General features: G+C 39.0%; 1 protein-coding gene across 1 annotated transcript; it reads right to left on the bottom strand.

Annotated features, from left to right (window-relative positions):
• Positions 1 to 35,743: 35,743 nt before the first annotated feature.
• Positions 35,744 to 66,209, bottom strand: LOC139438236 (arylsulfatase F-like). The gene is made up of 10 exons (XM_071213392.1): positions 66,170 to 66,209; positions 55,533 to 55,659; positions 53,643 to 53,764; positions 47,219 to 47,350; positions 43,804 to 44,227; positions 41,366 to 41,502; positions 39,949 to 40,083; positions 38,993 to 39,155; positions 36,853 to 36,974; positions 35,744 to 36,142 (listed from the first exon to the last, which is right to left on the bottom strand). Exons 1-10 carry the CDS (start codon positions 66,207 to 66,209, stop codon positions 35,769 to 35,771), a joined length of 1,776 nt encoding a protein of 591 aa, XP_071069493.1. The 3' UTR covers positions 35,744 to 35,768.
• Positions 66,210 to 72,089: the final 5,880 nt, after the last annotated feature.

The following is a 72,089-nucleotide window of genomic DNA, read 5'->3' as shown; positions in this document are numbered from 1 at the left end:
TGGTGTTAAACGAATGCAGATGGTAAAAACAAGAGATCACAAGATTTTTATTTACAAATGTAAGAGAAACAAACTTGACACTGACTATTTCAGAGTTCAGTCTGCAGTGATTTTCTAAGACACTTTTTTTCCATTTCAAGTTTTGCTTGAAAGAAACTTCTTCCAAAGATGTGAAAAGCCTTTAAACCTACAAAAATGAGGTTCCCCAGCTTGGATATTTTATGTGATTTTACATTCTTATATGATTTTACATTTGCTGGTAAAAAAAGGTAGTGGATGCAGCTCAAATGGTTGAGCACCTGCTTCCCATGTATGAGGTCCTGGGTTAAATCCCTGGTACCTCCTAAAAAAAAGACACATCATTGGGCATTTTTAATTTTTATATTTTAATTTTTCAAGAAGATTTAGATTACATAAATGTTACATAAAAAATATAAAGGATTCTGCTATGCCCCACCCTCTTCCTCTCCCACACTTTCCCACATTAACATCTTTCATCAGTGTGGTTCATTTGTTACAATTGATGAACAGACTTTGAAGCATTTCTACTAACCATGGACTATAGTTTACAATTTGCCCTGCACAATTTTATAGATTATGACAAAATGTAAAATGGCCTTTATCCATCATTGCAATGTCATGCAGGACAATTATAAGGACCCCAAAATGCCCCATGTTCCACCTATTCTTCCCTCTCCATCCCCTCAGAACCTCTGGTGGCCAGTGCCTCCTCATCAATGATAAAAGTTCTTCCATTGCTAGAATAATAATATGCCTATAATAGAATAATAAGTCTACTTCAGTCCATTGTTCATTCCCCAGTCTTGAGGATTTGGGGATGGTGATGTCCACTCTATTTCTAATTGAGAGGGAGCTTAGATCCCATGGGCTGATTGATGGAGATATCTTGCTTGCAGTTGCAAACTCTCTCTGTTCCTCATGATGGGCATTGTCCATCATTGTCTTCTTTTTAGTTGTCCTGGGTGAGTCCAGTGAAATATAGAGTAGGTGTCACAACACTGCTGAGATTCAGAGCCAAACCAGAACATGAACAGTCTCTGGGACATATATTTAACAAGTACAGTGCTTTTTATAGGTTCAAATAAAAGGGCCAGAAAAGTCATGTGTAGGGAAATTATAAATGAGTCTAACTCTGTAACACTGGAGAACATAAATTCCAAAGTAAGGCCCACTAACAGAGTGCCAAATTCCTGAGCTTGTTTGCCCTGCCTGTATTGTCTGAATGTCTCTAGAGCCCTCAGGAGTGCCACTGCTTGAGGAACTGTTTACTGTGGCACTCAGTGAGATCCTGCTGAGATATGCGTAAGCGTAAACTTTGGAATGAACTCGCAACTCATTTTGAAATCTCTTAGGCATAGAAACTCATTTGTATTTACCATTTCCCTCTTTTGGTCATGGTCTTTTTTCCAGATGCATTGCTGACACTTGATAAAAATCCCTCAGTGCCAGGGAGGCTCATCCCTGGGAGTTATGTCCCACACTGGGGGCAAGTTAGTATGTTTATATTCTGAGTTTGGCTTAGAGAGAGACCACATTTGAGCAACAAGGAGGATTTCAGGAGGTAAATCTTAGGTTAATATATAATACTAGGCTAAGTTTCAACTTCACAGGAAAAGGTTCATAAGTATAATCATCAATATCAAGGGCCTGGTTTAATGATCTGTCTTCCTTCACTAGGAACTGTTCAGGTAGTCAGGAGATTCTTGTCGTTCTATTAGAGAATGTAGCAGGATGCCCAGGATGAGAATTCAATATTTTTTTCGTTATTGCCTGGGTCTCCACCCACCAAGACAACACCCCACAAACACTTGAACATAGTCATACATCTTAAACACATGCCCCCAGGTGCATCCCTCCCCACAAATCCCCCCATCACTGACACCCCTCACCAGTGATCATCCCCTGTCACCACAGTGACCCTTCTGTGATCCAAAACCTCTCCAAAAATGAAGGCAACAGAATAACCAAATAAAATTAATAAGAAATGAAATAATTATCATAGTTTTAAAAATAACAAATAAAATACAAAAAAATAAAAATTTTACATAATAAAGTTTCTAGACATTATGTCTTTCATCACTGTAAGAGCTGTTACCTTATATGTACAGAGACAATTTCTTCTGAATATTACCCCAATCTCTACTTTTTTTCATTTTGTCTTCAAAGAAATTTTAGGTTACAGAAAATCAAATAGGAAATATAGGGGATTCCCATATACCCAGCGCCTTTCCCATTTTCCACTCTCCCTTATTAATAACATATTACATGTAAATGGTACATTTGTTACAATTGATGTACAAATATTGAAGCATTGCTACTAACCATGGTCAATGGTTTACATTATGGTTTACATTTTGCATTGTACACTTTTATAGGTTTTGACAAAATTTAAGATGACCTGTATCCATTATTACAAGATCAGGCAGAACAACCCTAATGCCCTAAAAATGCCCTCTGTTCCATCTATTCTGTAATTTCCTCCCCCTTCCCTCAGAACCTATGGTAACCACTCAGGTTCAATTTTTGAAGAATAGTTTCTTACAATAATATTGAGGGCTTGACATATTGGTCTGTTTTCTTTTATTAGGCCCTGCCTAAGTTTGGAGAGAGTCTTGTCCTTCTAATGAGAACATAGCAGGACTCCCCAGGATGGGAGCTTAATAGTTTCTTGTTTACTGTGTGGGTCTCTACCCACTGAAATAACACATTATGACAAGAAGAACACTTTCATATTCCATGGAAGCATGTCCCAGGTGGACCCTCTCCTGTATATTCTCCCCCACACCCAACATCCTACACCAGTAACCTTCCCCTGCCATATTTGCCCAAAGAGCATTCCCACCATTGTAGTTTTAACCACAAACCTGAAAATCCCCAAAGTTCACCTACTCCTTCCTCCAACCCTCCCAGTTTCATGGGCAGTCCAACCCAATTCCCCCATCCTACTCCCCCTCACAGACCTTCACTGCTGAACCCAATCACATCACTGCACCACTCTCACACCCATCCACTACCTGACCACACCCTTCCACCTTATAGATTTTGCCCTATGGGCATCAGGTCACCATCCTCTACTCTCTTTCTGTCTCCTGTCTCTAGCTCTGTAAGTCTGCTCAATTTGCTTAAGTCCTATCAGTGAGGTCATGTAATATTTGTCCTTCAGTGCCTGGCTTACTTCACTCCGCATAAGGTCTTCAAGATTCATCTATGCTATTCTATGTGTTAATACTGCATTGTTTTTACAGCTGAATAATATTCCATTGTATGCATATACCACAATTTGTTTATCCATTCATCTGTTGATGGGCATTTGGCTTATTTCCAACTTTTGGCAATAGTGAATAATGATGCTATGAACATTGGTGTGCATGTATCTACTGGTGTCTCTGCTTTCAGTTCTTCTGGGTATATCCCCAGCAGTGAGATTGTTGGATCATATGGCAGTTCTGTAGAGAGCTTACTGAGGAACTGCCAGACGATCCTCCACAAGGGCTGCACCATTCTACAGTCCCACCAGCAGTGGATGAGTGTTCCTATTCCTCCACATCCTCCCCAACACTTGTAGTCCTCTGTTATTTTTTTTTAATAGCCATCAGTCTAATAGATGTAAGATGTCTCATGGTAGTTTTGATTTGTATTTCCCTAGTAGCTAATGATACTGAGGATCTTTTCATGTGCTTTCTAATCATTTGTGTGTTTTCTTTGGAGAAGACTCTATTCAAATCTCCTGCCCATTTATAAAATGGTTTGTCTTTTAATTTTTGAGATGTAGGAATTTTAAAATATATGGTGAATATTGGGTCCTTATTGGATAGATGGTGCAGCAGTTTGATATTATTTATGAACCCACAAAAAGATTATGTGTGTAAACTGTTCTATTCCTCTGGGTGTGATAGCCTTTGACTACATTAGACTCAGCTGATATGTCTTGATTAAATTACCTGTTAGGTTTGAGGCTTTGATTTGACCATGTCTGTAGGGCATGACTCAGGGATGAGTCCCCTCCCCCCTTGGTGGGCTGATATAAACGGACACTGAAGAAGACACACAGAAGAGTAGAGAACTTGGTAATTTCAGTTCTGACATGTGACGGAAAGGAGAAGGCTCAAACATCTAAGGACCAGGGAAGAGAGATGAGCCCTATACCAGCCTACATCTGAGATTGAAAGAAACTGGACCCATGGAGCCATAAGAGGAAGAAGGAAAGAGAGACCAGACAGAGATCACCGCCATCTTGTTTCAACACATGGCAACAGGTGAGAAAGCAGCCTTGAGTTGGACTCTTGTAATAGTAAGCTTTTACCCCAAATAAATATCCTTTATAAAAGCCAACTGATTTCTTGTACTTTGATTCAGCACCCCTTTGGTTAACTAATACAGATGCTTATCAAATATTTTCTCCTGACGAGTAGGCTGCCTTTTCACTTTTCTTGACAAACTCCTTTGAAGCACAAAAGTTTTTAATTTTGAGGTGGTCCCATTTCTATTTTGTATTTTGTTGCTTGCACTTTGGGAGTAAAGTCTGTGAAATTATTTCCTACTACAAAGCTCACAGATGCTTCCCTACAGTATCTTCTAGGAGCTTTATGGTCTTGGCTCTTATATTTAGATCTTTGATCTATCTTGAATTAATTTTTGTATAGGGTATGAGATAGTCATCCTCTCTCATTCTTTTAGGTATGGCTAACCAGTTCCCCAAGCACAATTTGTTGAAGAGGCCATTCTCTCCCAGTTGAATGGGCTTGGCCTTGTCAAATATCAATCGACCCTATGTGTGAAGATCTATATCAAAAATCTCAATTCTGTTCCATTGGTCAGTATGTCTATTCTTGTGCCAATACCATGTAGTTTTGACCACTGTAGCTTTGTAGTGTTTTAAAGTCATGTAGAGTGATTCCTCCAATTTTGTTTTCCTCTTTGCATACATCTTTGGCAGTGTGACTTGCCCTTTCAAATAAATTTCAAAATTAGCTTTTCCAATTTAGTAAAAAATGTGGTTGTAATTTCTATTAGGATTGCATTAATTCTATAAATCAATTCAAGTAGAACAGACATCTTAATGATGTTTAGTCTTCCAATTCATCAACCTGGAATATTTTTCCATTTATTTAGGTCTTCCTCGATTTCTTTTAACAATGTTACATAGTTTTCTGTATACAAGTTCTTTACATCTTTAATTAAATTTATTCCCAGGTCTTTGATTCTTTTAGTTGCTATGGTATTTGTTTCTTGATTTCCCTCTCAGATTGCTCATTATTGGTGTACAGAAATGTTACTGAATTTTTTGTGTGTTGATATTATATCCTGCCACTTTAATGAAATGTTTATCAGCTTCTTATAGGTTTCTCAGGGCTTTCTATGTATAAGATCATGTCATCTGCAAAATATTGAGATTTTTCCTTCTTCCTTTTCAATTTGGATGCCTTTTATATCCTTTTCTTGCATAATTTTCTTGAGCAAGTACTTCTAACACAATGTTAAAAAAGATTGGTGATAGCAGGCATCCTTGTATTATTATAGATCTTAGAGGGAAAGCCTTTAGCATTTCACCATTGATAGGATGTTAGCTGTGGATTTTTCCCATATATACCCTTTATTATGTTGAGGAAGTTTCCTTCTATTCCTATCTTTTGAAGTGTTTTTATCAGGAAAGGTGCTGTATTTTGTTAAATGTTTTTTCTGCATTAATAGAGATGATTATGTGATTTTTTTTTTCTTTTGATCTGTTAGTGTGGTGTATTACATTGATTGATTTTCTTCTGTTGAACCATCTTTTCATACCAAAGATAAAACCCACTTGGTCATGGTATATAATTCACTTGTTGTGTTGTTGAATATGATTACAAAGTATTTTGTTGAGGATTTTAGTGTCCAGTTTCATTAGAGAGATTGGTCTATAATTTTCCTTTCCTGTGATGTCTTTATGTGGCTTGGGTATTTGAGTGATGTTGGCATCAAAGAATGAGTTAAACAATGTTCCTTCTGCTCCTATTTTTTTGGAAGTGTTTAAGCAGGATTGGGGTTAGTTCTTTTCAGAATGATTGGCAGAATTCACCTATGAAGCCATCTAGTCCTGGACTCTTCTTAGTTGGGAGGTTTTTAAAGACTAATTCAAACTTATTACTTGTGATTGGTCTGCTGAGTTCATCAATTTCTTCTTTTGTCAATGTAAGCTGCTTCTATGTTTCCAGAAATTTGTCCATTTCATCTAAGTTATCCATCTTGTCAGCATAAAATTTTTCAAAGTATCCTTTTATAATACTCTTTATTTCTGTGATATCAGTGGTGGTATCCTCTTCTTTGTTTCTTATTTTATGTATTTGCATCTTCTCTCTTTTTTCTTTCTTAGTATGGCTAAGGGTTTGCCAAATTTATTAATCTTTTCAAAGAACCAACTTTTGGTTTTGTTCATTTTTCCTACTGTATTTTTGGCATTTTAATTCAACTTTATTATAATAATTTTGTCACACAATTATAATAATATGAAAACAAGCTTTCACAGAGTAAGGCAACAAGCCCAGAGAGATACTTAGGGATATGGATGTTGGGAGGGAATATATGAAGACAAATTTGGAAAAGGCAACACCTAAGCTTTATTTTATTTTATTTTATTTTTTGAACCATAACAGTTTTATTCATTTAGCTTGGCTCTAATCTTTGTTATTTCCTTCTTTCTACTTGCTTTAGGATTAGTTGTTCTTTTTCTATTTTCTCCAGGTGTGCAGTTAGGTCTTTGATTTTACCTTTCTTCTTTTTAATATAGGCATTTATGCCTATAAATTTCCCTCTCAGTACTGTTTTGGTGCATCACATAGGTTTTGATACATTGTGTTGTCATTTTCATTTGTTTCAAGGCAGTTACCGATTTTTTTTTGCAATTTCCTCCTTGACCCACTTATTGTCTAAGACTGTGTTGTTTAACTTCCATATCTTTGTGCCTAATCTGGTCCTCTGTCCTTAGTGATTTCAGCTTTATTTCATTGTAGTCTGAGAAATTATTCTGTATAATTTTAATCTTTCTAAACTTGTTGAGTGTTGTTCTGTGGCCTAGCATGTTGTCTATCTTGGAGAATGATCCATGTGTACTCAAGAAGAATGTATATCCTGCCGTATTTTGGTGTGTAATGTTCTGTATATGTCTATTAGGTCTAGATCCTCTAATATATTATTCAAGGTCTCTTTTTCTTTATTGGACCACTTTTGACATGTTCTAATGATGATAATGGTGTATTATAAAGTCCAGTATAATTGTAGGGGCTTCTATTTCTCCACTTAGTTTTTCCAATATTCACCTCATGTATTTTGAGGTTCCCTGGTTAGGTGCATAAATGTTTATGATTGTTCTTTCTTCTTGACAGGTTATTCCTTTTATTAATATATAGTGTTCTTCTTTGTCTTTTACAATGGCTTTGCATTTAAAGTCTATTTTTTTCAGATATTAGTATTGCTAGTATCACCTTTCTGGGGTTATTGTTTGCGTGTAAAAGCATTTTCCAACCATTCCCTTGCAATCTTCTTGTGACCCTAGGTCTAAGGTGAGTTCCTTGTAGACAGCATATAGATGGGTCATATTTCCTTATCCATTTTGTCAATCTATGTCTCTTGTTTGGAGAGTTTAATCCATACTTTCAATGTTATTATTGCCAAAGCATTACTTACATTAGCCATATTTGCTTTAGGCTTTACATATCTCATATGTAGTTCTTATTTCTCTTTTTATCTTTGTAGCTGTTCTTACCAATAATCTTCCTTCCTACACTCTCTTCCAACCCTCTCTCTCCTGTTGTTTTCCTGTCAAAGTGAAGAACTCCCTTTAGTATTTCTTGAAGGGCAGGTTTCTTGTTGACAAACTCTTAATTTCTGCTTATCTGTGAATATTTTGAACTTTCCCTCATTTTTGAATGCCAGCTTTGCTGGATACAAAATTCTTGGCTGACAGGTTTTTTCCTTTTAGCACCTTAACTATGTTATACCACTGCCTTCTTGCTTTGATGGTTACAGATGGGAAATCAGTGCTTAATCTTATCAGTCTTCCCTTGTATATGACATATCTCTCTTCTCTTGCAGCTTTCTGTATTCTCTCTTTGTACTGAGCATTGGACAATTTGACAAGTATATATCTTGGGGAAGGCCTGTTAGGATTTATACCATTTGGGGTGCACTGCACTTTCTGGACATGTATGTCCATGTCCCTCAAAAAAGTTGGGTAATTTTCATCCATTATTTCTTTCAACACTCCTTCTGCCCCCTTTCCCTTCTTTCATCTTTCTGGGATAACTATAATGCATATATTTGTGCATTTCATGATTTCATCCAATTCCCTGAGTCCCTGCTGGATTCTTTCTATCTTTTTATCTATGTGTTCTATTATCTGCCTAATTTCAGATGTACTGCCTTCGAAATCATTCATTCTTTCCTCTGCCTATTCAGATCTGCTGTTATGTGCTCCCAGAATATTTTTGATTCCTTGCATTGTGCCATTCATCACCATCAGATCCATTATCTTTCGCATATGTTTACAATTTCTTCAGTATGTTCCCCCAGTGTCTACTTTATTTTTGATTTTTAAAATTTATTTCTCTCCCCTCCCTCCATTGTCTGCTCTCTGTATCCATTCGCTATGTGTGTTCTTTGTCCACTTGGATTCTTTTCAGCAGCACCAGGAATCTATGTCTCTTTTTGTTGTGTCATCTTGATTCATCAGCTCTTCTGTGTGTGGCACCACTCCTGGGCAGGCTGTGCTTTTTTCACACGGGGTGGCTCTCCTTATGGGGTGCACTCCTTGCATGTAGGGCTCCCCTACATGGGAGACACCCTTGCATGGCATGGCAATCCTTGCACATATCAGCACTGTGTGTGGGCCAGCTCACCACACAGATCAGGAGGCCCTGGCTTTGAACCCTAAGCCTCCCATGGGGTAGGTAGATGCTCTATCAGTTGAGCCAAATCCACTTTCCCAGTGCCTTCTTAATATCCTTTTTCTCTTCTTTCAATTCTTTAACTTGGTGCATGATATTTGTTTGGACATCCTTGATTAGTTGTACCAAGTTCTGCATCTCCTCTTAAGTAGTTTGTTCATTAAACTGGGCCATGTCCTCCTGTTTCTTAGCATGTCTTGTAATTTTTTTGGTGTCTAGGCATCTATTTACCTTGATGGGCTTATTTGATTGGAGTTTCTTTCTCCTCTAGGGTTTTATTTTGTTTTTTTCTTTATGTGTGTGTGTGTGTGTGGTAAGGTTCTTCTTTGAAATGTGGTTCCTCTTAGTCTATATCTTTGCAGTTGCCTGTATTCCCTTCAAAAAAATATTAAGACCAAAGAAAAGAGAGAAGAAGAGAAAAAGAATAGTAGTAATAATAATTTTAAAAAGTAGAAGACCCATACAAAAGCTAGGAAAATAAATAAGTAATACAAGTTAAAAACATTAAAAAATACAAAAGAACAAGAATTATAAAGTGTAAGAAGAAAATAATGAAACAAAAAATAAAAACAATAGAATAAAAAGCTGGAGAGATAAGAAAAGAAGGGAAAGAAGAGAAAAAAGAATGAATGAAGACCAAACAAGATGAAGTAGAATGAAAGAAGAGCAACAAAAAACAAAAAAATGGAAAAATGAAGGAAAGTAAAGAAATAAAGCAAGTAGAAAAACTAAGTTAAAGACAAAATGGAAACAATGAAAGGGAAAGACAACAAATTAAAAAGAAACAAATGAAAAACAACCCAGGAAAAGCACTCTTCCCTCTTAGGCTCCTAGGGACTGTCTCAGGCTGTCAGTGCTCATCAATCAATCACTTTGCAGCCTGCTCTCCACAAGAGCAGTATCCGGTTTTAGGGAATAAAATAAAGAATAAAAAAGATAAAAAATAAGGTAAAAAATCCTAAAACAAAAATAAAAAACGTCCTTCTATATGATACCTGTCATAAGGTACCAGTAGGGTGCCTAATAAACTGGCAGATCACTCTCCTGATCCCTTCTCTTAGGAGGTACTGGAAATTGAACCAGAGACCTCATATATGCTTGACAAGAATTCCTCCACTGAGCTACACCCACACACAGGTTAAGTAAGCTTCTGAAAGTACATCTGGATCTTTTAACTGGCCCCCATTCCCTCTCATCATCATTTGGGCTTCTCACAGCTTGTTGGACTGGACTGGTTAGGCACCTGTCTCCACCCCTTTACTGACCTAGTTCATCTGTCTCCCAGGTGGCTAAGTGTGACAGCCTGCCTGAGCACAAACCCCTCCCATCTCCCTGGGGCCACTGCAGGGCTGGCTGGGGTCTTTTATGAGATTCAAAGGGAGCTCAGCTGGCCAAACTCACTGAAAACAAACCACTCTCCACCCTCCACCAGACCCTTCTTCCTCCCAGGGAATGTTCTTTCCCAGTTATTTGGCTGCAGTGAGTCATAGATTTTACCAAGGTTATTTGCCTTGAGGGTGGGTATACGTGCAGTTCCCAGCCACAAGCACGAGTAACTCAAGGATTTCTTTTGGGCTCTTTTTCTCTCTGTCTTTCTTCCTCCTGGACGGTGTGCATCCCTCTCCTGTTTCAAAGCAGCTCCCTCGGGTAGCTTTTTGCCCCTCCCCCATCGTTTTTTGTGAGAGAGTTGAGCTCTGTTTACCTACTTTGACACCAGCTTCCCTGAAGTCTCATCACTGAGCATTGACATATTTACTTTTCTTTCTGCTCCAAACCATAACCATTTGATAATTCTTAATAAGGCATCATTGTCCCACTTCAGAGAAAATGATAAAACAAATACTTCTAAGACTTAATAAAATAGACTATTGCTGCTCAGGGGAGTTTCTGATTACTTGCTTTTGATGAAACAGATTCAATCAACTAATCAGATGGTAGATGACCTTAAAATGTTTTTGTTGACAGGCAATAACATCAGACAACTCAAGAACACCATGTCATAAGTTCTTATTTTTTTTTTAGGGTGCCTATTAATGCCAGCTCCTGATTTATATAATCCACCATGAGGCAGGAATCCCACCTCTTCCTCTCAGGGAAGGGTGAAGGATCTTTCCCTTCAACCACCAACCTTCTATGCATTAAAAAATTATTGTGATTGTAACACCTGATATTACATGTAGGCTGAGATATTTTGCTGGTCTGAGTTGATCCTTTTATTCAAGGTCTTTTTCTAGTTACATCATCAGCTGGTGCTTGATAGTAATCTCTTGGTGCCAGTGAGGCTCACCCCTGGGAGTCATGTCCCATGCTGGGGGGAAGGTAATGCATTTACATGCAGAGTTTGGCTTAGAGAGTGAACACATTTGAGCAACATGGAGGCTCTTAGGAGGTAACTCTTAGGCACCCTGCAGCTCTAGGCCTAGTTCCCAGGGTCCATACGATGGAGGAATAGAGTATGGATTAGAGTGGACTTACTAGTGTTCTGCTGGGGAACTATTGTGATTAGTAAGGGAAGAAATTGTAATACTGATGTGGAGAAAGTGGCCATGGTAGCTGCTGATGGTAGGGAGAAGGAAGAAGAGATATGATGTAGGGGCATTTTCAGGACTTGGAGTTGTCCTTTGTGGTGCTGCAGGGACAGATGCTGGACATTGTGCGTCCTGCCATGGCCCACTAGGTGGACTGGGGGAGAGTGTAGACTACAATATAGACCACTGTCCAGGTGGTGCAGCAGTGCTCTAAAATGTCATCACCAGTTGCAGTGAATGTGCCATCATGATGGAAGAGGTTACTGATGTGGGAGGAGTGGTGTAGAGAGGGTGGGAGGTATATAGGTACCTCATATTTCTTTGAATGTAACATTTAAAAGACAATAAAGAAGAAAAAAAGAAAACAAATTATTGTGACGGGAAGCAGATTTGGTTCAACTGATAGAGAGTCTGCCTACCACATGGGAGGTCCAGGGTTCAATCCCATGGCCTCCTGACCCATGTGATGAGCAGGCCCATGCGCAGTGCTGATGCACGCAAGGAGTGATGTGCCTCTCAGGGGTGTCCCTGAGAGGAGTGTGCCCTGTAAGGAGAGCCGTCCCATGCAAAACAGCACAGCCCACCCAGGAGTGGCACCACACACACGATGAGCTGATGCTGCAAGATGATGCAACAGAAAGAGATGCAGATTCCCAGTACCACTGACAAGAATGCAAGAGGACACAGGAGGACACAGAAGAACACACAGCGAATGGATACAGAGAGCAGACAATGGGGGTGGGGAGGGGGAAAGGGAGAGAAATAAATAAATAAATCTTTTTTAAAATTATTGTGGGAAGTCATCAACATGGTCATGTGAGAAATCTCTTTAAAAAGCTTCCCCAGAGATTTCATGAATAAAAGAACAAATTTCACTTGCTTAGAACTCTGGAGCATGGTACACACTAGAGAACAACGCCACAAATGCTGAATCAAAAAAAAACAGAAGAATCTCAGGTAGGAGAATTCTATCACAGACCGGTGGTGGGTTCTCATTTCCCCTCTCCCTCACTCAGTCCTGCACAGCCTTGGATTCACAGAGAGGCAGCACAGCTCAGGTCCCTCTAGCAGTGGAAAGAGACTGTAGAGGGACTCATAGCAGCAAGTTACAAAGCCAGTCAAATCCTCACAGAGAGACCTAAATCCACAGAGATGAGAGTGGAGCACAGGCTGCTGAAGAGTGCTGCATACAAAATGGTGCCCAGGGGAATAAAAGAGAGAAGGCACCATAGCCGGGCTGGTAAAAACCACTGTGACCTCACTCAACCCAGTTTGTTTGGGTAGACCATGTAAAAGCAAAATGGACTTTTCCGAATTGACCCACCTCTCTGCATTAACTCCTGTGGCTCCTTGGGGCAGGCTACCCTAATGGGGAAGAAACTAGAGGCAGGAAATCCTCACAGAAAGGAAGAGGTGAAACTGAAGTTGTAAGATAGGATGGGTCACAGAACAGAATAGTGTAAGGTGCATGGTGCTCTGAATGAGGGAGAGAACTATTTTAAAAATCACAGGAGCGGGGCGGGGGAAGAATCATACCAAAGCAAACAGAACAGACCAAGATTCTGGAGGAAGGAACGAATGAAGGAAGTTTTCTCCTGAAGGCGAAACAATTGCACAAAAATACAGTCTTAAAAATTGTATCACAAATTCAGGGAAAGTATCAGATCAGGAAGAGCTGAGAAAATCTGAGCAGGTTAACACAGACTATTCTAAAGGTCTCTAATAAGTTAGACCACACATCAAAGGAGAGCCTTAACAGACCTTCAGCATTAACTCATCAAGATAATCAGATCCTTAAATATCAGCAAAAACTTACAAGCCAGGGGAAACGGACTTGGCCCAGTGGTTAGGGCGTCCTTCTACTACATGGGAGGTCCGCTGTTCAAACCCTGGGCCTCCTTGACCTGTGTGGAGCTGGCCCATGAGCAGTGCTGATGCGCGCAAGGAGTGCCCTGCCACACAGGGGTGCCCCCGTGTAGGGGAGCCCCACGTGCAAGGAGTGCACCCGTAAGGAGAGCCACCCAGGAATGGCGCCGCCCACACTTCCTGTGCCACTGACGACAACAGAAGCGGACAAAGAAACAAGACACAGCAAATAGACACAGAGAACAGACAACCGGGGGAGGGGGGGGAATTAAATAAATAAATAAATCTTTAAAAAAAACTTACAAGCCATACTAAGAAACAGGAAGATATGGTTCAGTTAAGGGATCAAAGTAAAGCTTCTCAGGAGACTCAGAAATTGGAACAAATAATAAAAGATTGTTCAAATGAATTTTCAAAACCAATTCAAGGAGATAAAGAAAAATAAGCATGAAGAGATAAAGGATATTAAGAAGACAGTGTGTGAGCATAAAAAATAGTTTGAATGTATAAGAAGAAACGTAACAGAAACTGTGGGGATCAAAGTCACGACAGTAGAGATTAAAAATTCACTAGAGGCACACAATAGCAGATTTTCCCAGCAAAAGAAAGAATCTGCAAACTAGAAAATAGGGGGATTGAAATATAGTCAGAAGAACAAATAGAGAAAAGAATAGAAAACATCAATGAGTGTCTCAGGGAACTGAGTGGGTCATGGCTGTTCTAGAAAGAGAAGAGAAGCGAAAAGGGGAAGAAAGAATATTTGAGGAAATAATGTATGAAAACTTCCCAACTCTTTTGAAAGGCATAGATTTCCATGACCAAGAAGGGCAACACACTCCAAACAGAATAAATCTTAATAGGCCTACTCTGAGACACATGCTAATCAAAATCTCAAATGCCAGAGATAAAGAGAGAATACTGAAAGTAGCAAAAGAAAAGTGATTCATCACATAACGAGTGACTCACAATAAGATTAAGTGCTGATTTCTCATCAGAAACCATAGTGATGAGAAGGCAGTGGTATGATATACTTAGGGTTCTGAAAGAGAAAAACTACCAGCCAGAAATTCTTTAAATGATACAGCTGTCCTTCAAAAATGAGGGACAGTTTACAGTTTTCACAAATAGCAGAAACTGAGGGAGTTTGTCTGCCCTATAAGAATTACCAAAGGAAATTCTGTAGGTTGAAAGGAAAAGAGAAGAAAGGGTGGCTTGAGTAGTGTGAAGAAATGAAAACCTTCATCAATGATAACTAAAAGGGTAAATGCAAAACCTGATAGTAGTGTTTCCTCAATATACAAATCTATTCTTTAATTCATAAAAGAATCAGAACACAACTGACAAGAAAAATGCATATTTCCTGATAAAAGAACATGCAAAATATAAAGTGGTAAAGTTGGACAAAAACAACAGAAAGAGGGGAAGTAGAGGTATATGGAAGCAAAGAATGTGTATGCTATTGAAACAAACTTGGTATCTTTTCAAATTGGTGAGTTATAGATGTAGGTTGTATAATATAAAACTGAGGGTAACCACAGAGAAAATATTTTAAAACATTCAAAAACAGGAGTGAGAAAAGGATCAGTCAGCTACATCACAAAAGATCAACTATACAGGAAAGGAGGTTGGCAAGAAAGGAAAAAAAGACCACAAAAAGATATGTCATATAAAACCAAAGCACAAAATGGTTGATACTGCCTTTACAGAATAACACTGAATGTTAATAAATTAAACTCCTCGATCAAAAGACATGGGTTGGTAGAACGGATAAAAAAAGTGTGATCCAACTACATGCTGTTGACAAATGACTCATCTTAGACCTAAAGACACAAACAGGTAGAAAGTGAAAGGAGGAAAAAAGATATCCCATGCAAACTGGGAGAAAAAAAAAAAGCTGGAATATCTATACTAATATTGGACAAAATAGACTTTAAATACAAAACTGTTGTTAAGAAACAAAGAAGGACAATATATAGTAATAAAATCCACCAAGAAGATATAGCAAACCTAAATATTTATGCACCTTACCACGGTGCCCCAAAATACATAAGGCAAACACTGGCAAAACTGAAATGAGAAATAGACACCTCCACAATAGTATTTGGAGACTCCAGTACACAATTCTCATCAATAAATAGAACATATAGACACAAGATCAATAAAGAAACAGAGAACTTGAATAACATGATAAATGAACCAGATCTAACAGACATGTACAGAACATTGCATCCCAAACAGCAAGATACACATTCTTCTCAAATGCGTATGTATCATTCTCCAAGAGAGACCACACGTTGGCTCGCAAATTAAGTCTCAATAAATCTTGAAAGACTGAAATCATACAGAACACCTTCTCTGACCATAACAGAATTTAACTGAAAATCAGTAACAGGCAGAGAACTGGAAAACCCATGCATATATAGAAGTCAAAAAACACAATCTTAAACAGCCAGTGAGTCAAAGAAGAAATTGCAAGGGAAATCAGTCAATACCTTGAGATGAATGAAAATGAAAACATAACAACTCAAAACTTATGGGATGCAGTGAAGGCAGTGCTGAGTGAGAAATTTGTAACCCTAAACACTTACATTAGAAAAGAAAGAACTAAAATCAAAGGCCTAACTGCACACCCAGAAGAACTAGAAAAAGAACAGAAAACTAACTCCAAAGAATATAGAAAGTAAGAAATGACAAAGATTAGATCAGAAATAAATAAAATTGAGAATGAAAAAATAGAATTAAAACCAAAGATTTGTTCTCTGAAAAGATCAATAAAATTGAAAAACTCTTAGCTACACTGACAAAGGAAAAAATGGGGAAGATGCAAATAAATAAAATCAGAAACAAGAGGGGTATTACCATTGATCCCACAAAAATGAAAAGGATCATAAGAGGATACTATGAACAATTGTATGCCAAGAAATTAGACAACCTCAATGAAATGGACAAATTCCTAGAAACACATGAACCACCTACCCTGACTCTACAAGAAACAGAGGGATTCAAGAGACCAATTACAAGCAAAGAGATTGAATCAGTTATCAGAAATGTGCCTAAAAAGAAAAGTCCAGGACCAGATGGATTCACAGGTGAATTCTATCAATCATTCCAGGAAGAATTTATACCAATCCTGCTCAAATTCTTCCAAACAATTGAAGAGGAGGGAATACTACCTAACTCATTCTATGAGGCCAATATCATTTTAATACAAAAGCCAGATAAAGATGCCGTAAGAAAAGCAAATTACAGGCCAATTTCTCTTAGGAATATAGGTGCAGAAATACTCAACAAAATGCTTGCAAATCTAATCCAACATCCAACAGTTCCAAAAGTACTACACCAATATCAACTGGGTTTTATCCCAGGTGTGTAAGCATGGTTCAACATTTTTAAAAATTGATGAAATACATCACATCAACGAAACACAAGGAAAAACACGTGATAATTTCAATTGACACAGAAAAGGCATTTGACAAAATTTGGCATCTTTTCTTGATAAAAAACACTTAGAAAAAGTAAGAATAGAAGGAAACTTCCTCTACATAATAATGTGCATATATGAAAAATCCACAGCTAATGTCATACACAGTGGTGAAAGACTGAAAACTTTGCCTCTAAGATCTGGAACAAGACAAGGATGCTTGCTGTCACCACTGTTACTGTTGTTTTTGTTTTCATTTTTGTTTTACTTTTCTTTTAATATTTATTTATTTATTTATTTCTCTCCCCTTTCCACCCCACACTAGTTGTCTGTTCTCTGTGTCTATTTGCTGCGTGTTCTTGTCTTTATTTTTTTAATGTTAACATTCAAAACATATGAGGTCCCCATATATACCACCCACCCCGTGACCCCACTCCTCCCCCCATAACAACAACCTCCTCCATCATCATGAGACATTAATACTTGGTGAATACATCTCTGAGCACCTCTGCACCTCATGGTCAATGGTCCACACCATAGCCCACACTCTCCCACAGTCCACTCAGTGGGCCTTGGGAGGACATACAATGTCCAGTATCTGTCCCCGCAGAACCACCAAGGACAACTCCAAGTCCTGAAAAAGCCCCCATATCACATCTCTTCCTCCCACTCCCTACCCCCAGCAGCCATCATGGCCACTTTCTCCACACCAATGCCACATTTTCTTCGATTACTAATCACAATAGTTCATGAATAGAATATCAGTAGGTCCACTCTAATCCATGTTCTATTCCTCCATCCTGTGGACCCTGAACTGGTTGTGTCCATGCCACATATATATAAAGAGGGGGTTTAGAGTCCACATGGATGCTGGATGAGAATCTCCTGCTTTCAATTGTAGGCACTCTTGGCTCCCTGGTGTGGTGGTTGACCTTCTTCATCTCCCTGTTAGCTGAGGGTGGTAAGTTCAATAAACTATAGTGTAGGAGTTGCAAGTCTGTTGAGGCTCAGGGCCTGGCTATCACATGGTCAGTCCAGAGATTGAGGTCCCGTGGGTATACATTAAACCCCAGCACCAACTACAGTTCCGGTAAAAGTAACAGGAGAGGCTTGTGAACAAAGATCACATCCGAGTCCAGCTCCATCACACAGAAACACAAACTCCAAAGTAGGGCCAACTGACATGACACTGAACTCCATCTGCCATGACAATAGAACCTGTGGGTCTCCGTAGCCCTCAGAAGAACCAATACCTGAGGCTGTATCTACTTTATCTTTCTCTGGGACTCTGCTGAGGTGTGCATAAGGGTGACCCTCTGATAATCTCCTGGCTCTTTTTGGAGACTTTTAGCCGTATAAATTCATTTGTCCTTTCCATTTTCCCCTTTTGCTCAGGTCAAAAAGCATTTTTAACTCCTGGTATTATAAGTAGACTGAGATATTCTGCTGGTCTGAGTTGACCCTTTTATTCAAGGTCATATTCTAGTTACATCATCAGCTGGTACTTGGTAGTAATCCCTTAGTGCCAGGGAGGCTCATCCCCAGGAGTCATGTCCCATGGGGGGGGGGGGAAGGCAACACTTTTACATGCCGAGTTTGGCTTTAAGACTGGCCACATTTGAGCAACATGAAGGCTCTCAGGAGGTAACTCTTAGGCACCCTGCAGCTCTAGGCCTTGTTCTTATTTCAGGTGCACAGGCTCACAAGCATAGTCTTTAGTATCAAGGGCTCATTGTTGGACCTTCCTTCTTTTTTGGTCTTTGCCATTGCACTTGGGGGATTGTTGCTGTTCCTTTAGGGACTGTGATAGAGCTCCCCTGGCTAGGAACTCAGCACTCCCTCAGTTGTTGTTTTTAATGTAACCATTATGAAAATATCCAAACTTTTTATGTACCCTGAATATATGCCCTGGAGAACTCCCTGCCAACCATGTGTCCTTTTTAATGACATCTCACACCAGTATTCCTCCCCTGCCATTGTTGGACCTCTCTGTGATCCAAAACTTGTTCAAAAATGAAGCCCAATATATTGCCAGGTTCCATTATTAGTAAAATGGAATATGGTGATGAGTTTAAAGGTTAGATATAGAATACATATTAATTCAGAAAACTTAAGGTAAAAATAATTTGAGGTATCAAAAAATTTTAAAATGCAAAAGCTTTGTTTTTGATGTTTTGCCTTCCATCACTTAATAATTGTTGCCCTGTATGCAAATTGGCAAGGCAACTTCTTGCATCTTTTCCTCAGTGTCTACGTCCTTTCTTTTTCTTTTTTCTTTTCCTATTTATTATGCTTGTCTTCACAAAAGTTTTAGATCACAGTAATTCATATATACAATATACAGTACTCCCACATATCCAACATTAAACCCTTTTCCCTTCCACAGCAATAATCTTTTTACATATTCATATTTACTGAAACTGATGTACAGATATTGAGACAATAGCTTTCAAACAAGGTAACATTTGGGTTTACATTGTGGTTTATATTTTAGACTATACAATTTTCTAAATTTTTAGTTAGCTTATGTTTTACATTATGATTTACATTTTAACATATTGGCCCCAATACATTTTTGGTGTAATTTAACATGTCTTATATCCATCCTTGCGTAACCTTGTGGAACACTTCTATTGCTCACACAGTTACATTGATTCCATCTATTCAATACCTCTTACTCCCTCCCCTCAGGGCCCACAGTGACAGTCAGTCTTCATTGCTTGAAGGGCCATGTTCAGAGATACTTGCAACAATGTTGAGAGCTTGACATCTCCACTGCCCTAATGCACTGGGAGCCACCATTTCTCTCAAGAGATACAATTCCCTCTATTTGAGAATATCAGTCCTCCCCAGGATGTGGGTATACCTTCACTCTCATTATATGGGTCTCTATCCAATGATATAACCCACTATGACTAAATGAGCACTCACACAATCCCTAGAAGCCTGTCCTGCATCAGATTATCCCCTTTAAGCATCTTAAACAGGTAACCTTCCTTATTATATTTTTGAAAAAGTTTTCTCAGCATTATACTCTCAACCAAATATCTAACAATCTCCTATGTTCATATGTTCCCCCCCACACCCCCCAATTTCTTGGGCAATATTACCATCCTCCCATCCCTAGCCCCCCTCAAGCACACAAAGCCCCACCCAAAGGTATCCCTATGCCCCCATTTTATCCCTTCCTTTACAAATTCTTACCTCCAGCTTATCATAGATTTCACCCATGTAGGTGTCAGCTTACATCCTTCCTCTACCCCCCAATTTCCTTTAAGCCTATCATCCAGTCTCTAGCTCTCTGAGGCAGCTTGGTTTACTTATTTCATATCACTGAGGTCATGTAGTAGTCAATGCCTAGGTTGCTTCACTCAACATATAGTTCTCAAGATTTATCCATGTTATCACATGTGTTTGTAGTGTATTTGTTTTTAAGGCTGAGTAGTATTCCATTGTATGTATATGCCACATTTTACTTATCCATTCATCTGTTGATGGACTTTTGGGTTGATTCCAACTTTTGACAATAGTGACCAATGCTGCTATGAACATTGGTGTGCATATATCAGTTTGTGTCCTTGTTTTCAGTTCTACTGGGTATATACCCAGCAGTGAAATTGCTGAGTCATATGGCAAATCTATAGCTAGTTTTTTGAGAAACTGCTGAACTGTCCTCCAGAATGGTTGGATCCTTCTGCATTCCCACCAGCAGTGGATGAGTGTTCCCATTCCTCCACATCCTCTTCTGCATTTGTAGTCTTCTGTTTTTTTCATAACTGACAATCTTATGGAAGTAAGATGGTATCTCATTGTAGTTTTGATTTTCATTTCCCTAATAGCTAGAGATTTGAAGCATTTTTTCATTTGCTTTATAGCCCTTTGTATTTCTTCTTTGGAGAAGTGTCTGTTTAAATTTTTTCCCCATTTTTGTCACTACTGTTTTTCAGCACAGTACTGAATAAGCTAGCTAGAGCAATTAGGCAAGAAAAAGAAATGAAGAAACATCCAAATTGGAAAGGAAGAAGTAAAACTTTCACTATTTGCAGATGACATGATCCAATACGTAAAAAATCCCCCCAAAATTGACAACAAAGCTACTAGAGCTAATATACAAATTCAGCAAAATGTGAGGGTATAAAATCAAAATGCAAAAATCAGTAGTACTTCTAAACACTAGTTAGGGGCAAGCTGTGTAGGAAATAAAGAAAAAAATTCCATTTACATTAGCAACTAAAAGAATCAAATATCTAAAAATAAATTTAATCAAGGATGTAAAGGGCTTTTACACAGAAATCTACAAAATATTGCTAAAGAAATCAATGAGGATCTAAATAAATGGAAAGATAATCCTTGTTCATGGATTGGAAGATTAAACATCATTAAGATATCAATATCAATTCAACCCAAAATGTTTTACAGATTCAACACAACTCCAATCAAAATTCCAGCAGCCTACTTTGTAGAAATGGAAAAGCTAATTTTCAAATTTATTTGGAAGGATAAGGGGCCCCAAATAGCCAAAATCATCTTGGAAAACAAGAACAACATTGGAGAACTCACATTTCCAGGCTTTAAAGCATATTACAAAGCTATGATGGTCAAAACAGCATGATACTGGCACAAGCATAGATGTAGAGACCAATGGAATCAAATGAGAGCTCAGAAATAGATCCTCATATCCATGGCCAATTGATTTTTGACAAGGTTGCCAAGTCCAATCAATTGATAAAGAATAACCTCTTCATCAAATGGTGCTGAAAAGTGGATATCCATACACAAAAGAATGAAAAGTGGACCCCTATCTCACACCATCTACAAAAACTAACTCAAAATGGATCGGAGAACTAAATATAAAGGCTAGGACTACAAAACACGTAGAAGAAAATGTAGAGAAGTATCTCCAAGATCTTATCTTAGACAATGGTTTCTTCTTTTTTTTTTTTAATTATTTATTTATTTATTTTTAATTACATTATGAAAAATATGAGGTCCCATTCAACCCCACCACCCCCGCCCCCCACTCCCCCCACAGCAACACTCTCTCCCATCATCATGACACATCCATTGCACCTGGTAAGTTCATCTCTGAGCATCACTGCACCCCATAGTCAATGGTCCACATCATAGCCCAGACTCTCTCACGTTCCATCCAGTGGGCCCTGGGGGGATCTATAACCCAAAGCACAAGCAACAAAAGAAAAAAATAGACAATTGGGACCTCCTCAAAATTAAAAACATTTTTGAATCAAAGGGCTTTGTTCACAAAAATGAAAAGACAATCTGATCACTGGGAGAAAGTATTTGGAAACCACATATCCAATAAGGGTTTAATATCCAGAATTCATAAAGAAATCTTACAGCTCAGCAATAAAAAGACAAACAACCCAGTTTAAAAAATGGGCAAAAGACTTGAATAGATGTTTCTCCAAAGAATATGTACAAATGGCTAAAAAGCATATGAAAAGATGCTCAATATCTCTAGTTATTAGGGAAATGCAAATCAAAACCACAGTGAGATATTAGTTCACGCCCATTAGAATGGCTACTATTTAAAAATAAAAAGCAGAAAATATCAAGTGGTGGAGAGGATACTGGAAATAGGAAGACCACAGCAGCTGCTGTAGAAGAGAGTTTGGTAGCTACCTAGGAAGCTAAGCATAGTAATACCATATGACCCAGAAATCCCACTACTAGGTATATACCCAGAAGAATCAAAAGCAGGGACTTGAACAGATATTTGCATATCAATGTTCATGGTGGCATCATCCACAATGGCCAAAAGATGGAAGCAACCCAAGTGTCCATCAACCAATGAATGAACGGGTAAACAAAATGTGATATAGACAGAACAGAATATTATTCAGTGGTAAGAAGGAAAGAAGTCCTGATGCATGTGACAACATGGATGAACCTTGGAGATGTTTTATTGAATGAAGGAAACCAGACACAAAAGAGCAAACTGTGTGATCTCATTGATATGAACTAATTATAGTAAAGCAAACTCGTAGAGTTAGGATCTAGAATATAGGTTACCAAGGGATAGTGTTGGAAACTGAGGCACAGTGGTCTCTCAAGGAGAGATGTGCTGTTTCCATGGTTACACTTGCAACCTAAGGAATGCGGTAATTAAGAGTTCCCTGCAGACAGGATGAAGCAGTTAAAGGCTGAAAGAAAAGATGAGCAGATAACATTTTTGCAGTAAATAGAACATTTAGACTTTGTACCTTGAGATAAGATTTTTTGAATTCCTTAGACTGTGAGTAATGCTGATAGTTAACTGCCTGTTGCTGCTTGTGGTCAGTGGGCTGGGGTATATAGAGAGCCCCTTGTGAACAATAAAGTTGTCTGATAAGTCTTTACTCACAGACCTCCTGATCCCAGCTCTCTCTCTTTCTCTCTTTCTCTCTCTGTTCTTTCTCTTCTTTCTTTCTTTTTCTCTTTCTTTCTCTCTTTCTCTCTTTCTCTCTCTTTCTTTCTTTCCTTCTCTCTCACTCTCCTTTTTCTCTTTCTTTCATTCCCAATACCCTTCGGGCCCAAAGGATAGATAGATTGGGGTTAGAGAATGGGGAGCTGATGCTTAATTTGTGCAGAATTTCTATGTACGTTGATTGTAAAGGTCTGGAAATGGGTGGTGTTGACGGCAGCACATTATTGTGAGTGTAATTAACAGCACTGAATTATATTTGTGAATGCGGTTGAAGGGGAATATTTGGGGCCATGTATGTTACTCGAATGAAAGTTAGAAGACCGAACATGGGACTGTATAACACTGAACCCTGTTGTGGAATGACCTGGGGTTAACAGTACAAGTATAAGAATGTTTTTTCATGAATTATAACAAAGGCATGACACTATTACAAGGTGCTGATAATAGGATGGTATATCAGAAAAATAAGCCTAATATAAACCATGGACTATAGTAAACAGTAGTATTTCAATATTAATTCATTAATTGTAACAAAGGTACCCCACAGTAATGCAAAGTATCAACAATAGAGGGGTATATGGGAATGTTGCATATTTCACATGACTTTTCTGTAAACCTACCATTTCCCTAATTAAGAAAATAACAAAAAAATCAATTGTGGTTATACATACAGAAAAGCAAAGTTTGCCATTTTAACCATTTTTAAGTGTGCAAATTCAGTTGCATTATGTACATTCACAGTGTTGTACAACTATTTATCCAGCTCTTCTCATGACCCCAAACAGAAACCCTACCTGATGTGGGCTATGGGTGGAAGGCTCTTTGTCTCTTCAGAGATAACTAAGTTGTTTGACTTGTGGGTGTGGAACGGTAAGAAGCTGCAGTCCTGCCCTTAGGGACAGTGGCAGCGGCTCCAGTCCCAAGAAATGTTTAACAATGCAAGGGCTATAAACTTTAAGTATTTAGGGGAAATGCAAAAAGTAAATATGCTAAAAGCTTATCTAGAATATCTGGAGTCCATGCTAAAAGCTTACCTAAGATGTGGAAGAGATATATGCTAATTGAAGCCTATTGAGAACTGAAACAAAGGGACCATTTGGCCTTTCCTCTCTGTATAAAAGACGTTTGAAAATCTTGTTCGGGGCTCGGGATTCAAACAGAAGTTCCCGAGTCCGGCCGGCCATCAATAAACCATTTTTCCTTCTCAAAATCATTCCTGAGTCCTGGCCTCTCTATACTCAAATAATTGAGCTTCTTTCTAATTCCACAACATTTTTGGTGACTCTGGTGGGACAACAAATGAAGGCCAGAGACGGTAGCATTTTGCTGCCCCTTCCAAATCCCTGAGGAAGCCGGGAGGACTCGGGTGAACCCCAAATCTGGGCGCCCCTGGATTAAATTTAATCCAGAAAAGATGTGGGCTCCACCAGAATCTTCCCGACAAAAATCGAGGGCAATGGAAGGTCTGAAGAGAAAGATTCTGGGAACGAAAAAGAACTCCGAACATGGAAGAAGGTAAGACTCCCCGGGTGAGCACAGTCTGGAAGGCCCTAGCTTTAATTGCTAGGAAGGGGAGGCTGATCACCTCCCAAGAGAACCCTAGTAGCTCCAGAAGGCTGGGGGGAAGCCGTTCTCTCTAGGCTTGGGAAAAGGAGAAAAACCGGGGAAAAGCCCTGGTGTTTTGGGTTTGTCTAACTGCATGTTAGAATCTGGTACTGGTCTTATATCCACTAAAGGAGTGGAGTCTCGATTTTAATAGGAAGGGCTATTTATAGGTTCAAGTCCTAATGTCCTGGAAATTGGTCTAGATTAAGGGAAACAAAACTTGGTTACAGGAAAATGGATCGGCTTTTCTGGTGGAGCTTGGTCTGGGTGTAAAGTTTAAACAGTGGAAAAGTCTAGCTGAAATCTTTTGTTATGGTGCTAATTTGTGAATGAATTCACTTTATACCAAATGTTAAGTGTTCTGAGGTTTGTGATGGCTGTGGGGGCAGCCATGGTGAAAATAAATATATAACTTGTGGGTCAGATTAGTGACCTTTATGCTTCTGTCTGTGTCAGCTCAATGCTAGTGTTGGAGTTGTGTCCTTATGTAAAGTAGAATTACAGCTGAGCTGGAGCCCTCCCTTGCCATTGGCAAGGGGGTGAAATGATTCTGGTGCAAAAGCTGAGGAGTCTGGATGTTTGCGGAGTCTAGATGTTTGTGCATGCTCTGCTGTCTTGTCTCTGGTCTGGCCCTTTGCCGGGGCTTGGAGGCCATCTGTGTCCGCGCCACGCACCCAAGTTTGTTGGGGATGTCCCAGTCAGGGTGGCTGGGTCCCTGGGAGAGTTGCCAAATTTGAGTAGGTGCTGTCTGCCCATTTTGGCTGAAAGCTGGAAAGCGGGGAGTGGCTTGCCCCTTTCCAGTGAGTCCACCCTTCTATTCATAAGCCGCATTCCTGTTTGTTGTGCACCCGACTGCCTGGAAGGGGGGGAAGTGAAGGGGGTGAAAAGCAGAATCAGAATAAATGCAGTAAAGTTCCCTCCTTAGGGTGTCAAAGCCAAAATACCTTTGCTTTCTGCCCAGGTTCTTAGAAGGTATTGTAGTAACCTTAAGTAAGAGAATGTGTTCTGTGAAGGTAAAATTTGTCTTAAGGGTATAAATAATTATAAAAGTTTTACAAAGCATTGTTTAAATTAAGGTATTTAAATGGCTAATTGCAGAAGGTCATTATTTAACAAAAACTGAATTAATAATAATAATAATAAAAGGCAATTTTTATAACAAACTTATTCGGCAGCCAATCTCCCCTGCCAACTTGCTTCCAAAAAACTGTTTCTGGTATTACATGCTGCTAAGTATTTAAAGTGAAGAAAAGTTCATTATTTTAACAAGCTTGTTTAGTATTAATGGCAATTATATGTTGTAAGAAGTTTGCCTGGTAACTTAGTATGTGGGATATATGGAGTGTGTTTTTATTGTTAAGGAAACAGAAGATGATTTTGTCCTAAGATAAAATGATTGATTATTGGAAAGAGTAGAGTGTGGGACAGAACCTGAATGAATACTGAAAGTGTAGAAGGTTTGTGGAAGGAAAATTTTTATGATTAAAATTGAGTAAGATCAATATACAAAGAAAATCTTTTATCAATAGCTTCTTGTGCTTTAACCTCATCATTTCCTCAGTATTTAAAGAAGAGTCTTACCTCTTTTAAAAGAACATTTATGTTCTAGAAATCAAATTCTGAAAAGTAGCTTTTTATTTCAAACTAACTGCAAGGATTTATTCTTTTACTTTAAAGGAAAAATTAAAGTAATGGTTAAGTTCATTTAATATGTTATAAGTTGAATGAAAGGTATTTAAAGGTGTTATAAAATTAATAGGTTTTTAAAAAAAATAATAAAAACTGTAACTAAGAGTTAAAATCATTTATAAATGCATTTATATTATAAAACAGTGGAAAGACAATAACTGAAATTATAGCTGGGTGAATTTAGCCTGAAACTATTATTTAAGTGTAAATTCTAAACTAACCTTTCCTTTGTTTATGGTTACTTCATGCCTAACCTCACCCCTGGCCTTTGCCTATGGTTATTTCATAATAGCTTCTGCCCCTACAGGCCAGAGAAGAGCTGGGACATCACTGTCTCCTGTCCTGGTATTAGTAACCATTTCTCTCAGGAATTCAAGTGTAAACTAAATAAATTGCTGCCTGATAGAATAAGGTTAAATGACCACTGGAGTTTTATTATCTCCAAAACCAAAAAAGGGGGTGGAGGGGGAGAAGTCTCCTGCCTTGATGGTCAGTGTTCCTAAGAGTGGCAATTCATGAGGAAAGCAGTCTGTCTCCCTGAGGCTTCAAATAGCCTCAGTAAATATATATAAAATTAATCTTGTTGCTTATCCAAAATTCTGCTAATTTCAAAGTAAAATATAAAGTTCTAAAACAAAATGGTGCTAAGGCATTGAGAACATTTTGGTTATTACAATCCATTAAGTAAGAAAGAAAATTCTTGTGGTAAACTGCATGGTCATAGTGCAAATTAAGAAGAGTTTCAAAAGTCTTTGAAAAGTTTAAAGTAACTAAAGTCATGTTGTTGTGTCAAACTATTCATGTCTGCCTATTTGCTCAAATTGTTGAGGTTAAATATGCAGTTATATAAGTAATATGTATTTCTGGACCCCTAATTAATTAAGCTAAACAGTATATAAAATAATGCAAATTATAAGTAATATCAATGAGTTGTGTTTGTGTCTAACTCTTTGTGTCTGCCCATTTAAAAAAAAAAAAGCTCAATGTATGTCTTCATACATCAGGATAAATATCAAATTAACAAATAAAAATTCTTAAAAGAGGTCTATTCAAATTGTTAAAAATTAAATATGCAGTTATATTTATAAATATTCTTAAAGCCCAAATTGAACTAAGCAGGATGAAAAAGTCATAGAAATCTGATTATAGAAACAATTGGGAAAGGGCCTCCTCTTTGCAAGAGCTTTTAAGGCAAGACTAGGTGTGGCAGATTGAAACCTATCTACTAGGCTAGGGAATTAAGAATCAGTTTGCCTGGTAATTTCCCAGTTTAAACCTTTGTCAGCCATAAAATGCAAAAAAAAAAAAAACAAAGATTAGGTTAATTTTCACATAAGAAAAATGTTGATGTAACCTGGCGGCCTGCTGCCTCAGTCTCCCACTCCCGGGTTGGACAGCAGTGGAGGAGACCAGTTTAGGCCAGTCCTATGGGCAGTGGAAGGATGCCCAAGAAGTAGCTAAGTCGGTGCCATTTCAGCACTAAATTCTATTCCTTATTTGACAAGGGGGGGAGCAGGTAAAAACTAAAATGATTGGAATGTGATAGAGGAAGCAGTTAAATCAAACTTTTGCGTGGGAAAGTTAAATCTCAGATAAGCTGTAACTTCTGAAGTATCCAATCTATGGAAAAACAGAGGAAGAGCTTGCATGCTAGGCTTAGGGGTATAAATTGTGTCATTTTCCTTTGTTCGTGGCACCAGCCATATCTGGCTCTGCACCCCTTCTTGCAAGATTGAGAATAAATTATTTTCTTCTCCACAATCTGGTGAGCCTTATTTTCTTCCAGAAGATTTCTTTCCAACAAAATAAAGGTAATTAGTGGCTCTATTAACAAATTTCAGTAAGTAAAGGAAAGTCCATAAAAACTATGGAGAGATCTTTCCTGGGTTATGATTTAAAAAAAAAAAAATTAAGTAATTGTGTAATGTGTTTTAAAACCTGGTAGTCAGTATGCATGTGTTTTAAAACCTGGTAGTCAGTATGCTTTTAGATTAATAATTTTCACAACTTAAAGAAAAGAAGTTTTTAGCTTCCTGTAAGGGAAAAAGAGAACATTCCTTGCATAAACTATTATGGTTTCAATTTTATTTAACTTGAGTGTAATTTCCAATAGTTAATTTATAAACTAAATTAACATTATGTATGAAATCTTTAATGAGTGAAATTAGGCTAAAGGAAAAAGATTGTAGATATGCTCTCTTAAATAAGGAGTAAATTTCTTTCATTGGTAATTGTAATTTAGTAAGTTTATTTAAACATGAGGTGGCTAGTCAATGTGGTTATAGTCAATTATAAAGAGTTTGTAAAACATCCTCCAACTGAAAATGTTTAAATAGTTCTAGTTCCAGAAAAGTAATTGTTAACTAAAACTTAGATTGGTTATTGGTAGCAGAAGTAACTTCATGATAATAAACCTGTCTGAAGGCCACTGCAAAGTACACATTTAAGTAAATGGTAATAAAAAGTTATCTTGATTATATTGGAAGTCTTCTGTTTTCATTTTAACAATGAAAAATAATATTTTTCCTCTATTACCAAAGTAAAGTACCTACTGTTATCTTCATAATAAAATTGTGTAAGTAGACAGTCATTTAATATATGATGTGTTGCATTAAATTGTTTAAAATATATATATATAAACAAGGAATAAACGTTAACATTATCAAACTCTTGTGCATTCGAACCAGGCCTTGTATACATTACAGGTGGCCTCTCCATGTGAGTTATTGGCTAGGCTGGTCACTGACCCCTCAATTAAAATATGTGCTATATCAGTCTCTGGTTCTGCTCCTGAAGTCGATGGAAACTATATTGCAGTTTCAAGCTCCTGCAGCCAATAATGACTTGGTACAGCCAAGTGTACAATGGATATCGCCTCCAGACTGGCACTGTTCCATGGTGCCAGAGAGCACTATGCACCAGGCTAGTGGAATACTGGAAAATCTCGTATTCTAAGATGAAGGATGCTGCAACTTGCTCACTGCGTTGAAGAACATGCTAAGTGGAGCCATGATACCAGGATACTGTAAGTGAAACTTAAACACAATTGGCATTATGGCCTGCTCTCATGGAGAGATAACATGTAAGGTATTACAAACCTGAAACTCAAAACTAATAATTGCAACTCTGAATCCTTATGCATTAAGTAATACATTAGTTAATATTAAGTGCAGCACTTTTATCCTGTACTAAATATATGTCTAATAATTGTAATGTTATCTTTTCTATTTTGGATCAAGTGCAGAAGTATATTAGACATGTTAAATTCCTGGTAAAATCATTTTCTAAACAGTTAATAACATGTCTATAGAATAAGGTGGCAGTCTCAGCCAGTCTCAGTCAACTTCTATATTCTGCTGTACTCTGCTGTGTAGCAAAGGTGAGGCTTGCTTGCTGATGGTGAGTCACCTATTGAACAAGTCAAAATTGCTAGAAATTGTACAATGAAAACCAAGGTGTAAAAATCTTTATTCTGTAGTTCTGATCACTCCCACAGGTGAGAACTAAGAGTATTTCCAAATAAGTGTTCTAATCCTGAGTGAAGCCAGTTGCCCAAGGAGTGCCAGTTCACCAGGAGCATCTGACAGAGCGAATGAGTGTCAATCATTGAACAGCTTGGAATGTGTCTTCAGACAAAGCTAAGTGTCTGTTGCAATTTCTCTCTAAAGATGGATAACTTAAAAAAGAATATATATGCTGTTCCCACCAGCTTTTAAGGAATGCCATCTTTATAGGCACCTAACCTTGTCTACCTCTGTAATCCAATGTGTCCTCTTTTAAAAACAGGTATTCCAAATTTTTAATTGTTTGTTTCTTTCAGAGTGAACATCTTATTAACCATATGAAAACTTCATCCAACTTCGTACAGAATGCCAGATCCATCTTCCTCCAGTTAGAATAAATTAAAGAGTTTTACACCTTATTAGGCAATGACTACAGCCCATGGCCAGCAGGAAGCAGTTACAGAAAAGAGATCGTCTCCCTTCAGCACCCCTTTTAAATTAAAGGTGTAAACTCTTTAAGAGTAAAATAAAAGTAATAGATGGATCTGGAACCTGACTGGAAATCCACGTGAGTGCCAGTGTGGCAGCAGAATAACTGCAGGAGGCCCCTGCCCAAGATTCTGCTGTCTAGAATGAAAAGTTCTAAACTTCTAAAAACAGTCCTGGATGCTGTACTAAAGACTGATAAATAATCAATCAAGACAACAAACAGCCATCCACCTCATAGCTCCAACAATAATTATGCCAAAGCTTAGCAAGTAAACTTTGGCAAAAGGGGGGGAATGATGTGGGCTATGGGTGGAAGGCTCTTTGTCTCTTCAGAGATAACTAAGTTGTTTGACTTGTGGGTGTGGAACGGTAAGAGGCTGCAGTCCTGCCCTTAGGGACAGTGGCAGCGGCTCCAGTCCCAGGAAATGTTTAACAATGCAAGGGCTATAAACTTTAAGTATTTAGGGGAAATGCAAAAAGTAAATATGCTAAAAGCTTATCTAGAATATCTGGAGTCCATGCTAAAAGCTTACCTAAGATGTGGAAGAGATATATGCTAATTGAAGCCTATTGAGAACTGAAACAAAGGGACCATTTGGCCTTTCCTCTCTGTATAAAAGACGTTTGAAAATCTTGTTTGGGGCTCAGGATTCAAACAGAAGTTCCCGAGTCTGGCCGGCGGTCAATAAACCATTTTTCCTTCTCAAAATCATTCCTGAGTCCTGGCTTCTCTATACTCAAATAATTGAGCTTCTTTCTAATTCCACAACATACCCATTAAGCAATAACTCCCAAACCCACCCTCCCCTTACTCCCTGGTAACCTCTAACCCACATTCTAGCCCTATAAATTTGCCTATTCAAGACCTTTCATATAGGGCAGCGGACTTGGCCCAGTGGTTAGGGCCTCCACCTACCACATGGGAGGTCCCTGGTTCAAACCCTGGGCCTGCTTAACCCATGTGGAGCTGGCCCATGTGCAGTGCTGACACACGCAAGGAGTGCCCTGCCACGCAGGGGTGTCCCCCACATAGGGGAGCCCCACGTGCAAGGAGTGCATCCCATAAGGAGAGCTGCCCAGGGCGAAAGGAAGTGCAGCCTGCCCAGGAATGGTGCCGCACACAGGGAAAGCTGACACAACAAGATGACACAACAAAAAGAAAGACAGATTCCTGTGCCACTGACAACAACAGAAGCGGACAAAGAAGACACAGCAAATAGACAAAGAGAACAGACAGTCGGGGGGAGGGGGAGGGGAGAGAAATAAATAAATAAATCTTTTAAAAAAAGACATTTCATATAAATGAAATCATACAATATGTCTCCTTTTGTGTCTGGTTTCTTTCACTCAGCACAGTATTTTCAAGGTTCATCCATGTTGTAACATATGTGAGAACTTCATTCCTTTTTTAAAAAAAAATTATTACAGGAACAGTAATTTTTTTACAGAAAAATCATGCAGAAAGTACAGAGTTCCCCTATTCCTATTATTAACATTTCACTTTTGTGTAGTATCTTAGTTAAAATTACTGAATTACTGTATTATTAACCGCAGACCATGATTTCACTCTTTGTGATGAACAGATCTATAGCTCTTTAAAACAATTTTTATCATGGTATCCTATATACAAACTCCCATTTCATTCCACTTTTCAGCTGAATAATATACGACTGCATGTATATCCCACATTTTGTTTTTCCATTCATCTGTTGACAGACTCTTGGGATGTTTCTGACTTTTGGCTATTGTGAATAATGCTGCTAAGAACATGGTTATATAAGGATTTGTCCGAGTTCCTCTTTTGAATTAGTTTCCGATTGAATTGTTGGGTTATACGGTAATTCTAAATTTAATTTTTTGAGAACTGCAAAATTGTTTTCTGCAACGGATGCACCATTTTACATTCCCACCAGCAATGCAATTTCTTAATATCCTCACCAGTACTTTTTTCCTAGTGCCAGTGGAATGATATCTTCATTTTGCTTTTCCTTAATGGCTAGCAATAAACATTTTTTCATGTACTTATTGGCCATTTGTATACCTTCTTTTGGGAAATGTCTACTCAAGTTCCTTGCCTATTTTTTAATTGGACTATTTGCCTTTTTGTTTTTCTTTTATACAAAATCTTTATATATTCTGGATATTACCCCCTTATCAGATACATGATTTAGAAATATTTTCTCCTATTCTGTAGATTGTCTTTCTCAAAAATAATCCTTAATGCACATGAGTTTTGAAAGCTAATTAATTTATTTTTTTCTTTTGTTGCTCATGCTTTTGGAGTCATATCTAAGAACCTGTTTCATTGCCAACTCCAAAATCATAAAGATTTATCTCTGTATTTTTTGTATATGATTTGAGGTAGGAGTCCAGTTTAATTTTTTTGTGTATGGAAAACCATTAACTCCAGCATTGTTTTTTGAATTCTTGTTGAATTTTTTTAAGGCAATGCTTCTGATATATCTGGTTGATTTTAGATTTTATTTTGTCTTTAAGTTTCATCAGTCTTACCAAAATGAATCTAGATGGATCTTCTAGTTGTTTCTTTTCATCATGCATTGAGTTCACAGTTTCTTAAATTTGCATATCAATGTCCTTCATCAATTTGGGAACATTCTAGGCTAATTTTCTTTTAATAGTGTATCTGAATATCCTATCTCTCCTTTACAATGAATCTCAATTAAACGTATGATCTGCCTTTTTTTTATGAATCATATATTTGTAACATTCTTTTTTGATACTCTAGGCTTTCATTTAGATATTTTTTGGCTTGCTCCTCCACTAAAATAATTCCCTTATACGATATCTAATAAGCTGTAAACCCATCTAATAGGCTTCCAATCTTTATATTGATTTTCTGCTTGATTCTTTTCATAAATTTCAATTATCCAATGCAACCCATCACCTTTCCCCCCTCTTTGCTCTTTTGTTTTATTTAAAAAAAATTTTTTTTTATGATAACAAGGTTTATTTGAAAGCATCATGTTTGTTTTACATTTGGATGTTCCCCCAAATGCTCACACTTTTTTTATTTTTATTTTTTGCTACCCTAGTACTTTTATTATTTTTTTAAATTATTTTTTTAAGTTAATTGATCACACAAAACATTACATTAAAAAACATTAGAGGGAAACGGACTTTGGCCCAGTGGTTAGGGCGTCCGTCTACCATATGGGAGGTCCGCGGTTCAAGCCCCGGGCCTCCTTGACCCGTGTGGAGCTGGCCCATGCGCAGTGCTGATGCGCGCAAGGAGTGCCGCGCCACGCAGGGTGTCCCCCTCATAGGGGAGCCCCACGCGCAAGGAGTGCACCCATAAGGAGAGCTGCCCAGCGCGAAGGAGGGAGCAGCCTGCCGAGGAATGGCGCCACCCACACTTCCCGTGCCGCTGATGACAACAGAAGCGGACAAAGAAACAAGAAACAAGACACAGCAAAAAGACACAGAAAACAGACAACCGGCGGAGGGGAGGGGAATTAAATAAATAAAAAATAAATCTTTAAAAAAAAAAAAAAAACATTAGAGGTTCCCTTATACCCCACTCCCCAAGCCCCCATCCCCCTTATTTTTTTAATTGTAATTTTTTGAAGATACATAGATCACAAAAATGTTACATTAAAAACCATAAGAGGTTCCCACATACCACCTCCACCCCACTCCTCCCACATCGACAACCTCTTTCATCTTCGTGGCACATTCACTGCATTTGGTGAATACATTTTGGAGCACTGCTGCACCACATGGATTATAGTTTACATTGTAGCTTACACATCTTTTGTTTAATTTTGAGTAAACTAATAATTACTAATTTGCCATCTTTGCCAGCTAACTCCAATATATATATATTACCTGTAAAGCTAGCTCTATTGTTTGTTTTCGCTTTCATCTTTTGATCCCATGTTCCATTGTTTACCTGTCTAGTAATTTTTTATTGAAATCCAGTCATTGAGAATAAGATGTAGAGGTTACAGGTGATATTGTTTTCCTCCAGAGGTGGCTCACCCTGAGCAAATAGTGTTGTAGCTGATCACTTCAGTCTCCATGGAAACTGAATTGGCTGCAGACTGAGTTGAAACCATGTCTGCAGACTTAGTGTGCCTCTGGTTTGGCACTGGTGCCCGCCATGTTTTTCACCATTATCATATGCACACTCATCTCTGAATCACATGACAGCTGAAAACTCCTCTGCCTGCAGAGGCTCTGAATTCTTTCAGCTTACCACTGAATGTAGCAACAGAGTGCTGCAAATGCTTCAAGAGAAAATTTTGCCCTTGTTTGACATCTTGCAATCCTCTCCCAAATACTCTGATCAATTTTCTTAATAGGCAGAGGCTTTTGGCTACACTAAATCTGATTCCCTTTGCTTTCAACAAAATGAAAAACCCTAATGAAATTGTTAGCATGTATATGTCTCATTGAAATCCTACAACGCTTCCCTTGGAATCTAATATTTTTAATAGATATTGAGTTTTCAACATTTACAAATTTCAATGTATGTAGTATGTTTTATATTATGGTAATATAGATAGAACAAGAATCTCTTTTAAAAATAAGTAAATTTGAAGAACTATCTTCAAATAATTCCCAGTTTTGATGTCTTCCTCATAAATGAGTTTGACACATTGTGGTAGTTTGAGGCTCTTATGGCCCCCAGAAAAGTCATGCCCTTAGAGCTAATCCATTCCTGTGGGTGTGGACCTATTGGAGGTGAGATCTTTTGATTAGGTGACTTCAGTAAGGCGTGACCCAGGATGGGTCTTAATCCTCTTACTGGCATCCTTTACAAATGGGATGAAGATGAAAGCCACAGGATCAGAGAGAAAGCAAGAGGAAGTATGAAGCTGAAGCAACAAAACCTCAGAGAGAAGGGAGAGACCAGCAGATGCCACCATGTGCCTTGCCATGTGAGAAAGGAGCTGGTCTTTGGGGAGAAAACAATTGCATAATGAAGCCTTGATTTGGACATTTTCAAAGGCTCAGAACTGCAAGCTCATGAGTTAATAAATCCCCATTGTCAAAGCCAACCCATCTCTGGTAGCCTACCAAACTAAAACACACACATAATTCCTTCACTTCAGAATCCACTAAAGAGGGCAATGTGAAGAAAAACATCTCAGAAGCCTATGTTCTGAGAACCCCATCCACTGAACATCCATTTTGTCAAGGTAAAACTCATTTTTTAAACAGCCACCAGATGATATCCAAAACTAAAGCAATGTATGATCTCAAGTAAATGGTTCCACTATATTTTATTCTTAAAGTTTTTTTTTTTAGTGACCTGAACATTTGGAAGATGGAGTTGTTCTAAGGTAGGGCTCCTGCTTCTGCGTCTCCATCCTCCTTGTCACAGAGGCAGAATGGAAACACCCCACAGCATGGCCTCAGCCACATACTGTCCTTGTTATAATCAGACAGCTGCTGAGGGACTTCAGTGATGGTTTTATGGTGCTGTCTCAAGGCATCACCCACTTTTCTTATCACCAAGTTGTAGAGAGGCTCAGTAGCCCTGGAAAGCGGGATGGACTCAGAGGGGTCTCTGGAGAGTTCAAAGAGTAGAGGAGGGTCATGAAGAGTGACATTTTCCCCTTTGCACTGACAGAAGTCTATGTCATAGCAGGCTCCAGCTCCTTTGGGGCTAAATCTAGGGGTCACATAATGAACCTTCCAAATTGCACCACCTGTGGAGAAGACAAATGCACATGCCAAGTTGTAGATCCCCGGCCCAGCACCGGCTATCACAGCCCTTTCCACATTCGAGATTTTTTTTTTCTTTTTTCTTTTGTCTTTATTTTTTTAATATTATGTTAAAAAAATGTGAGGTCCCCATATACCCCCCATCCCCCTCAACTTCTCCTCCCCCCATAACAACAACCTCCTCCATCATCATGAGACATTCATTGCATTTGGTGAATACATCTCTGAGCACCGCTTCACCTCATGGTCAATGGTCCACACCATAGTCCACACTCTCCCACAGTCCACCCAGTGGGCCATGGGAGGACATGCAATGTCCAGTAACTGTCCCTGCAGCACCACCCAGGACAACTCCAAGTCCCGAAAGCGCCTCCACATTTCATCTCTTCCTCCCACTCCCTACCCCCAGCAGCCACCATGGCCACTTTCTCCACACCAATGCCACATTTTCTTCGATTACTAATCACAATAGTTCATGAATAGAATATCAGTAAGTCCACTCTAATCCATATTTTATTCTTCCATCCTGTGGACCTTGGAAGACTGTTTTGTTTTACAGTTATTGATTTCCCAGGAATGCCTAGGAGCTCCCTCCAGAATAGTTTGATTGGAAATGAGAACAGGAAAGTGCAGGAGGCCAGGTTGACCCATCCTATCCTTGGCATCAATCGGACGCACTTAAGCGTGTACTCACTGTCCTTCTGGTGCCACCGCACGGCATGGACATATGCCCCGCAGTAGTGGAACAAGAACTGATGATCTGAGTGTGGGACGTCCCCTCTCAGCAAGGGCATGAGGTCTCGGCCGTCAATCACCCTGTGGACACACACCACGGAGCAGGTGTCACAGGAAAGAAACAGGCAGAAGGCGATGTTTGTGAGCATCCACATCTGGCAGGACTTGTGAAGTCCACCAGGCACCTGGCGGAGTCACGCAAAAGAAAGAGGTGGGTGTATCCTCTCTCCAGAAACTTATAATTTAATGGATAGGGTCATAGAAAACCCAGCTTATGCATTAAATATTTAAGTGAAGAGACCAGTAAAGATGATCGCATAAAAATAAGAGCTCCAAATAGCAATCAATGCGTCACCAAAGGAGGAAAAACCCAGAAAGAGAGCCAATGTTATGCCATAAAACTTTAAATCCATTGTTACAAAATAGAATAATTAAAATAATCTAAATAAAATTTCTGCTACTCCACACCCTTTGTCATTAGAAAAGCTCTAGAGTGTAGAAGGTAAAGAGTAAATAAGAATCTATAAATCCTACGTAAACCCCAAATTTGGATGAAGTCAATTATGAATGTAGGGGTTCAGAATTTTCCCCCAAACCCTTTTTTCCTTCACTATGGATAAATAATAACTCATCAAATGGCAGCGCCATCATCCCCTGCTGGAAGAGAAGTCAGAAAAACTTATACACCACAAGCTGCTTATTTCTATCTATTTAAATCCTTGTGATTAGAAAAAAAAAATCTGCTGAATTATCAATTACTGAAAAGCCATTGCCATACTTGGAATTATTACTACGATTTGCCTGATTATGCTTTTTTAAATTTAAAAAATGTATATGTAAAATAGTATAATTTCAACAAATAAAAATAACAGATATTTTATATTCTTTCTTTTGTACTAACTCTTCAAAACCTCCACGTACTGTATACTTACAGTACATCTCAATTTGACCTGCATTTAGATTTCACATACTTAAAAGTTTTCCAATACCCGAAACAAGTCCCCCAAAATAATTTAAAAATTGTTATGGATCTACATCGACAAACCCAAGTTAAATATGCACTTATTGTTTATGCATTTTCATGAATGAATGATATACTTCAATAGAATTTTATTTTTAAAAAGAATCAGATTATATTTCTTAGCTAAATCTATTTAACTTTGTTTTAAAAGCATATCAGTTTCTGCCCAAGTTGAGAATAGATCTCTCCATATTAAGTAAATTTGCTAATTGTTGTATAAATTTAGGATTAATAGCACCAAATTCAAACAGGTACATATGTATGCATGTGTATATATAGTTGTATATTTACAGCTGTATATATAGTTGTATATATACATAGTTGCATAATACATGTGTGTGTATATATTTGTGTGTATATATATATGTGTGTGTGCATATGCATATAATTTAAAAGTCTCACGACCCCTAATAATATATTATTTCTGGAAGGAGTTGTCTACCTCCAATTTGTTGGCATTTACTTTAAAAAGGTATCTGTATTTTATCTAACATTACCATTCAGCCTATAATTTTTGTAACTTTCATTTCAAACATTTCAATTCGTGGATTCATGAAGTTCACTCCAAAACTGTCCAGCCGTTTATCTTTGCCCCTGACCCAGCTTCTTAACTCCTTAGAACAAAATTTAATGTTTGTGCCAGGGTTTTCTGAGTTACTGGATTTTTTTTTTTTTTTTGCATGTTTAACTCATTGAATCAAGTTTTGCAGGAGATTTCCTCTCCAAGGGCATCCACACCACAAAGGAAGATTGTGTTTCCTGGTCAACTTCTGCTGTGGTGAGAATCACCTTGGAGTTTGCAGCCAGGAGAGTTCAAAAGCTTTCTATTTCTCTTCCTTACAATGAGGAGACTTTAAGGTTGCCTAATCCCTCTCCATATGCATTTTCACAAAGCACAACTGTAGAAACCCTTACTCCAGGAGAGGGAAATCCTCCCCCTGTTTGCTTATCGAGATCGTAGAAGACATGTAACTGGAAAGAAATGCATTAAAGATGGAGCCTGCTACTGTTGAATTTGAAATGTCTTAGTGAACAGCTACAAAGTGGAGGAACTCTCATAGAGAAAGGTTACATTAACCTGTCCCGAGGTAGAGCTGCCCCTCCCAGTGATGCAAGGGTTGGATATACATCCATCAGACTTGTGGGCTCATCAATCACTCTTCCAGCTTGCAACACTTTTGGCCATCGAAAAATTCCTGGGACACGGATTCCACCTTCCCATCCTCCCATTGTTTTCCCACCTACGTGACACAGAAAGCAAGTTTAGTCACTACACCCAGCAAAATTATTCTCAGCCCTGGGACTGTTTATATTCTTGTGTCTCTATACAGTTATCTGACAAGGTGAGGCAGTAAACCAGGAAAACAATAATTCATGTTTGTGTGCAGAGAGAGGATGCCAGAAGTATGTTAACTATCTCTTGGCTTTTTCTCACTGAAATCATTTTTCAAGGATAAAAGTTATGAGATATAATAAGTTTTTTAAAATTTTCAAACAACGAAGTTTGTTTTTCCCTGTGGCCACTAGAATTAATCAAGATGTCCCATTCTTTTTACTAGAGGATTATTATCATTTGTCAAGCTACATGTATAAGTTAAAAGACTTGAGCCGAAGGAAGAGAAATTAATGTTAAATGAAATGTATAAAAGCTGGTGCATAGCTTATATTTCATTTTGTAGATTCCAAATGACGTGTTCTTAATTTTTCGTTTCATTAAAAATTTGCCATCTTCTGAGAGACGGAGGCAGCAGTTTAAATTAAAAACGAACATTCGAAATTCACATCCAGTGCCAAATAAAATTAAATAGGAGTTCAAGCAGCGTTTTATAAGTGTGCAACATTTAAACTCCTAAATTGATTAAAGCTGGAAGCTGAGATGGTTCATGTGTATTAGGTGTCTCTGAATCTGCAGAACTTGTTGACTAAGAGCTAAATACAGTCCTTGAAGTCTTCCCTTTGTTTTTCATTTGGTAAATATTCATTATCCTTAAGATAGAAGGGGTTGGCCTGGCAAAGCTACCCAACTCTCCTCGCCTTTGTATATTCCGTTCCATCCCCCGAGCTGGAGATGCCCGATCCTGGCCTCCAGGTGTCCGCCATGGTCCGAGGTAAAGTAGACGACAGTGTTGTTTCGCAGACCATGTGCATCAATGGCCTGGAGGATCTGGCCTACAGTTAGAAATGTTTGAAAAATTAGAAGAATCATAGTAGTCATATTCAGAAGCCGTTGATGTTGGAGTATTTTTATTTTATTGAATGTGGACATTTTAAAATTATATTTTTTTCGAAGCAAAGCCTGTACCATCCATAAAACCCCATCCGATTTTATTTTTAAATAAAAGAATACCAGGCTAATGGAAAAAATAATAAAGCAGAAATAATGATCCTGAGACCAAATTATTGTTCAAGCTACAAAAGCGAAAAGAAGTCTTTACTGCTAAAACTCACTATTTACAACAAACGTGTAATATGGGCCAGTGTCTAAATACCAAATAGAATGGCAGCAACCTTTATGAAGAACTGCAGGAAATACAAGAAATGATAGAAGCACACAGTGAATATGAGACAAAATAGGACAGATCAAGTGAAAAATAAATAAAAAAAGAGCTAGAAGACTTATATGACATAATCAAAGGGGAAGATCTTATGGATATATATCAAACTTTTACAAACAGGTATTAAAGAATATATCTTCTCAGATTGGGGGACATTCTGCAAAATAATAGGCAAATACTCTTAGAAAATGTCAAGGTCACAAAAGATAAAGAAGACTGAGGAACTGTTTTTGATTAGTGGACTCTAGGGAGACACGATAACTTAATACAATGTGGTAAACTGGATTTGATCTTGGACCACAAAATGTAAAATGTTCGTAGAAGAACTATTCATAATAACCCAAATGAACAACTATCCAAATGCCCAAGAATAGAGTGCATAAGTGTATTAAGATATATGTACACAGTAGAAGATATTATAACAACCACAATGAATTATCTACAACTACACACCTACTGTATCTATTCTCAGCTATTCTACCTAGGTCTAATTTGACAATTCAAGATGATTTGGGATCAGAACAAGTAAGTTTGACTGATGCCTGAGAATTTGCCTGGGAATGTGTCATTCTATGCTGGAGCTTGGGCTATTCTTACTTTTTATACACCAGTGTCTGCAGTCACTGAAGAGAGGAGAGCATAGAGGAACAAGGGATTTCTAAATTTTATCAAGGAACAAGAAACAAATATTTATTGACAGTTCACTGTTTCACATGTTTTTTTGTGAACATTGACATTAATTCATTTAGTCTTCACATCACTTCTAAAGAGAAGCCACAAGAATCCACCCAACAGAGTTGAAGAAAGCACATGTTCTCACTAAATCAAGACACGTGAAGAGCTGGACTTGTGTGGGCTGGAAATGTACAGTGATTAAGTGTTTTCTTGTCACTTACCAACCATGAAGTCCATCTCCTCCACATTGTCCCCATATAAACCATGTTTACTCACGCCAATGAAATTTTCCGTAGTGGGGAGAGGTGTATGTACATGGAGAAAGGAGAAAAAGAGGAGAAAAGGGCCATGGCGGTTTCTACAATACAGAAATTATTTGTCTTAATGTCTGCATGCACATACAGTTGATTCTCATTATTCCCAGTAGCTATGTTCTATAAAGTTACCAAACACTGTATTTGCGAATACTGACGTACAGAATCATTGCTTCTAGGGGAAATACAGGGTCAGGATCCTGCAAGTCACAATGTCTAAAAGGAGGAAATGATGAAGTTGCATATCTTATAATATTACACAATCAAGGAAAGAAAGCAACATAAACAGCAAAGGATGTTTCCACCAGATTAGAGTTCATTGGAAGTTAAATCTCACTTTTCATTTTAGTAGACACCAGGGGGCTGAAAAGGAACTTTTACAAAATATATATTCAGGAAGAGTCATTTCTGCAATGGCAATTAAATAATTTTAAAAAGCATGGCACCCTGTTCATTCTTGCAAGCAGAGTGTGAGGAGCTGTTGAGTAGAAGGATGGATATCACAGCATTTGTACAAAATAGAAAGTTTATGGACTCTGTTGACTGGAAAAGAATTCTTTAGCTGTACTTCTGTGTTTGTCTAAGATTCCAGGGTACAGTTATCGACCATGATGAGAATTACTTCAAATGATGGGAATTGTGTGCTAATGTAATGTACATCAGTGTATTGGGAAGGCATGGAGGGCAAGTCTTACTGTCTTAAAGTCTACTTGTATTCATTCATTGAGTTGACAGCCTAATTGTTTGTCACTGTGGTTGAAAAAGAAAAGGGAAGATTATGTGTTACTAAAGGAAAAAGGCAAAGGTGGCAATAGAGAGGACTTACAATTATTTTGAACTCATATATAGGGACATTGGGATTGCAGACAAGATCTGAAGAAGAGTTTGGGATAATGAGCTTGGTGAGATTTGTAATAGAGAAGGTTTGTGTGCAAGATGAAGTTAATGCAACAACTCGGCATTCTTCTTTCGCGCTTGGCTTTTTTAATGTTATCCACACACGAACTGATAAAGCTGTTTCGCATGCTCATGGCATTGTACTTTTCTCTACCGGCTTGACTAGACTATTTGTGCAAACATTGCAACATAGGCAAATCCCGGCTTTCTTTCTGGGTCTCTGGAAACTTGTCAATCATGATTGATTGCATAGGATGCAAGTGCCAAAGTGACCAGTGCCCACTCAAAACCCTGGATTCTGAGTCTCAAGTGGATCTCTCCATACAGAAACATTGCACACATGTACATTTCATTGATGGAGGAACGTGTGCTCAGAAGAGAGAACTTTGAAAGCCCACCTTGGCTCCCTCAAACTTTGCCCAATGTGTCTTTTTCTTTGCTGATCCTGCTGTGCACAATCTCATTATAATGAACCAGAGTAGTGAAAGCACTTGCCTCTAAGTCCTGGGAGTTATTCTAGTGCATCAGTGAAAATGGAGGTAGTTATGGGACTAAAATAACCTAGCCAGGAATTCCAAGCAAGAACATGGCAGAGAGCAAGAAAGGGAAATAGTCTCCATTCCTGGCTTGAACACAGTTGCACACTGTCCTCTCAAGGAATGGTGACTTCAGGAGTGCAGAGGGCAGCACCGTGTTGGTATCTACTATGAATGGAGGCATCTGGAAACCTCCTTACATTGTCCCAGGACATTGACAAGGCAGATCCAGAGGAGGGAGAGCAGAATGTTGGGGAAGCTGCAAGGTCATTGTCAGTAACAGACAGGCTAGGGGGTTCCTGTGGAAAGCTCCTTAGAATGACAAGGTGAAAAGAAGAGGGAAAAAGGGGAAATGATTCAGGAGCTACCTTTTCTGTAAGTGCTTGGAAAGAGATGGAGTATGCAGGAAATAATATTATTGGTCTAGTGGTATCTACAGGCTGGTGAGAAGGTCTGCACAAACCTAGTTCCCCACTTAATAAAAACAATGTGGAAGTGAATGTAGCTCAACTGGTTGAGCACCCGTTTTCCACATACGAGTTCCCAGGTTTGATCTCTTGTTTCTCCTAAGAACAAAAACGAAAGCAAAATAATCAAATGAAAAAAAAAAACCAAAAACCTCTCATCGGAGATCAGATGTATGTCAGCGATTGAGTACCTGCTTGCCATGTATAAGGTCCTGGGTTCAATTCCTGATATCTCCAAAGAACAAAACAAAATAAAACAAAAATACCCCAATGTATCTACTGTATATACTCTAAAATCCTGTGTAATCCATAAATCTACAAATTGGTAGCTAGATACTCCTTTTCTTAATAATCATTTATTTTGAATAGCAACTAACTCTTTGATTTATGTTTTTTTATGTACCATATCAAAGCGGTAGCACATAAGACAAAAGTTAATTGTTACCTCTGAATAAAAGAGACTGCCTCCTCCACCATGATTGTTCCAGCTCTTTCAGCCTTCATCGGCTGCTCTGTGATCTCATGCAATCTCATAAGGATGCAATCCCAATACAAAGGGGACGAGGCACTCCACAGCCAGGAGTAGGCTAGCAGGATGCCGAGAAAGACCATGGCGAAAACCAGTAACCAGGGGATGGAGACCCACCTGGCCAGTTTCCCCAGGAATAAAGTCAACACTATTCCCACCAGAATCTGCATGCAAATCCAAAGGTTATAATTGGCAGTAAATTCTATCTTCCGAGAGAGGTCTGGCCAACAAGGAGGGATGAGTGTGTAGGGCATGCCATAGTAATAGTCAAATCCATAATGCAAAGGGTGATGGCAGTGATCGCTTCGGTATTTACAGTTTAGCCCCTGATGCCATTTTCCTGGGAAAAAGAGAGAGACAAAGGTAGAGAGAGATGAAGATAGAGTTAAACAGAGAGATAAAGATAGATAGAGATATATAGAAAGAGAAAGAAAAAGATGGAGATAGAGATAGAGAGATACAGATAGGGACAGAAAAAGATAGAAAAAGAGAGAGATAAATGAGAGTGAAATGGAGATAGAGATAAAGGCAAAGAGATAAAAAGAGATACATAGAGGAAAAGAGAGTGAAAGAGAAATCATTGAAATAATATATTTTGCTAAACTAATATTTTATTGAAAAAAATGAAAAATTGACTGATATAGCTAACCCAACTCTGACCCTAACCCTAATAAGTATAACTGAAAACACATATAATATCAATTTCATTTCTTGCTAACAGCTTGACTTGTTTTGCTCTTTCATTTCTTTCAAGTATCGAAGTGAAAATTTTTACTTCCATAGCTAATTGTGACCCTTCTATAAGAGCGACACAAGAAAGGGGAGGAAAAAACCTTTCACCAAAGAACACCTCAACTCATTTTAACTAGAAATGTGTGCTACACCATCCCAGTCACACGCTGTGGAATAAATAGCTCATTGGGCAGGAAGGCTCTGTAGAACAATGTTTCTTAGTAAGGAATTTGCTCTGCAGCAGCCCGTTAGATGGAAAGAAAGTCAACCTGATGTTGTCAATCCTTCCTGATCCCCAATACAAGGAACATGGTAAGGTGTCAACAGTCCTCTGAACAAAACAGTGAGATGCAGAATGTCAGCCCCAAACTTGCACCACCGCATAAATTATGGACAGTGAACCTACTAATCATACCATTGGCATATTGCTCCTTCTTGCATGGCTTTAGACTGAAGTTCTTTAGAGGTGGAGTGGACATCACCATCCCAGGGTCCACAGGATGGAGGAATGTAATATGGATTGGAATGGACTTCCTGGTATTCTACTATAGAACTGGTGTGACTCTAGCAATGGAAGAAATTGTATCATTGATGTGGAGACAGTGACCACCGGAGTTGCTGAGGGCAAGGAGAGGGAAGAAGAGGTGTGATATGGGCATTTTTGGGACTTGGAGTAGTCCTGGATGATATTGCAGGGGCCGATGCAGGACATTGTATATCCTGCCATCAGGCACTGGATGGACTGATGGAGAGTGTGAACTACCATGTGAACTATGGTCCATGAGGTGTGGCAGTGCTCCAGGGTATATTCACCAAATGCAATGAATGTGCCACAATGATGAAAGGGGGATGTTGATATGGGAGAAGTGGGCGGGGGGGTTGGGAGTTGGGTATATGGGAACCTCTTATGTTTTTAACGTAATGTTTTATGTGATCTATTTATCTTTTTTTAAAAGACAATAATATAAATAAATAAAAATAAATTTTAAAAAGACTAAGTCCATTTCAAAATCTTAAACGTCGTTCTCTTCTGAATAAAAGTTGCTAATATCCTATTATTTTCTTGCCAGGGTTAACTCAGCTCTCTCAGATATAATAAATACCTAAGTCCATGTGATGCAGTTGAATCTGGAGAGTCATCCTCCCAAGATGGCTGCATGGAGGAAGAGAGTCCAGGGAACAAATGCACAAGACAGCAGAGTATAGCAGTAGGTTTTGCAGTTGTACGTAGAGTGAACGACTAGTTCACCCCCAAAAATTCATGTCCCCCTGGAAACCCAGAATGTGACTTTATTTGAAACAAGGATCTTTACACATGTAATTAAGGTAAGATTCTATATGTGACCCCACCCAGGAAGAGGGCAGGTCCTAAATCCAATAAGAGTGTTCTCATAAGTAATAAGAAGGAGAAGACTTGAAAGAAGCAGAGAAGAAGGTGATGTGAAGATGGAGGCAGAGATGGATGATGCATCTGCTAGCCAAGGAATATCAAGGCTTTCTGACAATGACCAAGAAGCTGAAAGAGGCAAGGAAGTTCCCTCCCCTAGAACCTCCAGAAGAAACCAGTGAAGCAGACACCTTGATTTCAGACTCTGTGCCTCCAGAACTGTGAGCAAATGAATCTCTGCTGCTTTAAGCCACCTGGCTTGTTGTACCTTTTTTAGGGGAGCCCCAGGGAACTTGTACATAGGACATCATGCTAATTTTTCTGTAATGATCTGCTTAGGTGGATTTATTATCAATGAATTCCATTTCAGGAAAGCAAAGGGAGTATGACAAATTCTTTACGCAATTAAACAAGGGGTCTCGGGAATCACAAGGTGAAATCTTTGTAATAGATGATCACAGATGTTCTTTCTCTTCTGTAACTTTCTACACTTTCACTCTTTGGTCCATTCATGAAGTGGTGGCCTGGGTGCTTTCAAAGTGTGTTCCAGGCACTCATGAGTTGATACTCAAAAGCAGAATGGATCAAAATGCAAGATCCAATTACATGTTGCCTACAAGAGGAGCACTTTAAAAAAAAGCCACAGCTTGAAAAAATTATTGATTGGAGGAGAGAAGAAGAGCAAAAAAGCCATAAGAAGGCAGCTGATGTAAGTCTGAAATGCAGCAGAAACTAAGACATAGATGATCTGGCCATCCCTGGGAAGCCTGAGCCATGAGAATGCAAGTGAGTCTCATAAAACCCTGTAGAACTTAGGGTGGAAGAGAACAGCCATTTTTTATACTGAAAGTAACTCTTTGAGCATTGACTGAGTACATGTTTCATACAAATTAATCCCTCCCTCAACTACTCTTCCCTTTAAAAAATCATGATATGTGTGGACACAAACCTCTTCATATTTAAGTGAAGAAATCATAAATGCTTTCACAATCATGTCATATGGGCATTAGCATGGCAATAGAACATTATCTAGGGAGTAATAATAGCATGTGATTTTTAAATTCTGTGGTGAGTTGGTAAATCTTTGATTTCATAAATCATTTAGACAGAAAGTTGTTTCTATTAATTTCCTTACTTTTTTTAAAGGACCATAACCATTAATATCTTCTGCCTACCCATTCTAATTGAAATGTAGTCCTTTTCACCTCTTACCTATCAAGCCAGTCCTATACCCTTCTTTCTTCAAGAGAGCTGCAAATGTGGATTCATTTCTGGGGAGCCCTCCTGAGACGCCAAGTCCAGAGATGACTCGGGATATAGTATTTATGTTCTTAGAAGCCATACCTACAAAGGATGCATGAGATCCAGATAAGATCCAGTTATTAGATCCATTATTCCAAGTGAACACAGCTACTTGACTTGCATTGCTATATGTAAGACAATTTTATTTATTTCAAGTTATTCTAAGTTGTTGGGATATCATAACCTTATCTCATTGAAGAGCATGCAGTCCAATTTATTCATCAAGATCATGGTACCTTGTAAATGTAATATATATATATAGTGTATATATATATATATATATATATGGTAATAGCATAAAATATAGTAGGTCAGTGGTTAATGAATTTTAGTGTGATATAGTTTCCTCATTTTATATGAAATGATACTATATTAACTTTAATTGGAAACATGAAGAGCTAAAGATATATATTTTAATCTACAAAACAAACACTAAAAAAAGTGCAAAAATAAAAAAGTTAGTTAACCCAATGAAGACAGGAAAATAAGAACAGATGAGGCACACAGAAAACAAACAGCAAATGAGTAGACCAAAATCCAACCAATAATTACATTAAATGTTAGTGGACAAAACACTATTAAATCTGCATGGATCAAAACAAGATTCAACTACATGTTGGTAAAAGAGAAGCACTTGAAATGGACACAGGTTGAAATAGAAGTTATGGGAAAAAATTCACCATTTCAAAACTAAATGTAATATGGCTGAAGTAGCCCTCTGAACTTCAGCCAGACTAGACCTCAAGGTAAAGGTCATTATCAGATATAAAAAGGAAAATTACATCATGACCACAGGCTCAATTCATCAGGAAGAAAAAAGTAATAGCAGAGCTCCAAAATAAAGGAAAGCAGAATTAAGCAAAGAAATTAAAAATTCCACAATTATAGTCACATTTTAAAACCATTTCTCAGCAGCTGATAGCATAAATAAACCAACCAAAAAAGCAGTAAAGAAATACATTATTTGAATCATTTACCTTGACACAATACAACATTACACATAAAGCTTCCAAATACACATTATTTTTTAGTACACGTAGTATATTCATCTACAACAGTCATGTACAGACACGCTTTGGTTCTCTGACCACAGTAGAATTACATTGGAAATCAAGTAAAGTGTGATATCCAGAAAAAGCCCAAGGTTTGGAAATTAAACAGCATATTTATAAATTTCACAAAGAATCAAAGTAAAAAGCAGAAAATATTCTGAACTGAATTAAAACAAAAAGTAATGTGTCAAAATTTGTGGAATACAGATAAGTAGTGCTGAAAGTAATAGTAGAGAAAAATCCAATGCTTTAAATCAAATTAGTCAAAAACCCATGACTCAAGTTTCTATATTAAGAATCTCATAAAGCAGGATCAAACAAACTCAGAGTAAGATGAAAGGAGAAAATAATAAAGAAAACAGCACAAATCCACAAAATGGGAGGTGAAAAAATTATAGCAAAAAACCTTATACATAGTGGTGAAAGACTGAACGATTTCTTCCAAAATCACGTAAAAGGGAAGGATATCTATACTCAGCATTTTGATTCCACATTCTATTGGGAGTCTTGGCCATTTTAATAAGCAGAAAAAAAAAACTAGATTAAAGGCAAATTGATTAGAAATTAATTAAAATTAATTTATATGACGATTTTTAAAGTAGAAAATCCTAAAGAATCTTCCAACTATTATAATTAATGAGTAAATCTTGTGAGCTCAGGATATAAAGCTATGATAAAAATCAATTGCAGGAAACAGACTTTGGCCCAGTGGTTAGGGCGGCCGTCTACCACATGGGAGGTCCACGGTTCAAGCCCTCGGCCTCCTTGACCCGTGTGGAGCTGACCCATGCGCAGCGCTGATGCGTGCAAGGAGTGCTGTGCCACGCAGGGGTGTCCCCCGCGTAGGGGAGCCCCACGCGCAAGGAGTATGCCCATAAGGAGAGCCGCCCAGCACGAAGGAGGGAGCACCCTGCCCAGGAATGGCGCCGCCCACACTTCCCGTGCCGCTGACGACAACAGAGGCGGACAAAGAAACAAGACGCAGCAAAAAGACACAGAAAACAGACAACCGGGGGAGGGGAGGGGAATTAAATAAAAATAAATAAATAAATTGCATTGTATATGCTAGCAGCAAATTTTTATTGGAAAATGAAATTTAAAAACTAATAGCATTTATAATAGACTCTAAAATTATAAAATGCTAAGAATTTTTTAAAAGTTTCAAATCTTCTATACTGACCACAAAATATTTCTGAGAGGACTTAAAGGAGTCCTAAATAATGGTTAAATATACATGTTTATAAATTGGAAGACTAGGCACTGTCAAGATGGTAATTATTCACCAAGATGGTAATTATCAACCTATTACTTATAGGTTAAATGCAAACCCAATTAAAACCCAGTAGGCTTTTTCATAGACATTAACAATCTATTCCAAATTTTATTTGGAAATACAAAGACTCTAGAAAATCCAATCCAATATTAAAAATGAATGCATTGGAGGAATTATGCTACCTGACTTCTAGCTTCTGTAATCCAGAAGGGGTTCTTTGCCATAAGAATTGACTAAGAAATCAATGAAATAAAGGGAAGAACTCAGAAATAAACCCCAACATGCATGTCATCTTGTTAGGGACAAGAATGGCAAAATAATCCATGGGAGAAAAGAAAGACTTCCCATCTAATCCTCCTCGAAAAACTGGATAGTCATGTAGAAACATGAGCATCGAATTCTACTTTACATCACATGTAAAAACTAATTTGTGATGCATCATAGACCTAACTGTAAAAGGCAAAACCATTGAGCTTTAGAGAAACATTCATGTGACTCCCTTCTTTTCTTTAGGGTAGGCAAATTTTCTTTGGTCACAAAGAGCAAAAAGCACAGAGGAAAAAAAATAAACCGTGTAAGGTGAAGTTAAAAACTTCTGCTCATCCAAAGGTACCATTAAAAACTGATATATGCTATCCAAAGACTGGAAGAAAATAGCTTCTCAGTGTATATGTGCGGTCACCCCTCAGGCTGAAGTGTGGTTTGCTGGCCTGGTGGGGGAGCAGCCGCGGCAGGCCAAGCCGCTGCCCCCATAATAGGGTGGCTGGTCGGACTCACCGCCACCCCTGAAGGGAGCTCGGCATGGGCGCAGAGTGCCCTCGGGTCTCCCCTTCTTGGCAGCCATGCTTCCGCGGCCGCCCCTCCTCCCGGATGGCGCCACACGATGCCTGTGGGGCGGCACCCTTCTTCTTCTTTCTCCCTGCGCAGGCGCAGGGCAGAAAATTCCAGTCTGCCCTTTTCCCCTCCCCTGACAGCAGCAACAGCCAGGCGTGGGCGGAGAAATCCAGTCTGCCCTCCACCCCAGCAACAGCAGCCACCAATCCCTAAACCCTGCCCCTTCCCCCAGCAACAGCGACAGCCAATCTCTAACCACCACCCCTCCCCCGTCCACTACCGCCCACTGACCTTTCGCCGGCAACCAATCAGAACAGGGCGTGGCTTCCACCAATCAGCCTTCCCCAGCCCCTATAAAACTGTTGCCTCTCCCTCAATAAAGTGGACTTGCCTGTTTACCTCGTCTCCGCAGTAGTTCTTCTGCCGTGCGCCCTCCAGTCCTGAGAGCCCCCGACAAGGGCCTGGCCTCCCTTGTCCCCAGTTCGTCGCCTGCCTCTCCGGGCGACCCCTTCGTCGCCGGCTTCTCCGGGCGACCCCTTCGTCGCCGGCTTCGCCGGGCGACCCCGTCAGCTGAACCGCGCAACCCCTGTGAGACCGACCCCTCGTCTGCTGCCGGACTGACCCCTCGTCCCAAGCAGGACCGATCCCTCATCCCAAGCGGGACTGACCCCTCGTCCAGAGCTGGACCGACCCCTCGTCCGCAGCCAGACCCCACCTCTACCGACCGAGCAAGCCGCCACATATATGTGATAAAATACTGTCATCCAATATGTATGTGTGTATGTGTGTGTATATATATAAAATACATATTTATAGGCAAACAGATGTGGCTCAACCAATTGGGCTCCTGTCTACCAAATAGGAGGTCCAGGGCTCAAACCCAGGGCCTCCTGGTGAGGGCAAGCTGGCGGACACAGAGAGCTGGCCCATGCAGAGTGCCAGCCCACACTGGAAAGCCGTCCCATGCAGGAGTGTCAGCTGATGTTGAAAGCTGGTGCAGCAAGATGACCCAACAAGAGACACAGAGGAGAGACAAAAAGAAGATGGAGCAGAACAGGAAGCTGAGGTGGGTTCCAGAGAGTAATCACCTCTCTCCCACTCCAGAAGATCCCAGGATCGGTTCCCAGAGTTGCCAAATTAAAATACAAGCAGACACAAAAGAACACACAGTGAATGGACCTAGAGAGCAGACAACAGGGGAAATGGGGGGTGAGAAATAAAAAATAAATCTTTAAAAAATAATAAAAGTAAAATACATGTTTATATATGTGGGTTAAATTTACCACCTTTAATCATTAAAAACCAATTCTTAAAAGTGGACAACAGGTTTGAAGAAACACCTTCTAAAAGTACACAAATTTCTTACAGGCACACGAGAAAATGTTCACTATCATCTAGTCATCAGAGAAAGGCAAACTAAAACTCCTTAGGATATCTTAGACAACTCTCTCAATGGCTGACATGGAAAATGCCTGATAACATTAAATGTTGAGGAGAAAAGGGAGCAATTAGAACCTTTCCGTTTCCTCCACGATGGTGTAAACTGAAACCACTTTGGAAAAAGTTCTAGGAAGTTTATTACAAAATCAAGCATACACCTACTGCATGGCCCAGCATTTCCACTCCCATATATATTACCCAATAGAAATGACATTTGTCCACAATAAAAGTTGTACGAGAGTATACAAAGGGATTGAAAGTGGCCATCAGAGAGGTACTATTTCTACACTTCTAACCTGACAAGGAATGGACCTGTTAGACAAGCAGAACTGCTTTGTCTTAATATCCTCAAACTAGAAACAGCTCAGGTACCCATCAACAGGAAAATTCATAAACACTGTAGTAGAAGAAAAAAGAATAATCTACTCACATACATAACAATATGTATGAATCTCAAAAGCATTTTGCTTCGGTAAAAGAAGACTTCAAAATGAATTTATCTCTAAAAAAAATCAAAAATTAAAAAAATTTAAATGCATTTGTATAAAATTCTAGAGCAGGCAAAACTAATTATGGTAGGAAAAATCAGAACTGTTGTTGCTAATGTATAAGATATATGAGCTTATACACTTTTCAAAAAGCATCATCTTTTATGCTAAAGATTTGTATGTTAAATTGCATGTAAATTCCCCTGGAAATATGAAAGCAAAAATAAACTGTAAGTAAATATTGAACTCTGGTTAATGATATCCATATAAAATTATTTAGGGAGAAATGCACGGATGTCTGAAATTTGCTTTAAAATAAATAATAAAGTAGCACATGTTCATAGGTAGATTAATACATGGACAGCAAAAATTATGATAAAATATGAATATTAGAAACCAAGTGTTAAGGATACAGGAATTCATGGTAGAATTCTTCTAACATTGCTATATCTTTGCATATCTTCATAAGTTTTAGGAAAAAAATTTAAAAAAGGATGATTTACCAACATTCCCATATTTGCAATGAAATTACAAGGCAAAATGTCCAGATAGAACTTTCAAGAATGTTGGAAACACTACACCTGTGCTTTCCAATATAGCAGTAGTGTGACTAAGATACTAAATATTAAAATTTATTTTTAATTCTTTACACATGTGGTCAGTGGTTTGGAAATCTCGGTTCCTGAAAGACATCAATCAGCTTGAGACTCAGGAAAAAGGTAACACAACGATGGGTGAGGCTTTCAGTACCAGGGAATTTAGGTGCTGTTTTTTTTTTTAATAGAAGACACCGCCAAATCAGTTTCTTTTTAACTGAATATTCATAGAAGCTTAATTTTTTTAATGAAATTTTTATTGCCTTTTTTTTTTAAAGATACATAGTTCACACAAAATGTTACATTAAAAAATATAAAAGGCTCCCACATACCCAACCCCCCACCCCCCTACTCATCCCACATCAACAACCTCTTTCATCATTGTGGCACATTCATTGCATTTGGTGAATACATTTTGGAGCACTGCTGCACCACTACACTCTCCCCAAGTCCATTCAGTGGGTTATGGCAGGATATATAATTCCCTGCATTTGTCTCTGCTATATCATTCAGGACAACTCCAAGTCCCAAAAATGCCCCCACATCACATCTCTTCTTCCCTCTCCCTGCCCTCAGCAACTCCCATGGCCCCCGTCTCCACATCAATAAATATGGTTTAAAAGTGGTAATGCAAGAGGCAGATCTACATACCTGATCTGACAGGGTATCGACCAGTTAGAAAAGCAGTCCTGCTTGGAGTACACAGAGATGCTGCTGCAATGTGCTGGGTAAGTTTCACTCCTTCTTTTGCCAAGAGATCTATATTTGGAGTCCTAGAAAAGAGTGAGTGAAGGAGGAAAATGAAGATTTTTAACAAGCCAGAGTCTGTGACATTTACTTATAAATCGAATCAATGGACCACTGGGTTCTTTCCACAAAAAGTTGATAGCACTGAAGACCCAATTGAGATGTCTGTCGGCTTTTTGATACCAGATGGCACAGTATGAGTGCTTTAGTTTCCATGACTATTTCAGAATGTTCATTTGTTTGCTTTTGTCCAAGACCTAATTTGTTTGTGCTAACTACGTTTAAGCTCAAAGAACAATGTCAAAAGCATTTGTCTTCCTGGTGCTTTATGCTTAGAACTTAAAATTCCCCACCCCACCCCCCAGGAGATTTTAAAATCTAGTCTTTAGAATTCAAAATGAAAATAAAAGGTGAAATAATAGAAGTCAAACAGGAACTTAGCCAGTGTTTACTGCTTAAAAAAAAAAATGAACGGAGTGGGGCATGTGGGGATCCCCTATATTTTCATGTAACATTTATGTAATCTTAAGTATCTTTTTTAAAAAAGATTTTAAGTATTTAAAAAAAGATAAAAAGACAATACCAATTCTGACCATAAAATTCAGCCAAACGTGGTGTCAATTTTTTCTACCAAAGAATTTTTAGATTTACCCAAGGATTTTCTTCAAGTATCTTTACCTGACTGGCTTCCTTGTAAAATAAGCTCAAATATAAATCCAAAATAAAATGATTTCCAGAGAGAGTTTCTTTTTTGCTGAAGAGGGTGGAATATTGTAGGATGCAACTGAATGAGAAGCACATGCTTTCACTCCAGACATAAATATTGCTAGGAATACACATTCTGGCACTGCCCTTTAAGAAGGAACTGAAAATCCGCACCATTCAGTTTCACTTATTTTCATGTCAATTTACTATTTTTTACCTTCTCTTATTATAAGATAGGTGGATAGTTGAATAGAGGATAGATAGATAGATGATATTTAGATAGAGGATAGATAGATAGATAGATAGATAGATAGATAGATAGATAGATAGATAGATAGATGATAGATGATAGATAGATGATAGATAAGGTAGGTAGATAGATGACAGATAATAGATATACAATAGATAAGATAGGTGATTGATACATAGATTATTAGATTAGATACATAGATAAGATGGGTAGGTAGATGATTGGGAGATATATAGAATTACTAGATTAGATAAGTAGGTAGGTAGGTAGATAGACAGATGACTGATAGATACATCAATTATTAGATTAGATAAATAGATGATAGATAATGGATGGAGATGGATGGATTGATGGATGGGTGGCTAGATAGATAGATAGATAGATAGATAGATAGATAGATAGATAGATAGATAGATAGATAGATAGATAGATAGATAGATAGATAGATCCCATAGGTAGATAGGTAAGTGAGAGAGAGAGATTATCTAGCAAGAATCTGAGGCAATCTTTAAAGAATGTTTTTCACAGTTATCTCATATTGATAGACTTAAGAACACAATATAGGGGCAATCCAACTAATCTTAAGAATATAATTCAAAATTCCCATGATTTCCATTTTTAATATTATTATATTTGCTGTCACAAGTCTCCACTCCATGATTTCAACAAGGTCTGAGAGTAGCTTGGGCAAAAGTTATCAAAGGAAACGCCCCAGGCTGTTAAGAATGTGACACAATCACATGGTTTGCCTTGAAGTTGACATCTCTAAACATTTTACCTACCAGGTACCTTGATGTCTGAGTCTCTAAACATATGGCCTGACAAGGCCAAGACAATACCTGATGGTGTCATTTCCATAACACCTGATGTCACCAATCCCAAGGTCATCTGCCATTAGTAATAAAATATTAGGCCGGGAGTCAGATCCACATGTTTCCAAAAATAGAATATACACAGTCAGAGAACCTAGGAAAATCCTGGAAAGCACAAGAAATTACTGTTAGGAATGGAACTCATCATCAATATTTCATATCTGGCACCCTAAGGATATTCACTCCTGGTTGAAAAGAGTTCATCAGAGGCAGGGGAAGTAACCCAGCTGTTAGCCAGCTCGTGCTTCCATTTCCAAAGTTCGAATGTCCTTGAGTCTAGCAAGCCATCGAGTGTCCCCAACCTCATCTTCTCAACACCTTCCAGAAGGCTTGCTTTCTGTAGACCTGAAGCTTGAAATTATTTAGAGGGCAATTTTTTTTTTTTTCATTTTGCATTCAGAGTGACTAAGCTTCAACTTAATGGTATCTCTAAATAAAGTAGAACCTGTCAAGAACACACATTTTCTCTGGAAAAGGAGAAAAAAGGAAAAAGTGAATTTGACTCCTTCCGCAAATTTCCTTGCTGCCTGGTCTTGGTGTGTCCCATTATCTTAGAGTCAAATACAATAGAATATTTGCCCAGAACAATGCAATGAATTATAACATTCAGTACAACTGAATGATGGAATGTGTTAACTGGACCTCCTCCAGTGTCCAGCTCAAATATCTCCTCTTCCATGAGAGATCTGAAGACTCTGATCCTAAAGAGGAGTTCACTCTGAGCTCTAGTCATTTCATTTTTTCAACCACATCATTTTTTCATTGGCTGTCTTCTGCATTATACTGGGTAATCTTGAAATAAAGAAACATGTCTTAGGATATCTCTTTCTTCTATGGCAAATGCACAGTTAACATTTCTGGACCAAATAATGAATGTGTGCTTTAATGAAACAATTTCTTCTCATTAAGAAGAATATTTAAAAAATAAAATTTAATTGCTGCTTCTCAGCCTTTGGCTAAGATCAAGTGGAGTAAAAATAAAATTTGCTTCACTAGAAGATATCCATTAGAGGAAAGTTCAGCATATTTTCCTTCTGATATTTATAGAGTGTATGTAAAACTAAAACTTTGACTTGGGCACTTGAACTGTTATTTTAAGAAATGTTAAGTATCTCTTTTAAAAAGTATGTTGTTGGTTTTCTCTGTCTAGAGGGGCCTACACCAAGTCTTGGTGTATATTTCCATCTTTCTCTCCACTTTCTCAGCAAGTTCTGTTCTTTCCCCCATTTCCCAAATACATTCTGTTTACTAGTCTAACTAAAGTGATGTGTTCATAAAATTCTTTTATGCATCATAGCCAAGAACCTAGCAGAATCCAAAGCTTCTCCCTTTTCATTTGGCGAGCCAGCCAGGAGAAATATAAGTGAGTGGTGCTCCCAGACCCTGCCGGAAACTGGTGAGTTTTAAGACATGTTTGTGTCCTTTTCTTATTCCATTTTAAAGGGGGTTAATGGATAAACTCCCAAAGGACATAAACCCAGTCTGCCCAGACTTCTGACTTCCTCTGTAGAGGTGGCAGGGGCAAGACCCCATGCCATGTAGATCCAAGGAAGTTCTGGGTGGTGAGTGAAACTGCCCTTGAGACCCAGCTGGGCCCATGGCCTAAGTGGAGCAGGAGTCTGCAAGGAGTTTAACAAACCCCTTCTAAGTTCAGAATGGCTATCACTGGGTACATTGTTAACATGGATTGCTAGTCAACTTCTTTTAATTAAAAGTGCCTTTGCCATGGTGGCTGCTGGGGGTAGGGAGTGGGAGGAAGAGATGTGATGTGGGGGCATTTTTGGGGGTTGGAGTTGTCCTGGGTGGTGTTGCAGGGAGAGTTACCAGACATTGTATGTCCCACCATGGCCCACTGGGTGGACTGTGGGAGAGTGTGGGCTATGGTGTGGACCATTGACCATGAGGTGCAGCAGTGCTCAGAGATGTATTCACCAAATGCAATGAATGTGTCATGATGATGGAGGAGGTTGTTGTTGTGGGAGGAGGAGTGGGGTGAGAGGGGTGGGAGGTATATGGGGACCTCATATTTTTTTTAATGTAACATTTAAAAAGAAAGACGAAAAAAATGTTGGGTTTAGCTGAGGAAGTTGGCCCCTGGGAGTGGCTATGACATGAGCTCACTCATGGCCAGCTCCTAAAATTGGTCCAGTAAGCAAATCATTTAAAGTTCCCTAGCAAGACCCTTTCCTAGTGGGAAAGCCTAGCTTGGGTGTTAAGTTCTGGGAACCAGACCCAGAAGACCCCAAGATCTCTAAGGCTTAGGGGACACCCAGAGACAAAGCTCCTGATCCCCAAAATGTGCCACAGTGAGCAGGGCTCCCAATTTCCAGGACACCAGCTCAGCGAGCAACCTCGTTCCATCAGGACAGTGGTGGGACGCCATCCAAACTGGCAAATGCATTTTCCTCCTCTAGATTTATGGGCGACTCTTAAACTGGGACAACCTGCCTAGTCTAATCTGTTCCTGCCACACCCCATGGTCACAGTGCAGCCAAGAGTGGGATCTGTATGGGACTCTACACTCCAGTCAAGCCCGTGTAAGAGAGAAGGAGAGGACAGAAAGATCTGAGGGCTAGAGACCACACCCATGTGGCAGCATGTCCTTAAAGCAGGAGTTCTTTTTTTGTTGTCTTTATTTTTTAATATTACATTCAAAAAATATGAGGTCCCCATATACCCCCACCCCCCTTGCCCCACTTCTCCCCCCATAACAACAACCTCCTCTATCATCATAAGACATTTATTGCATTTGGTGAATACATCTCTGAGCACCACTGCACCTCATGGTCAATGGTCCACACCATAGCCCACACTCTCCCACAGTCCACCCAGTGGGCCATGGCAGGACATACTATGTCTGGTAACTGTCCCTGCAGCACCTTCCAGGACAACTCCAACCCCTGAAAATGCCCCCACATCACACCTCTTCCTCCCACTCCCTACCCCTAGCAGCCACCATGGCCACTTTCTCCACACCAATGCCACATTTTCTTCCATTACTAATCACTATAGTTCATGAACAGAATATCAGTAAGTCCACTCTAATCCATACTCTATTTCTCCATCCTGTGGAACTTAGAATGGTTGTGTCCACTCCACATCTATATCAAGAGGGGGCTTAGATTCCACATGGATGCTGGATGCAATCCACCTGCTTTCAGTTGTAGGCACTCTTGGCTCCATGGTGTGGTGGTTGACCTTCTTCACCTCCATGTTAGCTGAGTGGGGTAAGTCCAATAAACCAGAGTGTAGGAGCTAAAGTCTGTTGAGACTCAGGGCCTGGCTATCACATGGTCAGTCCAGAGATTCAGGTCCCCTGGGTATACATTAAACCCCAGCACCAACTACAGTTCTGGTAAAAGTAACAGGAGAGACTTGTGGACAAAGATCACATCTAAGTCCAACACCATCACACAGAAACACAAACTCCAAAGAAGGACCAACTGACATGGCACTGAACTCCATCTGCCATGACCATAGGACCTGTGGGTCTCTGTAGCCCTCAGAAGAACCAATACCTGGGGTTGTATCTACTTTATCTGTCTCTGGGACTCTGCTGAGGTGTGCATAAGGGCAACCCTTCTGATAACCTCCCGGCTCTTTTTGGAGACTCATAGTCATATAAACTCATTTGTCCTTTCTTAATATGGAGTCTGTATTAAGGTTGATAGCCCCTGCTTTAAAAGGATGAGGAAATGATTCTAATTACCAGACCTCTCCTCTGTAAAATAAGGAATCTCCTCATGAGCCATCAATTATGATTAAAAAGTCCTTGGCTTTTCTAACTCGCTATTTCCTTTTAACACCCCAATTTGCATATCATCTGGACAGGGCTTCTCTAGACCCCTTAGCTCTGTCTCTAGCAGCTGCCCAGGGATTTTCCTAGAGAATTCAAGCTAGAGGGTTCTGCATGATGTTTCAGCTGTGGACAGACACTGGGAGCTTTGCATCCAGATGATTCTAAATTCAGGTCTTTCCCTAAGCTAAGCTAAGCGTGTAAAATTCTCTCTTTTGAACCAGTCTGTACTTGCTTTAACTGTCACTCTGCTCATGCCCAGGAAATTGTAAGTCAGATTTGGGGTTGGATAATGGTGAAAGGTAACCTAAAAGAAAACGAGTCTTGAAATGTCAATGCTAACCTCAATTAAAATTGATATACAAAGAAATCACAAGTAGAATTAATTTCAACTGCGGTAAAAGAAAACCTTAGCAAATTTGTTACTGGTAAAATTGTTTTAGTTGCTTAATGGGGAAAAAAAAAGTATGTTATTAAATTGTATTATTGCCAATGTCAAATTCTTACATGATGTTCATGTTACATGGCGTAATTAGAAATCATCCTACAGCACTTGCTCAACTCACCAAGGTTTCATGGCAATATCCAAGTTACTTTCTATTTTTCTTGACGTACGATAGTATTCCCTGTAAAATAAATTCATTATCCCTCAGTGTATTGAATTAATTATTAAAACAAGGACCTCTTGGCTTCAGAAATGATTTTACTCACAAGCTCTTCCTAAATCACTGCTCTCAGTTAAAAATGAGCTCTTTGCCATGACACAAATCAACACAAGTTGCTGTTATTGGCACTATTATTGAGGTTCCCTGATCTTCATACAAATTGGGGAAGTTATATTCAACTCACAGTTTTAAAGCTTCTTTTTGCACCAGCTTGTGGTCGGTGAAAAAGTTTGAAAGACTTGATGGGGCTAGTTTCCCAATCCAGGGAAATGAATTGGGAACCCCAGAGACAGAGAAAGCTCTGAAATTTTCTCTCCTCCATCCCCAGGAATTTGGGGGATAGATTCCCAGCCATAAGGAAAGTGAAAGAAAAGCAAGTCAGGAAGAATCATGTCTCTTTGCAAAGCAAACCAATCTGATCACTCCAAATCCCTTCTGAGAAAACAGCTAGGGACTTAATTGCTAACTCTATCCCATCAATCAGATGCCGTCTGTAAAAAAAACTCAACGTGACATTACAACTTTCCTTACCCTTTCCATAGCTAAAGAACAGGAAGCAAAGGCTCAATCAAAGGCACCTTGGAATTATCTTCTTACCTGTCTTTCTCAGCAACTTGAGGAATCTCCAACTTTTGCAGTGAGTTTGGGGGAAATATAAGACGTTTGTCTCCCTAACAGACTTGGCAGCTCTCCAGAATCATCCCAAATCCCAGAAAATCTGTTCTTGGCAATCCCGCAGAATTCACCTCTCAAAGGGATCCCAGAAAAAGAAGGTCTGTGAAGGTAGACACTCTGTCCTGACAACTGAGAAATAGTTGCAGGCGGTGGCTGTTAATTCCTGTACATTGTGTTACAGAGATAAGTATGGATTGCCTGAGCAAGCCATCTACCTCAGGCTATAATCAGCTAACTCAGCTGTGTATCCAGTACTGGTCCTAATAAAAGTCCTGAGTCAATAAAAACCAACTTCAGTCTTGCTTACACTGAAAGGAATCCATGAAAATTTAAATGCTCTGTTAGGCACTGTAAGTGTCTGATGCACATTCACTGTTTTGCTAAATGAAAGTTAACCGTACTGGAAGCTTAATATCTAGTGAATGCTGATGACTAAATGTTCTGCTAAGGAAGAGGCAAAACTCTAAATTCTATGCAAAGGCAGCTTTATTCAATCAAATGAGTTTCAGGTTATATTAAATGATTATGATAATTGAGCAAACACAGAAAGGAAAAGTAATTAATTGTAGCACTGATGTGGAGAAAGCGGCCACGGTAGCTGCTGACGGCAGGGAGAGGGAAGAAGAGATGTGATATGGGAGCATTTTCAGGACTTGGAGTTGTCCTAAATGATATTGCAGGGACAGATGCTGGACATTATATATCCTGCCATACCCCATTGAATGGACTGGGGGAGAGTGTGAACTACAATGTAAACTCTAATCCATGTGGTGCAGCAGTGCTCCAAAATGTATTCACCAAATGCAATGAATGTGTCACAATGATGAAGGAGGTTGTTGATGTGGGAGGAGTGGGGTGAGGGGGGATGGAGGGCATATGGGAGCCTCTTATATTTTTTGAATGTAACATTTAAAAATATATAAAATAAAGAGATCATAGAACCAACAATAGCAAAAATACTCCAACATCAGAAAAAATTTAAAAAAAACAAAGAATGAAAATATATACATCACCTAATTGGGAAAAACACCTCTGACCGCTCACGTGAGTGGGGAACCCCTTTGCAGCTGATCAGAGTTCAGGTTGGAGAAATGGTCCCAGGTATCCCTTAAAAGGGATGGCTCTCTCCTAGGTGAGACTTGGCTGGAAGCTTGGGGACCATCCCTTTATAGGGGTTCTGGACCTCAGAACTCCGCTGTGTCTTGCAACTTGTGAGCAATGACCTCATGGAAAGTATCCAAGAATCATCTGGAGTAGGGTGGCCAGCCTTCCACAGGAGAGATGCGCTGTCTTGAGCGGTCTTTGCTCTACTCTACTCATGGTACTCTGAACAGGAACGCAAAGGTTTTCAGCTTTGAGTTGTACAGGGGATACAAAAAGGATGCGCAAGTGCCACATCTGGTATTTAGTTCTTCTTCAACATTTGTTTTTTAGGTAATAGATAATGGGATTGCCTGCATAGCAGCATTCCAACATACTCGAGGACAAAGGGCAAGTTAATCATTCACAATTCTAGGCTAAAACAGCAGCGACTATTGCTTAGAAAGCTCAAGAATTCACGATTCTGAATAATAATTTCCTTACAGGACATCATTCACGTGTCTAACGTTGGCAACCATACTATAAGGTGTTTGCTGATCTATCCACTTTACAGAGAGGAAATTGCATTAAATGGCATGAAGTTCCCCAGCTGGTGAGTAAAAAGGCCAGGATTCAAAGCCAGGTTTTGGAGGGGTAGTAAGGAATACAACGATGGAAGACAGAAGTGGCTGCCATCACCAGGCAGCTGATTCCAGATTCTTTACTTTTCTCCATCATTTTCCATTTCTCCAAGAGAACTGGATTGTTCAGCGTAGACTGGATCAATTGATCCTTAAATCTCTTTTTCTCTCTCTGTGCTGTAGGTGTGTGTGCTGGTTTGAGTCTTTCATGGACCCCAGAAAAGCCCATTCTTAAAGTTATTCCATTCCTGTGAGATGGACTCCTTTTAAAATCTTAAGAGAAAAGTCACCTCATTTAAGGTGGGTCTTAATTCTTTACTGGAGTCCTACGTACATGGAGGAGAGCGGAGAATAAAAGCTGTCCTTTTACCCAGCCATGTGAAAGAGGACTCCAGGTTCACTGGAAGCTGCAGAAAGTCAGAGAAACTCTGATAAGCTGAGAGAGAGGTCAGAGACTTGAATCAGGGGAACAACCCAAAGCTGAAGAGACAAAGCCAGGGGAGAGATGAGCCATATGCCTGATTGCCCACAGCTGAGTTGGGGGAGGAAATGAGCCTGGAGGCGAAGGTGGAGACCAGCCGCCATCTTGCCTTGCCACGAGGCCAGAGTCCAGTATCTGCCAGCAGTGGACCTTTGGTAAGAGAGCATCTCTGACAATGCCCTGATTTGGACATTTTCACAGCCTTGCAACTGTAAGATTTCCCCTTAATAAATCTCCATTATCAAAGCCAACACATTTCTGGTACTTTGTATCGGCCAAAACACAGTGTGTTTCCTATGGAAAAAAAAAAAAAAAAAACAAGGATTTTTTAAAAAAGAAATAGAAAGTATGCAAATTGTGCCAATTCAATGTCAGAAAGATCAGTGCTAAGAATTTTTAGGTTGCGTATTTTATATTCAAGTTAAATGTATACTTACAGAAATAGTTACATTCATAAATCTTTAATCTCTTTATCATGCACATCTGTAGCTCCCAACCCAGTACTTACCATATACACACAACGCAACAATACAAACGCATTACAGCACAATAAATATAGAAACACACACAGAGCCTCTTCAACTTTTAGACAAGCTGATTGGAGGTTCTTTTGTTTTCTGTAATTAAGAGTGGGAGAGAATTGCATTACTGGAGATAAAGTTCTTTCCAAGGAGGGTGTGTTAGGAAATACAACCAAGCAAGTTGAAGAGGTTGCCACCACCAGAAAATGAATGTCCTTTTGGGTTAGAGTGTCATAGTCCAGGTATAATTTAATGTTTTCTTATAGTAAGACCACATCACTCTTTCTAAAGTGGCCACTGTGTGCCTTGTTGGGGAAAAGAGTTCATCAAAACAGATGTCTGCTGGTATTTATCATCCTAGCCATCTCATAAACCCTAATGAAATTTACCCTGGTTTCCTTAAACTCTCAGAAAAATAAAGGGAAAATCCTGTACCCCATCTGGAAATAATATCTTTCCTTCAAATTTATGGACAGCCATAAAGATTGAATATTTCTTGCTGACGAAGAGTCAACATTTGTATGTGTACCTGATTCACTAAACCTATAAATGCTTATTAACCACATGCTAATAAAAGGTTTTGTTCTAAATCCTACAAATATGGACAATAAGATTTATTTTCCATATCAAATATTTCATTGTTCCAAGGAAATAGAGATGATTAAATATATCACTTCAGACCCAGACTGTCTGCCACAAAGCCCATTCTTCTAAGAGTCACACTGGATTTTTGCGTGCACATGCTTTTTTATTATGGCAACATATATACACCATAAATTTACCTGTTTTAACTACTGTACAGAATAAAAGTCAGTGGCTTTAAGTATACCAGCATGTTGTGCTACGATCTCCACCATCCATTGCCAAAATGAATTCACCCCAAATAGAAATTCTGCACCATGAAACAATAATTCCCTTCCCCACTCTACCCCACCCATCTCTATGAATTTGCATATTCTACCCATTTCATAAAAGTGAAGCTATACAACATCAATCCTTTTGTGTGTGGCCTATTTCAACGTGGTGACTTCATATCTTGTAACATGTGTCATATGGCATGTGTCAGAACTTGAATCTTTTTATGAAAGAACATCCCACGCTTTATATATTCCACCGTTTGTTTATCAGTTCATCTGCTGACACATGCTACAGTTTCGAGGTCCCTGGCTAATAAGGATTGGAAAGGCAGATATGGATAGTTTGCGCAATTCTGTGCAGTTCATGTTTGAGATTTCCATGGACTTCTCCAATGAGATCTTTCAATAAAGTGGAATTATCGTTCATCCATGTATTTAACACATATTTAATTTTTAAATTTTTTTAATTTTTAAAGAAGTTTTAGATTACATAAATTTTACATTAAAAAAATATAAGGGATTCCCATATGCCCCACTCCCTCTCCTCCCACACTTTCCCACATTAACAACACCCTTCATTAATGTGATGCATTTGTTACAATTGATGAACCCATAGGAAGCATTGCTACTAACAGTGGACTGCAGTTTTCATCATGGTTTACACTGTCCCTCTCAACTTTGTAAGCTATGACAAAATATACAATGACCTGTTTCCATCACTGCCGTGCCATGCAGGACAAATACAATGTCTTGAAAATGCCCCCCATATTTATTTTTATGAATTTTTGTTTATCTCTTATGTGCCAAGTCTTTTATAGGTGCGAGGGTACACCAATGGTGCACTATTTACATACGTGTACAATTAAATACCTTTTATTAAAAAAAACTTGATGTGTATTCAAAATTCATCACTTCGAATTACCTTCTTGCATTTTACTCTTGCTCATGCTGTAGAGTTTACTTACCTCAGTTGTATTTGTATGGTGGGAATATTATACAACAGCGACCTCTTCCAATCTCTTCCCAACTTTGTCTTCAGTGCTATCACACCAGTACCCTAAAATGGGCCACCGTGGAAGAATCAGCACCCCAGAAATTGGCAAATGCTGCAAAATAGGACTTTCGAATGTTTTAAGAGTTGGTTCTTAAGCCTTTACCAACACACACCTGGATTAACAGGTAAACAAAGTTCCTTTTTTCACAGAGATTTCTTTTGAAAGGCAAGTGGCTCAGGAAAACACAGCAAATCCCTAGCTAGAATGATGAGAACAGATTGCCACATAATGCACAGAAAATTGACTCTATGGTTGAGAAATGCTGGTCTCTGAGTGTTTGGCAGTCTAAGGGACTAGGGAGAAGGGAAAGCAGTTCATTGGACTCATTCAGGTCAGAGTTCAGGAGAAGGGTGTCCAGAAGAGCTCTTTTTCCAGAAAATTAAGATTTCCTTTAGTTTTTTTTTTACCAGATACATATAATTTTTAAAAAATCATACAATATGTTACACAATATATTTGGTTCATAGTAACACAATTCTAGAGCGTTTGTCCTTTTGTGTCTGGCTTGCTTTGCCCAACATCATGTCCTCCAGGTTCATCCATATTGTCATATGCTTTATGACTTCATTTCTTCTTATTGCTGCATAATATTCCATCGAGTGAATACACCACAGTTTGTTTATCCATTCATCCATTGCAGCAGAGTTCTTAACTCTTAGAAAGAGGAATTGAATGGAGAGAGCTGATGGATTTGGGGTTATGTAGGTTATTCTAATCTCCCTGAGCTGCTATGACAAATACCACACAATAAGTTAGCTTAAACAAGGGGAATTTATTGGCTCCCAGTTCTGAGGCTAGGAGAAGTCCAAAATCTAGAAAATGGCAGAGCTTACTTTCTCCACCTGTGGCATTCTGGTGCTGGTTGCCAGCCATCCTTGTGTTCCTTGGCTTTCCCATCACAGGGTGATGTCCTCTCCTTTCTCTTCTTAGTTCCTGCTTCTCCATGTAGCCTTCTATGACCAAGGCTTCTGTCTTTTCATGAGGACCTCCAGTATAAAGGATTAAGGTACACTCTGCTTCTGTTGGCCACAATTAAAAATAACATCTTCTAAAGGTCCTAGTCACAATTGGTTCTCACCAACTGGAAAGTGGATGAAGAAGTGTAAACTGGGGCACATAACTCAACCTAACGCAATTTGAGAACAGCTTCGGCAAACCATCCAGAAAAACCCTGATGACTGAATGGAACAAGAAACCTTAAACCTTTCAAAGTAACAGAAGATGTTGTTCTTGCCACAACATCGTTGTTTTGGTTTCTTTCCCTTATATTGAGCAGGTGGAGAAATGATGATTTGGAAGGATGCTGGTTTCTCCTGAAGGTTCCTTGAATTTCATGTGAGAAACTCAGCAAGTTATGCTGTAGATAGCAGCAAGTCAAGTTTCACTCTGCAGGACCCAGGATATGTGGAGGCAAGGAAGCACATTGGAGTTCCATGAGGAGTGCTCTGCAGTAGTTTATGGAATGGGTGCAAGAAATCTTTCCCCAAATGCAATGGCTAGCGAATATCTGCCCTTACTTTTCAACGTGAACCTTACAGTAAATAAGGGGGGGTGGGATTGAGCATGACACGTTTCTTCTCTGTGGAGCTTGACTGCCGGGGCTCCTGCATCCAGGAATAAGCATAGACCAAGGGAACCATATAAAAGAAGTCTTCACTTCACGCAGCCAAACTACACACAGCTTATTGACAACTCCAGTTCCATAAGAACAGAAATCAAAACCAAACACATTAAGAATACAACCTGTAGGTTCTGGACACAAACCAGAAGCCCCTCCCCTATAAACAGGCAATAATGCAAGATTATTTTTTTAAGATGCTAATCTTTAAGAGGTGAGGACAGAATTCCCTTCAGAAAGGTAGCAAGTTGCCTTTCATTAAGTGTGTAAATTTGAGAGGCAAAGGCAGTGTGTATGAATGAGCATTACCAAATCTTGAAAAAAAGAATTGCAATGAATACATTTTCCTAAAGATCTATAAAACCACCAATGTTCTTTGCTCAACCAGCATTTTTTCATCCAATGTGAGAAAGTGAGTGAAATTAAAGTAATGTGAGAAAATGAGTAAAAACGAGTTGCATATCCACCGCTTGAATTATAAATATTTTTCCATATAATTGAATCATATTCTTCCATGTAATCTTCTCTGAAGTACTGTCCAACACAAAATAAGGAAATACTATACTCAGTTATATATCCTTGACAATGCAATTTTATTGCGTATATTGCCTTCTGGGAAAATGGAAAACTGTCATACATGCTATTTTTAATTTGAAAGAACAATGTACACATGGTACATGGGCACATGGTAATGGGGAATTAAGGTTGAAGATGGAATTTAGGTTTTTAATTGATTGACTGTGAAATAGGGAAACTCTCCTGGATTTTCTGGGTGGGCCCAATTATAATCACCAGGGACTTTGAAAGTGGAAGAGGGAGGCAGAAGAAGAGGTCAAAGGGAGTCAACGTGAGATAGACTTGACCTGCCATTGCTGGCTTTGAAGATGGAGGTAGGAGTCATAAGCCAAGGAACACAGTCTCCTCTAGAATATGGAAAAGGCAAGGAAAAGGATTCTCCCCAGGATCCTCCAAAAATGAATGCAGCCTAATGATACCTTGATTTTAGCCCCATGAGACCTACAGGAGTCTAAGGTAACAAGTTTGAAATCTCTTAAACCATGCATTTTGTGGTAATTTATCACAGCAGCAACAGGAAGCTAATGCACTTGGAAATATCTAGAATAGACTTTTCTTCTAAATTAAGCTGTGGTGGCATGCCAGTGTTTCACTCAATAGCTCTAATCCTAAATTTCTGTTTGGAATTGCTCATCTTGCTCACAATTTTTTTTTTCAGAAAGCTGAAAATGTTTCAGGCACTTTATAGCAGTTAAATATTTGTTGAATGAATCACAAATACAATTTTACCTACTTAAATGCATAGTTCCTAAATTTCTCTCAAAACCATCTTTAACCAGTTCAATATTTATGAATTCCAAAAAAGATAATGATTATGTTTGTAAGCTGCTTTGTTCCTCTGGGTGTGATGCCCTTTGAATGCATTAGATTCAGCTGACATGTCTTGATTAAATTACTTGTTAAGATTAGGGCTTTGATTCAACCACGTCAGTAAGGCATGATTTAGAATGAGTCTTCTCCCCCTTGGTGGTGATATAAATGGACACTCACTCAAGAAGACACACAGGAAGGGAGAGAGAGAGTTCCATAGACATGACAGAGGGGAGAACTTGAGGAGATAACTTTGATCCTGTAGCCCTGGGAAGAGAGATGAGCCATTTGCGTGATAGTTTGCAGATGAGCCGGGGAAGAAACAAACCCTATGCCAGCCTGGAACTGAAACTTTGCGGAGAGTGCCTGCCATCTTGCTTCAACACATGGCAACTGACTTTGGTGAGAAAGCAACATTGAGGTGGACTCTCTAGGGCCTTGTAACTGTAAGATTTTACCCCAAATAAATACCCTTTATAAAAGCCAAAAGATTTCTGGTACTAAGCATCAGCACCCCTTTGGCTGACTCACTATCCACACTCCATTATTGCCATTTTCACCTAAACTACCGTCTACCTTCCCCAAAACTCCATTGCCGTAGGCAGAATTTCAAGAATGGTCTCAGTGATGCTCAACCTGGTGAGAACCTATGATAAGGTGAGAAAAGTGTGGTTTGGCAGTGAATGGGGGTGGTGGTGGTGCAGGGATGTTAGTGGGATTGATAGTGTGAGGGTGAACAATAATGGAGGGTGAGTTGGACTATCCAGAGAACTAGGGGGAAGGTTGGAGGAAGGAACAGGTGAACTCTGGGAAGGTAGAGGTCTGTGGTTGAAATACAATCCTGGGAATGTTCTTTTGGCAAATGTGGCAATGGAGGATTACTGCTGCAGGGTATTGGTGGTGGAGTATGTGTGGGAGAGGGTGCACCTGGGCATGCGTCTATGGAATATTTATGTGTTCATCTTGTTATAGTGATGGATGTAGGATTACCAAATACCTGAAAGTAACTTGTTTCTGTCCCTGTTGCTAGGATGCAAAGGAAAGAATTGTATGTAAAGCAGGAGGTAATGAGAGGCAACCCTCTCTTTGGGCCAAATTCCACTTTCGGTGGTCAAGAATATCCTGTTGAAGCAATGAAGTATGAAGACCAGCTTCATCTGGTTGGCTGGACCTGCACAGAAGAAGCCTCTTGCTGTCCTCACTTCGACTTAATTAATGTAGTAAAATTCCCACTCAGGGGTGGAGTTATCTGCCCCTTTCTTGATTACACAATGTATGTGCAATCATGATTTCCTGAACATACCAATCATTCAATTATATAACCAGCTTTATGTGTTCATCTAGATGCATAAAAACTAATGCATTATCAAAGCAAATGCTAAGTAGTAACTTGGGTATTTAAGCAAGAGTGAAATTGCTGCACAGGGAGTTGGGAGACTGACCTTGGCTCCTTATCTCTGCAGACATAATAAAGGTGAGTTTGCCTAACTCTCATGTTGAGGTTTTCTTCATGCCATCTCTCATTATCCATAAAGAATCTGCCTTGACATCTAACAATAGGGTGTTATCTCAGTGGAAGGAAGCCCACACAATAAATGACAAAATTTTTAACTCCCATCTTGGGTAGTTCTGCTATGTTCTCAGATAGAGGGACATGCATCTCTAGAGTACATAAGCAGTGCCTAATAAAAGGAAACAGACCAATATGTCTAGCTCTTAATATTAATGCATGCAACTACGAAACTTCTTTATGTAAAATTGAAACGTAGCCTAATAATTATTGCCTAAGAATTACCTCCTAAAAAACTCCTTGTTGCTCAAATGTGCCCTCTCTCTAAGCCAAACTCAGCACATAAACTTACTACCTTTCCCTCAGCATGGAACATGACTCCCAGGAATGAGCCTCCCTGGCACTGAGGGATTACTCCTAAGCAATACATTTGATAAAAGACCTTGACCAAAAGAGGGAAACATCAAATATGAAAGAGGTTTCATGGCTAAGAGATTTCAAAATGAGTTGGGAGGACATTCCAGAAGTTATACTTATGCATGTCTCAGGTGGTTCTCACTAACTGCCACAAACAGGGGTGCTCCTGAGGGCTCTAGAGTCCTCCAGACACTATAGTCAAGGCACAGAATTCCTTGCAATCATGCCCTGTTGGTGAGCCTTGCCTTGGAATACATGACAACCTATTTTCTCAGTGTAACAGAGCTAGACTCGTTGATAATTTTCCCACACATGATTCTTCTACCCCTTTTATTTGAGCTTATAATTAGCATGAAACTCATTAAATATGTGTCTCCATGACTTAAATCTTCAGTCTGTTCATATGCCCTGAATTTCAGCAGAGTGGTAGCCAACACCTGCTCTCCACATTATCAGACTTGCCCAACATAATATGCTGATGATGGACAGCCCCCATCCCAAAAAACAGAGAGAATCTACCAACTGCAAGCAAAACAGATGTTTCCATCTGCCCCTTAAGATCTAAGCCCTCTCTCAATCTGAGGCAGAGCAGGCATCACCATCCCAAAATCCTCAAGGTTGAGGGAGGAACAAACATAAGGTGGGGATGCAACCATGGACAAAGTAAACTTATTAATATTGAAGTACTGGAAGAACATGTAACATTGTTATAAAAATAGTGGTTACCAGAGGTTCTGAGGGGAGGAGGACATAATAAGTGGAACATAGGGCATTTTTAGGGTGTTATAACTAAGTGTAAACCACATTGTAAACTATAGACCTTGGTTAGAAATGATGCTTCAGTATTTGTTCATCAATTGTAACAGATCTACCACACAATTGTAAGATGTTATTAATTGGGGAAGATGGGAGAGGGGGAGGGGGTTGGGTATATGGGAATCCCTTATACTTCAACGTAATTTTTCTGTAATCTAAAGCTCTTAAAAAATGAAGTTTATTATATTAAGGGGAAAAAGAACAGCCCCAAGAATTCTACCCCTTATAAGCACACATCTTGACCCTGGTTTTCAAAGTCTATTCTAGGTGCCAGTATTACTCTTATCCATTTCTATGAGATCTTTATGTCTGAAAGACACTAAAAATATTTCAGGTATAGTGTGTTTTGCATTGCTTTTCTTTAAATTCTATTTTCAATTGTATATATCATATGTGTGTTTGTCATCCAAAGAGGTGCTGGTGCAAAATGCCAGAACTCTGTTGGCTTTTATAAAGGGCATTTATGTGGGGCAGAAGCTTTACAGTTACCAGGTCATAAAGCAGAAGTTACTTTCCTCACCAAAGTCTGTTGCCACATGGTGGAGCAAGATGGCTGCCAACATCTGCCAGGGTTCAGCCTTCCTCTTCCTCTTAAATCTTTGTGGTTCCAACTTCTTCCAATATCTGCTGAGCTGTAGGCTAGGACAAGTCTCATCTCTCTCCCAGGACTTATTCCTCTCTGGACTCAGCTTCTCTTTTCTCTCCACAAAGTCAGGTGGAGACTATCAGGCTCTCTCTCTTCCCAGGGTCCCTGCCATGTCTATGGAGCCATCTCTATTTCTCTGTGTTCTTCTCCTGTGTCTTTACTTCCCAGGGCTCCAGCTCAAAACTCCAACCTTCCTTTCCTGCAGTGCAGTTTCTCTGTGAGTCCCTGCCCACCAAGGAGTTGGGCACTCAATATCCCACTGATGTGGCCCAATCAAAGCCCAACCATTATTCAATCAAGTAAAAAATCCAATATGTGCAGAGGAACAAACCAATCTACAAATACAATTCAATATCTATT

The sequence above is a fragment of the Dasypus novemcinctus genome, chromosome Y (genome assembly GCF_030445035.2).
Source record: "Dasypus novemcinctus isolate mDasNov1 chromosome Y, mDasNov1.1.hap2, whole genome shotgun sequence".
Classification (NCBI taxonomy): Eukaryota; Metazoa; Chordata; class Mammalia; order Cingulata; family Dasypodidae; genus Dasypus; species Dasypus novemcinctus.
The sequence above is the reverse complement of the archived record's forward strand: the minus strand, read 5'-3'. Positions and strand labels throughout refer to the sequence as shown.

Coding starts and splice junctions, on each gene's coding strand:
- LOC139438236 (XM_071213392.1), bottom strand. CDS start 66,209: ATGGCTGGCAACCAGCACCAGAATGCCACAGGTGGAGAAA. Junction 53,765..55,532: donor TATGGAAATGACACCATCAG/GTATTGTCTTGG, acceptor ACTCTTTTCTAG/GACTCCAAATATAGATCTCT. Junction 36,143..36,852: donor GCGGTGGCACCAGAAGGACA/GTGAGTACACGC, acceptor TCTTCTCCACAG/GTGGTGCAATTTGGAAGGTT.